The sequence below is a fragment of the Beta vulgaris genome, chromosome 8, assembly GCF_026745355.1.
Source record: "Beta vulgaris subsp. vulgaris cultivar EL10 chromosome 8, EL10.2, whole genome shotgun sequence".
NCBI lineage: Eukaryota > Viridiplantae > Streptophyta > Magnoliopsida > Caryophyllales > Amaranthaceae > Beta > Beta vulgaris.
The window spans coordinates 11274076-11346164 of NC_079209.1; the positions used below are offsets into that span (position 1 = coordinate 11274076).

At 34.4% G+C, this 72089-nt stretch overlaps 5 protein-coding genes and 1 long non-coding RNA gene across 7 annotated transcripts in view; 4 read left to right on the plus strand and 2 right to left on the minus strand.

The window, feature by feature from the left end:
- The first annotated feature begins 16794 nt into the window (after nt 1-16794).
- LOC104882885 (glutathione S-transferase T3-like) lies at nt 16795-17472 on the plus strand. The gene has a single exon (XM_057391426.1). The coding sequence runs from the start codon at nt 16795-16797 to the stop codon at nt 17470-17472; it is 678 nt and encodes a 225-aa protein (XP_057247409.1).
- Nucleotides 17473-18522: 1050 nt separating this feature from the next.
- LOC130589396 (uncharacterized) lies at nt 18523-19233 on the plus strand. The gene has a single exon (XM_057391427.1). It carries the CDS (start codon nt 18523-18525, stop codon nt 19231-19233), a length of 711 nt encoding a protein of 236 aa, XP_057247410.1.
- Nucleotides 19234-26488: 7255 nt separating this feature from the next.
- On the plus strand, nt 26489-30376 carry LOC104882846 (mediator of RNA polymerase II transcription subunit 21). Its single transcript, XM_010667261.4, has 5 exons — nt 26489-26649; nt 26769-27074; nt 29094-29171; nt 29254-29305; nt 30123-30376. The coding sequence occupies exons 2-5, from the start codon at nt 26772-26774 to the stop codon at nt 30197-30199; spliced, it is 510 nt and encodes a 169-aa protein (XP_010665563.1). The 5' UTR covers nt 26489-26649; nt 26769-26771; the 3' UTR covers nt 30200-30376.
- Nucleotides 30377-34955: 4579 nt separating this feature from the next.
- On the minus strand, nt 34956-39963 carry LOC104882845 (polyadenylate-binding protein RBP45). Its single transcript, XM_010667260.4, has 7 exons — nt 39553-39963; nt 38059-38521; nt 36152-36207; nt 35947-36077; nt 35750-35846; nt 35465-35638; nt 34956-35214 (listed from the first exon to the last, which is right to left on the minus strand). The coding sequence occupies exons 1-7, from the start codon at nt 39871-39873 to the stop codon at nt 35212-35214; spliced, it is 1245 nt and encodes a 414-aa protein (XP_010665562.1). The 5' UTR covers nt 39874-39963; the 3' UTR covers nt 34956-35211.
- An 11848-nt stretch (nt 39964-51811) lies between these two features.
- On the minus strand, nt 51812-53331 carry LOC125492400 (uncharacterized). The gene is made up of 3 exons (XR_007269013.2): nt 52860-53331; nt 52641-52724; nt 51812-52220 (listed from the first exon to the last, which is right to left on the minus strand). It is a non-coding gene; the product is annotated as an uncharacterized LOC125492400 (long non-coding RNA).
- A 16265-nt stretch (nt 53332-69596) lies between these two features.
- Nucleotides 69597-72089, plus strand: part of LOC104882844 (uncharacterized) — a 5388-nt gene continuing 2895 nt past the window's right edge. The window contains exons 1-2 of one of the 2 annotated variants that reach the window (XM_010667259.3): nt 69605-69854; nt 70118-72089. The exon at nt 70118-72089 is cut by the window's right edge and continues 275 nt beyond it. In XM_010667259.3, coding sequence (XP_010665561.1) covers nt 70221-72089 — 1869 coding nt within the window. In that variant the 5' untranslated portion in view covers nt 69605-69854; nt 70118-70220. Of the gene's footprint in view, nt 69855-70117 lie in introns of both variants that reach the window. The other variant, XR_007268953.2, reaches the window with a different exon arrangement.

A 72089-nucleotide genomic window follows, 5' to 3' on the forward strand; every position in this document is an offset into this window, starting at 1 on the left:
CTTTTCCCTCTTCCTCAGGCAACAATTTCATACTTGTTGCTGTGACTATGTCTCTAAGTGGGTAGAAGCTATTGCATCACCGACCAATGACTCTAAGGTTGTCATGAAAATGTTCAAAAAGATTATCTTTCCACGGTTTGGGGTACCAAGAGTTGTCATTAGTGATGGGGGATCCCACTTTCACAAAAGAACCTTTGAAGCCCTACTCAAAAAGTATGGTGTCTACCATAGGACTGGCCTAGCATACCACCTCAGACAAGTGGGCAAGTAGAAGTGTCTAACCGTGAAATAAAGTCTATTTTGGAGAAAGTGGTAGCTAAATCGAGAAAAGATTGGAGTGATAAGTTAGATGACACCTTATGGGCTTATAGAACTGCTTTTAAGACCCCTATTGGTACCACCCCTTATCGACTAGTCTATGGAAAAGCATGCCACCTACCTGTCGAACTAGAGTATAAGGCTTTTTGGGCGGTTAAAGAGTTGAACCTTGATGCTAAATTAGCAGGAGAAAAGCGTTTATTGCAATCAATGAGCTTGATGAACTTAGACTAAATGCTTATGATAGTTCGCGTCTCTACAAAGAGCGCACTAAGAGATGGCATGATAAGAAAATTCTGAGTGGGAGTTCAATATTGGTGACAAGGTTTTATTGTACAACTCTAGACTAAAGCTTTTTCCTGGTAAGCTGAATCTAGGTGGTCTGGTCCCTTTTCTGTCACTAACACTAACAAGTTTGGTTCTATTGAGGTGATGAATGCAACAGGTGAGAAGTTCAAAGTTAATGGACAACGTCTGAAGTTGTACTATACCGGAATCCCTGTTGGATCTGTGGAGGAGTTATACCTTCAACCCCCATCCCCTTCTGTTTGAGGGATGAAGCATTATGGTCGTGCGGGACCTTTATAAACCAGCGCTAATCGGGAGGCAACCCGATTTCTTTCTTTTCTTTCGTAGTTTTTTCTAGATTTTTTATTTTTTACTTTGCTAATTTTTGTAGTTTGGTGAGAGAGTGAGAGGGTACTGATATTCCTCTTCAGGTTACATGTGTGCAGGATTGCTTACCAACTGGAAAAGTTCATTCAAAAATACGAGCAATTGTTACTGGGCATAGCCCGAGCCATCGGGCGAGGAGGCCCGATCGGGCGCGCAACGGAAAAATAAAATTGATGAAAAAAAACAAGCGCCCGATCGGGCGAAGTTCCGTCAACTAATTTACGACAAACTTGGCAGACGCCCGATGGGATCGGGCGACAACGCTCGATCGGGCCCGCAACCAGAACTGGGAAGACAAAGAATATCTCCCGATCAGGCCCCCAACCAAATCTCTTTTGGCGAAATAAACTGACAGACGCTCGATGGCATCGGGCGGGGTTGCCCGATCGGGCGCGCAACAAATTTCAGGGAAGGGAAAAAATACGCCCGATGGCATCGGGCCAGATTCGCCCGATCGGGCTCGGGGTCCGGCTGGCGAGATTAAAGGGGTTTTTCCCCTTCTTTTCACTCACTTCCTCTCACATTTTCTCTCTCCTCCAAACCCTAACCCCCAAATTCTCTCATCTTCTTCTCCAAACTCTAACCCCCCTTTCCACCATTGAAGACCCTCCCTCAAACCTTCAAATTCTTACCAATTTTTCTCTTCTATCACTTTCTACTCATCTCTCACCCTACTTTCTTCACTTTTCTCCCACTCTATCTCTCCCCTTCATCTCCTTCTTCATCTTTTCCACCATTAAAGTGAGATTTGAGTGATACTAGTTTTCCCCTCTTTTCCCCATTAGAGAGTAGTTGAAGCTTTCATTTTTTGCACATCTAAGAACCATGTTCACAAGGCGACGAAAATCTACAACGGGCTCACAACCACCACCACCACCGGAAATTCCCGAGATGAGACTTCCCGGACGTCATCTTCTCCACGGAGGAACAAAGAGAACGATTTCAGCGCCTCAAGGGGGCGAGGTAAGTCCTACAACGTTCCTTGATATTGAATTTTGGATAAATTGGGATTCAATGAATTTAGAGAATTTATGAAAATAATTGGTATGGAAACCCTTTATTCCTGTTCATGTCAACACATATCCAGTGCTTGTGTATGAATTCTACAGTAGCTTGAATGTGACCCACCCTCGCTCAGGACCAATTTCGCATGTTTCCTATAGGCTTTAAATAGGGACTTCACCCTCACCCTGCCGAGTTTGCTCGCATACTCCGTGTCCTCAACCGGGGGGAGATTGGGCACCCCCTGACTATCATCACAGGGACATTTACTATGCCATAACAGGGGACGAAACTGATTTTACCTTGCAACATTGTCATGCTAGGTACATACACCAACCCATCTTTAAAATTTGGGTTCGTTTCATGTCAAAGACCTTGTTTGGGAGGGTTGAAGGGCAACTCATTCGAGGGGATGAGCTTTATCTGATAGGTAGCTACATGTATCGGGGCACTCCCCGCCGCTTCCACTACAACATCCCTCACCATGTTGCGCTCCAAATGGAGCGTATTGCCACCACATACCCTAAGCGGCGCGCCGATGGGACGTTTTCCTCTCGGCCCATCGTGAACGGGGGGCTAGTCACTCTTTTTGCTAGGGCCATTCCCGACTTTGACGAGACTCGTTATCAGCCGGCCTTAGGACCTACCCTATTGGACTATGCCTATCTCACTCGCCTGCATTGGTTGAACGGGGTGGGGATACATACAGTGGCAAATTAACGGAAATGCTTCCATTACTGCCCAACCCTTTGGCCAAAATCAAACCTGGCCAACCTCACTATCACCTTCCCATTGCGGTTCTGACTTTCCCACCCCTCGCCCCCATATTCCTGAGCGTACCTGCTACCGTCGTCCCCATGTTGAGGATATCCCCTCATCTTCTGATGCTCTCCTCCCCCATATTCTACTGCTCCTCCTTCCTTTGATTTTCAGGAGATGATGACCCTGCTTCAGCATATGGATACTGGCATTGCAGCCAAACAGCGCAATCCAGGGCTCAGCCAGCAGGTTGATGCCAATGGTGTCTTCTACAGAATCTCAGTCAGCGGGCGATACATTAGCCACATGATCGCACCTGGCTTTGTATTCGATGTAGACGAGAACTGCCGTTGCATCGCATTGCTGAGCATGATGCACATCCCTCTTGGTATACTTGGAACCCGAGCTACAGTAGCCCGGCGGTGAGGTGGATGGAGATGAGGCTAGTGAGGATGTGCACATGGATGACTGATATCCACATCTCTCCTTCCTCTTGTTGCAATAAGGTCATTGCCACGTTCAGCTTGGGGGAGGACTTCTGTAAGTATCACTCTCACTATTATTGCTTTTTAGGTAGGTTAGTTCTACTGTGTTCTTAGGCTAGTTAAGTTAGTTAATTAGTTAACTTTTTCTTTTCATAAAAACAAAACAACAAAAAAAAAATTGAAATATTGCTGAAAAAATACCAAAAATACGAGTTGAACATGAATAGTCTAATTGCTTCCCTGTGCCCCAAACTTTGCCTTGAAAAATGATTTAACTCATTATACTGGATAGTCGGGCATTCGTGATTGGGATGTTGTGATGTGATTTTGATTGCCTTGGTCTTGAGTAGATTTTGATGATAAAACACTACTTTAACTGCATGCTTGAACTGGTTACATTGTAAGGATTCATTCGAGCCTTCGATGCATATTTATGTCCGAATTATCCTTGTGTGTTAGTTCCTCATATCATTCTTATCTTGACTTTGGCATTGTACTCGTTGATTTCTGATGACTTTGGACATTGTGTTATGATAGAGGCGTTCAATTGTTTGATTTTTGGCCTCAGAATTTTCTGAAAAAGAATCATTTCCCTCCTAGCCCCGCTGAGCCTAATGAGTTTTTGGATCTATATCAAGCCACATTACATGCCTTGAGCCTTTTCAATGTTTATTGTCCCAAGCCTAGCTTGGGGGAGCATTCGTTAGGTTAGAACTATGTTGTGTGGTTGATTTTCGGGTTGATTGGAAATAATATGTTTATGTTGAAATGAGGTGAAGTGAATAAGAGAAAAGAAAACAAAGAAATAAAATATATAGAAAATAACACATGAAAAGAATCAAGAAGTCACGAGTCATGAAAAGAAAAAAAAAAGATTAAAAATCAGAACAATACATTTTGCTGAAAACTATCAAGGAGACAATTGTTGGTTGGTTCGAAAAATCTAAAGTTGGTCATTATTTTGGGTATGTGATTGAGACCATGGAAGTTGTTTTTACCACACCTAGTTCTACTAGTGTTGATTGCTCCCCTTTTCTGGGCTTTTCCACCACATTCCCCAAATAATTCCTTACCTTTACCCGAGCCCCATTACAACCCTCGAAAGACCTTTTGAGCACTTGTTTGAATGTTTATTGGAATGATACAGAGTCAATGTGCCAAAGTTGAAGTTTAAGTTTGTTATTTGAGTCGACTTGAGTAGGATGAGCGATATTTTACCTTTTCTAAACACATGAGAGTGTGAGAGGGAAGGGATATTATGGTTGGGTTGGTGAGCGTTCGGGCACACTTTATGCTCGCCACAAAAATTGAGAGGAGTGACACCCTGGTGAGTCCCTTTTCAAGATATGCAAGTTATGTATGGCTGCTATTTCGGACAATTTGCTTAAGTGATTGGTAGTCAAAAGTAATCTGATTCAACTGAACTTGAACTTTGCTTGCTTGAAGGTTATTGAATTCAAAATGTTTGAGTTTCATACTTTTAAGGGTGAAGCAAATTCTATTCATATTCATGTTGTGCTTTGCATAGGGACAAGCAAAGGTTTAGCTTGGGGGATTTGATATTATGATTTTATATGGAGTTTTCTCCCTTATTCATGTGCTAAAAGTTATGGTTATGGTGCTCTTAGGAGCCATTTGGTACTAACTCTCTCCATCTAGTTGTGGTTTGCTGTTTGTATTGGATTGTAGGTTTTAGGTAGCTATTACCTACCTTATATGATTGCACACTGGATTAGAGAGGTTGGACGCTGAATTTCTAGATCCCGAGGATGCTTTCCGGGACTTTGAGCAAAGGACGAACAAGAAATGAAGCTTATGCTGACCGGCGCGACAGGATCGGGCGGCCCAGCCCGATCGGGCGAATAGACAACTTTTATGGTTCTGCTGCGGGCCCGATCGGGGGTTCAACGCCCAGTCGTATTTCGTTGTTTCACCCGATCGGGCGATCTGGCCCGACGTCGGGAGCCCCTGCCAGCTACTTCTGCCTGCCATGTTATCAGACCGCCCGATGTCATCAGGCGGTTCAGCCCGATCTCATCGGGCGACTGATCGTTTTTGGTTTTTTTCCTTCGCTTTGGAGCCCGATGCCATCGGGCATCTTTGGCCCGATCCAGCGACTGACGAGAAGCAGCTTTTTAATGAATACAGGCCCTTCTTTCGAGACTTTTGGCTATTGTTTTAGGGCTTGTATAAATAGAAAAAATCAGAATTATTAGATCCTATCTTGTTTTTATTATTAGTTTTCTCTAGAGAGTGTTTCAAGAACCTTAATTTAGTGCTTTGTGATTTCAATTCAAGATCAAACCTTTTGCTTATTCATAGTTCAATATAATTCGGTAATCTTTCTTCATTATTTCTTTGTTATTTCTTCCATTGTTAATTATATTATTTTCTTAGTTATTTGCCATGTTTCAAAGTATGAGTTTTTATATGATTCTTGTTATTGTTTTCATGATTATGAGTGAGTAGTTCTATATCTTGGAGATCTATGTATGCAATGAGGGATTGATAGATTAGTTTGACTATCTTGTATTTCAACTGTTTCCTTTGATTGATTCTTCATGTTAGGATTATAAGTTAGGCCTGATTTATATTTCTATTGTTGCAATACTGAATCTACTTCGAGAGGAGAGATTTCGTATAGGCTTTCAATTATTAGGCAAAGTGACCCTTGACTATGCGAGAGCGGCTGGGTGATCTTTGAGGGAGGTAATGTTCGAGAGAAATTACATGTGCCCTAAACAGTTGACTTACTAGGTGGTTATTATTTATCCTTGATTTCCCGAATTGTATGAATAGTGATCCATGATTCTAGTACTTTATTAATATATTTACACCTTCATATTTAATTCTGCTATCTGTTTAGTTTAGTGACACAACCATTCATCTGATTTCGTTAGTGTAATATTAGAGTTCAGATACGATATTATAACTTCTCCCTGTGGATTCGATCCTGACTTCCCTGACTACTAATTAGTGGACCTTAGGTTATTTTTGATTAGGTGATACGACTTTAGCCTATCACCAAATCATTTCTTTCCACTAGAGGAAACTGAAACACATCATAGACATCAAATTGGTTAATCCTGAACTCTTTCTCATAACTAACTCTAAACATTCCCGAATCACCATCAAACCTCTCCACCAACTAACCACTCAAAGAATTATTAGTCCTGAAAATCTGTAAATCCAACAAGGATCCAAAACCAATTTCTATCACAGGTTTTCTCTGTTCGACAGTCAAAGATTCATTAAGCTCACAAAGCATTTTACCACATCAAGTAGTTTTAAACAGGTTTATCCTCTATCTTTCAGCTTCAATCATTACTTTTCTATTCTTTGGAGCTTTCGAGGTATCCTTCTCAACTACATGATTTACCTTCTTCTTGCTTGCTACCTTTTGTGTAACAATTTTACCAACAGGATTACCTGCATCAGTTCCTTCATCAACATGAGGATTAGCAGCATCACTTCTTCCATCCTGATGTTCAGTAGATGGATTACCAGAATCATGTCTAGGGTGCTCTGCAACAAAATATAATTGTTTAGAACAAACATACATCATATCATGTCAAAACATACTATATCACGTCAAATACATTATCATGTCCACTAACGATTGATTATGATAATTTTATGTACTATACAAATAAACTACACTATATCATCTCCAAATACACTATATGATGTCAAAATACACTGCCATGCAAAACTACGCCAAAAACAACAAAAACACTATCATGTCAAAACACACTATCATTCCAAAACACACTATAGCATGTTCATATACAGTGTCATGCAACACTATGATGCCAAAAAAAAACACTATGTCAAAACATACTATATCATTATAAAATATAATATATCATGTCTAAATACACTATATCATGTCAATATACACTATCTCATGCAAAAACACTATGCCAAAAAACCAACACTATCATGTCAAATACACTATATTATTTCAAAATACACTATATCATTTCAAAGTACACTATATCATATAATTACAAAATACACGGATTGTATGACAAGTACAGTCTAATTACAAATACCATATATATTTACAAAACACACTATATCAACTCAAAATATATTATGTCATCACAACTATAAACAATTATTATTTATCACAAAAAATATAGTTGACCTAAAAAACACTATAAGACAGAATAAGAGTAAAAGAACCACTATAAACAACACAAAATCAACCATAACAAACAGGAAGACTAAAGAAAGCACAAAAAAATAAGCAACAATAACAAAGTCGAAAATTAGGTCAAACGAAACTTAACTACAAAACACAAACATCAACATGGAAACACTAATAAATCAACATAAATTTAGTATGATAATAAAAATCGCACAAAAATGAGCGAAGAGAAAATCAACGATGTAATTATAAGAAATGTTAGTCTTGTATGAACACTGGACCAACTACAAGAGGGGGGGTGAATTGTAGTTGAGGAGAAATTTTCAATTTGTAATGCGGAATTAAAACAAACTCGAAATTAGAAATAGACAAGCACACGAGATTTTTACAAGGAAAACTTCCTATGCCCAATAGGAAGAAAACCTTGACCGTGAGGGATTTTGACTCAAACTCTCTTTGATATACTAGGCCAAAAGACTCTCTTTTGTACAACCTAATATTGGACCTTCTCTATTCCTCTAGGAACTTGTTCCCCAGTCATCCAGTTCACCCTGAACACGTGACTTTTCTCACTTGACTTCACTCGAAGTCTTCTCTTTCTCTTTCTCTTTCTCTTGAATACAAGGATATTCTCTTAATTTTCTCTCACCCACACACTATGAATATTACAATAATGAGTATGTTGAATAAAGAAGAAATTACAGGAAAAAATTTCTAAGTAATGATTGACATTTTTCGCTTGAAAGTTCTCAAGTTTTTCTTCAAATAATTTCTTCCTTAAATAGCTGTTCCAATACTTTCTTCATCTGGACATGTTGTGCTCCATGTTCTCGTTAAATGACGCGAGCAGAATAATGGAGATCATGGCCTGATTTTCGCTGCACTTCCTCCACTCTTTTTGCAACGAAAATAAACTACCTTCCACTATCTATTAGTGGGAGAATTTCCAGTAAGTAACACGCAGGTTGATGGAGTTTGTTGGAGAGCTTTAAGGACTTAGCTCCATAATTTTAGCCATGTTTATTCCAACTGTTTTCCAAACAATTCCAACAGCACAAAATATCTAATAACTTGAAGAATCTTTTATTGAAAGATTCTAAGTTACTAGAATATTAAACATATCTTATAATAATGATTCAAAGTGCATAAAATAAAATAAATATCTTGACTTAGATTAAATAATTAATCTTTCTCCACAAGATATAAATGCAAAATTAACTATTACATTTTTTTTGGTATTTTCTATTTTTTGCAAAATAAAACTATATTATAACCTAAGTATTTGGCATCATCAAAACATGGAATACAATAAGAAATTAAAGTAAAAACAAAAAATCAACGACATAATTACCATCAGCTTGAGCAGTTTCAGTAACACCAGGCGACTTCAATTCCTTTTTCTTTGGACGAACACCAAGAGACGAACGCAAATCACGACGTTTTGAGAAATTGCGACTAGTAATCCTCTTCCTTCCCGTTGCAGAATTCAAACGAAGAAATTAAACAGAAATGAACAAAAAAAACTAAAAAACACCTTACGAACTTGAACAGAGAGACAATGAAGAAGTTATACCTAATTTATTAGAGAGAAAATGAAGAAGTTAATTTATGAGAGAGAAAATGCAGAAGTTGGAAGAAGTTATCAGAGGAGTGGGAAATTATCAAAGTAGTGGAAAGTTATCAGAGGAGAGAGAATGAGAGAGAAGAAAGTGGGAGAATAAAGGCGGCAAAAAACTAAAAGTTGTAATCATGAGCATTACAACTCACGATCCAGTGCACACTAAGTTAGTGTGCACCGGCTTCATATTAGTTTTTTTTTTAAAAAAAAGAGAGATTATAAGTCAATTTTAGTATTGCATTGTTTGGCAATTAGTGGATAGCTTATTGTATTAAATAATAGCTATTAGCTGATAGATGTTAGCTGATTGTATTAATTAGTTGATTTGAGTAGCTAATTATATTAGTTCTTTGTATAATGGTGATTGGTAAGTAGCTAATAGGTGATTGCTACATTGTTGTGCAAAATGACCAATAATAAGGACATGTATACAATCTATTGTTGTACCTTTTATTATTTATTAATATAATTGTTAACAACTTTAGAACATAAATGTAATTGGTCCACTCATTTCCAAACCTCTAATATAAAAAATTTCCTTCCTCCAACTTTTTCAAAAAGAGCTTTTTGGACTCAATAAGCTAATTAAAACCTCTTTTTACCAAACACTCAAATAAGATGATTGATTAGACAAATTCTCTAATATAAGTTCAAAACTCTCTTTTTGCTCTAAATCTCTCCTTATCAAACAAGGCCTGTATATCTTTTAGGGTCGGGTTGACGAGATCTTTATTTTAATTGTTTTAGGGAACCAGGCCTTTTCACCTTTGGCAAACTAATAAAAAAGAACAAGTCAGGGTAGAAAGATTAAAAAAAAAAAAACACCATAAAGGATTAAAGGGTTTCTTTTAACGACGCAGCATCACAAATTCCTTTAATCCATTACTGTAATTTTACAAAAGTTAACAGCAAATTAGCAAAATCGCAGTGGAAAGAGAAGCGAACTTTTCCAGGTACGTGGGATGCAACCCTTCATTTCTTTTTTTTCTCGTCATGTTTTCCTGTACTGCAAATTATTGCTTTGATTTCGAGGAATCATTCGTTACATAATGAACGTAAAAAAGTTTTACGTTTAAAGAAAACAAAATTTAAAGCGTTTTCAATTCTCAGATTAGTAGGTTGTAAATTACAGAAACTATTTCTTAGATTATATTACCGGCCACTTTTTATCTTTCTTTCATAAAAGCTTAAAGATTACTCACATGATGATGATACGTACACAATTTTGATTCACTCCCTACGTTATATTTCCTTTTATAGATTTCTTATATGACAAAATTCATAACAATAATCTCAACTATAGTGATCTTCCCAATTATAGATTATTCTAAAAGTGTCTCATAATTGAAATGCTTTCTTAAATTAATCTCAAGTGAAAAATAACGCGTGAATTAAGTTGTATTTCCTTTTGATACATCATTATTTGACCTTCTATATTAATTTTCCAAGTTACGGCGAATACAAAATGAAGTTATATACAATCGAAATGATTGGTTAATCTAGGAGATTAATGGAATGAGAAGTTATTTTATGATGGTTTCTTGTTTTTGAAATGAGAAGTATTCTGCACCTTTTTTGCATTTCAAGGATATATGTTGGGTGAATTTTAGATGGTAAGTTTTGTATGTGTAGAGTGGAATTAGTGAATGTTACATGCTCTTTAACATGGATAGGAGATGGTTGAATAGAAAGAATTGTGTTTGAGTTTCTTGAATGACATTCTTGGGACTAGTTTCTTGAAAAGTTTGGTTATTTTGCTTGCCTCCAAAATTAAGTAATTCCTCTGTTACATACTACTCGCTACACTTTTCATTGTCGAAAGTTTCACATTACTTGCTACACTTCCTTTTTTTGGGCAATAAACTCTCTCTATCTCTCTCCTCTCTTATGGGTCGCTTTTCTTTTTACTCTCTACCTCTTTTTTCTCCAAAAATTGCCTAGGAGTTCGTGAATTGAGAAGTGTAGCGAGTAAATATGAAACGGAGGAAATATATAAACTTTGGTTATTTTGCTGTGCTTTACTAACTTTGTAAAAGTAGCATTTCCTATCCCTGTCCTGAAGCTGAAAAACCATCACTAATTAGCAGCTGAAGTTTTCTTTCTTTTCAGAATTTTGATATTGGACAGTTCTTACAGTATCACAATACGTATGTTAAGTGTGCATAGAATTTTAAATCATCCTCGTTTTGAAGTATGCTTAGTGCGATTTTATTGACTCTTAGATACTCTCTCCGTCCAAAACTAATAGTCAGCAAAAAAATATTCATAATAACCAGAAAAAGTTTGTCACTTTAATGCTAGAGAACTTCATTTTTTAAGATAGATTTTTAATGCACCATTGCTTTCAATTCATAAATGGGACTTTTTTGTAAAACAATATAATGTCGTGTACTTAATTATGTGTGTTGTGACAATGTCTGTTGTGATTCCAAATGGGAGGAGTAGTTTTTAAACCCCTACACTGTAGTATAAAGTATAAACCTATGCATCTATATTTTTCATTAACAAACCAAGAAATGAGGATTGATTTCTAGATTAATGGTTTTAGTGATGTCTAACTTAGTCATGATGCATGAAACATAATCTGCCTTTTAAAAAAATTGATGTTCAAGGACTCTTCAGCTCAATGTGCATCACATTCTCATCAAATTTTATACTGATTAGTGTTATCTAATTCGCTTTTTCGAATTTGTAATTCACCCAAATGGGCCCAATATAGTAAAAAACGACCACAATTTTGCTTTTATCAATTCACAATTCGTAAGGAGTTTAGCAAATTAGGTAACATTGACTACTTAGCTACTGTAGTAGAACAGGAAAATCACAAGAGGCTATGCAAAAGAGATATTCTGCATGAACATCTGGTTTATTTACCATATGATTCTTCTTTATTTACCACATACTCGGGATTATTTTTTCACTTGGTGGACAAGTCTAATATTCTTGAATCATATGTTCTCTCTTCCAAGCACCCATCTGCATTTTCTAATTCATTAAGCTATTTAATCAACAACAGAAAGAAATATTTTGCAACTCAATACCCTTGAATTTGATGATTTCACTAACAATAATAACATCTGAATTCACATTGATCAAGGAATATGGATGCCACAAAAAAGTAGTTACCAGTTTTGTAGTGTCACTTTTCACAACAATCATGATCAGTACAAGTATAAGTTCATTATGCAAACTATATCGTATGACTTCTATATTCTCAAAGCTGAAACTTACAGTGGTAGAATTGCAGAAAAATCAGGTTGTTTCTGAAAGTTGCATTTGCGAGTGCAGAATGAGCCAACTGAATCAAGGAACAAATACAGCCTTACCAGCAGAGGCACCAATAAAGAGGAAACGAGGGCGCCCTCGGAAAGATGAAAATCAAGCATTTCCGAGGCCTCCAGTTCCCATCATACAAGGGCAGGGATCTGGTGCACCCAAAGCCATATCAAACATTCCCTCAAAAGGCAAAGATAGTGTCGAAGATGTTGATGATGATGATGATAATAAAGATGAGATGGTAGGGCAGGTGGTTAATGGAATTCTAGAGTATGCCTTTGATGCAGGCTATTTCCTCACCGTGAAAGTTGGGGACACTAATGTATGCATGAGAGGCGTTGTGTTTAAGGAAGATTGCATTATTCCGATTACTCCTGAAAACGATATTGCTCCTAATGCTAAGATGTATAGAAGAAAAGATTTCCCAATTCCTGCAATGAAATTCAGCCCTCAAATAGTTCAAACTTCTGGTAATTCTTCTTTGAATATAACTGAAAACATCAAAGATCAACAACAAGAAAAGCTATCAGATGATAGGGAGCAGGACAAGTTATCATCATATGATAAGGAGCAGCAGGAGAAGTTAGCATCAGATGATAAGGAGCAGCAAGAGAAGTTATCAGATGATAAGGAGCAGCAGGATAAGTTATCAGATGATCCAGAAGATAAGGAGCAGCAAGAGAAGTTACCGAAAGACTCGTCAGAGCCTCCAATGAAGCTGCAGAAGACTGAAATGACTGTGAATTTCTTCAATGGAGAGAATAAACAATGTAGTGGTGTAACTGATGAGAATTTTGCGGATGCTGTCAAGTCTGATGAAGTAGCTAACAACAAGGAAGCAATTATTATTCCACCTCAAACTGCAATTTCTGCGGAAGACTTGCCAGTAGTTGTTACGACAGTGATGGAGCACGAAATTTCGAGGACTTCAGACTTTCAGATTAGTATGGAGAATGCAGAAGAAGATGAGGATGATGTGTCTGAACCGCCTAGTGTGTTTAGCACAATGGAAACTGACTAAAGTGAACTTGAAGTTAGTGAAATTATGAACTAAATCTAACTGCTCTGCAAATTAAAAGTTTTTTTTCTTCATTGCAAAGGTCAGACTTTATAGATTTAGATCCTCCTAAAGTATTGTATGTGCTGATCATTCTTTTTTTTTTTTTGTTACATTCTTTTTGGATGTTTTCTTGTGACAGTTAAACTTAAAGTTACCAGGTTTTTTGTCAAATTTATTCTAGTAGGCTCTTAGATTTGATGCATTTGCAGTACTTTGTAAGTTGGCTTTTTGAGATGATAAAATCTAGTAATGTCTGCCTTTTAGAATCAACTGATATCGAGCAGTGTATTTTCTGATCCTCAATACTTTATGACCTTTTGTTGCAATGTGTAATCCCACATGAAATGATTTGTAATTTCATCCGGTTCTTAGTACACCTTATATTACTAAACAGGGGCGGATCCAGGAATCCTACCATATGGGTTCAGAACGGAACAAAATATAAACTACATTTATTTACTTAAAAAATTAATTAATACCTATTCTACTCCTATAAATATCCCATACCTTAAGCCATCTTCTCCACACAAACACTTTAATTTGAAGAATCCAAACTCTTTTACTTCATGGTTCTTCCTTCTCTTCTTCATCTATTGAAGTTTTATATTTTTTATTCAAGTTTCAATTTTCTTTGGTTTAATAAAAAGATCTTCATATTTCTTACTCAAAAATAGTATGTTCATGATAGGTTATTAATGTTTAAATTCATGATTAAGTTCATGTGATAAGTTACTTATTTGTTGGTTATGAGAAAGCTCAAGTATAAGAAAAAAGTGAAGATATTAGTATACTCTTTGTACAAGATTAAGATATGCTATGTAGCTAGATATTTTCAAATGTGGTTTTACGTGATAAGTTACTTATTTGTTGGTTAGTATCTCCTTCGGTCACACATGGCACAATCGAGGGATGGGAGGCTCTAATACCATTGATATTGGATGACAGAAGAACCTCCTTAAAAGTTAGCCTAAAGGGAGAGAGCCCATAATCCTATATAAATCCCACAGCAGCTAGCCCCCATATGACCGCTGTGGGACTCAAGTCCCATACCTTGAAAAGGTGCCGTAACAGAACCTCCTCTTATGAAAGCTACTCGAGCTGCAAGGGTTAACTTTGCAGCCAAAACACGAGATACAAGCTCTCTCAAAGAAGGAGGTGTACTCTTAAATATCTTTGATTGATCAATATAACCAACACGAAGTTGATTAAAAAAAAAACCTGCTAAATTTTTCTTGTGATCAATATAAATGTGTCAAGACATCTCAATGTTCACTCACTTTTTCGTGTTAGGTTCGTGTTCTAAAATTGTGTATGGAGTATTATCTTTTTATATAAGGAAGAAAAAATGTTGTCATGTGAAGTTTTATTATATTGTCCCAATGTGTATATATCTTTGAAATATTATAATCCTTATTGATTGAATTCTTAGCTTAAGATATACATCATCAAACATATATTTTTATACCATTAAAAAAACTGAACAAATAATTAAAGTGATAATGAGCCTATCTATCTATATAATAAATATATTAAAAGACGTGCGAAATAAAGCCTATGTGCCACGTGTCACTCTCCTTAAATTTCTATTGCAAATGTTTTATGTTTATGTGTACTCCTCACTTAAAAAAAATTAATGTGTAACTGCAAGGCATCGAACATGTGACCTTTGAAATGAAAAATAAGAGCTTAACCATCAATACACTATGACTTTGGTGTCTAATGTTTCAAATAAAATATGATGAAGTCTTGTAATAATTATAATTAACTAAAAAAACTTAAACAAGTATATATATCTCTAACACTCTTAATATGTAACTTAAAAGGGAATTTTGATCTCATATTCTCTTACCACAATTCCTTTTAAGGTATTGTTTTCAAACTCAAACCTTGTAATTTTTTTTACTTATCACGTCGTGACGTGAATTTTTCAATTGATTAATGGACAAAAAATAATAAAAGTAGCAAAATAAATTATGAAATTTGAAAATAATAACATATTTGTTTATTGTAACTGACTGGGGACATCGTCCGGGCAAAAAGAACTAGTTTACCTACTAAAGCTCGGCTCGAATTATTTATGAGACTAGCAAATCTACGTTTGGCTCAAGAGACCCTAACAAGCAAAAATATTTTTAAGTATTTTATTTTGGCTTTCTAAATTTTTACCACCTTTTACTTACTTTATTTTATCACCTTCTGTTTTCTCTATTGAATCTTTACCACTTTAAAGTTGTTGGCTCTCTAAAAATCACCATCCCAACTCCTTCTCAAGCCAAGATTTTGGCCAAGTGAGGCCCATATCACGAGTAATTTTCTGCCTCTTTTAACTTTTTCTCTCCCCAATTTTTATTTCTTCCCTCCCTAAAGCAAAAACATATTATTTAATCAAATTTTCTTCCATCTCAAATCTCAAATTCCCTTCTCTAATCCCCAAATTAACTTAGAGCATTCACAACAAAGAGGATTAGAGCTTCCTTTTAGCTCTCTCTCTCCTCAAAAAGGAGCTCCTCTCCATTGTAGAACTTGCTAAGAGGATCCTCTTAGGAAGAGGATTGAAGGAAATCCTCTTTTTGTAGAGTAAATGGAGCATCGGCCCTTGTGCCCAAGAGGTTGATGACTGGGCTGCAAAACGCAGCTTCTTCCACTGCTTTGCTGCGTTTTCACGAAAAAAATTTGAATTTTTTTTTTTTGTGGGCCCCACTTGATAGTTGTTTAAGTTTTGGTTGGATATTATCTTTCTCAAAGGGTCACTAATTTTAGCAATAACTATAAAAATAATTTAGATTCAAAATTTTATATAATAAAATATACTATTGGACATGTTTTATTTTTCTCTATAAATAGAGTCCAATTTTACCATAGTTTGACACACTTATTTTTTTACCACATTTCTCTCTTTCTTTACTTACTCTATAATAATCAATTCATTCCCTCTTTAAAAGTTTGATAATTATGGATGACAATAATCCAAATTACATAAATAATCCAAACGCCCAAAATGATCCAAACTTCCATCACAATCCAAATAATATTCAGTTTTGATCCAAGTATTTTTAACAATCCTCAATTTCAGATGGCATTTCAGTTTTTTAGTAGTCAATCAAGGCAAAATAATGTTCAAATAACACCACAAAATCCTCATTACTCTTCAAACCAAAATGAACTTGATACTTCCCAAAATATTCCAATGTTTCCCATGTCTCAACATTTTGGTGGTGAACCAATTGAGCATTCTCCAGGAGGGGATTGTAGTAGTAGTAGGACCCCAAATGAAGAAATAAGTAGAGCGCAACATCTAGAAGACATTGATGAAGTTGTTTAATTATTTCCTGAAGGAAGTACCAAAAAGAAGACTCCGAAGGTGACTTTCAATATAAAAGAAGATGAAGCTCTAGTCTCTGCTTACATCAACGCAGGTGGAGACACCGGGAAAGGGACTAATAAATCAATGGGAGTTTTATGGAAAACTATTTTGGAACTTTATGAGACTGCACGCCATACTAATCCAACTGAGTTGAAAGAAAGAACTATAAAATCATTGCAAAATCGTTGGGATCACATTAATCGCACTGTTTCAAGATGGGTCGGTGTGTATGGCAAGTGTCTAAGAGACAAAAAAAATGGACAAACAGATGAAGATGTGGAAGACAACACTCATGAGAGTTATTCGAAATTGTATCATGGTAATAGATTTAATTTAATGCATGCATGGAAAATCATGAAGACCAGAATAAAATGGCAACCCACTGGTGGCATTCAATGTTCCTCAGAGAACGCGGGAAGCTCTAAGAGGTCGGAACCAGATACACAGACTGAAGAAATTGGAAATGGTAGGCCGGATGGCCAGAAAAAAGCAAAGAGGAAAGCAAAAGAAGCTGCTACTGCCAGTACCATAAACCTTGACTCTTTTCAAGCATCTCTAGAAGACATTAATGATAGAAGGAACAATATAGGAGAACAGATGCTAGAACTCATGAAGGAACGAAGTGAAGAGAAGAAAAGGCAAAAACAGCAAGAGGCAAAGATGCGTATGTTAAGTATGTTGATGGCAAAACCCGTTCTCGACGAAGATGACAAGGAATCGTACTTGAAACTTAAGGAGGAGTTTAAGAATATGTATTATTAGTGTTAAGGTGTCTAGATGTGTTGTAATATGTTAAATATCTTAATGTTTGTTGTTGTTGTCAACCTTTTAAATTAGTGTAAGTGTGTTAAGTACATTTCCTATTTTAGTATGTTAAGTATCTTATTGTTTGTGGGTTATTGTAAACTTTTCAAGTTATTGGAAGTGTGTTGTTGCATTAATTATTTTGGTTTGGAGTTTAAATTCTATTTTTCGTTGTTCAGCTAAATCATATAATTTACTATTGGAGTACTTGAAAATTTTTTGGTAGTGATTTGTCAAATCATGTCATATAGCTAAATGATGGTGTATGTCCCCTACAACTTTTTGCATTGTCTAGTCATATCAAATAATTTACAGATGGTGTAATAATGTTTGTTGTTGTTGTCAACCTTTCAAGAGTTGTCCAATATTAACTTTTACTTTTCAGTCAATTATCTGAAAAGTGTTCCTGAATCATTTCAGGAGTTGTCCAAAATCTTATCTTCTGCCTCATTCAAGATTTTTTTTGAAAATTGTGTGGTTAGAAAAAAAAAGGCATGTAAATCATTAACATTCATATTGTCTATATATTCTGAGTACTCAGCACTATCTACACAACAATCTACTAAAAAGCTATTATCCTTTACTTACAAATTCACCTTCAAATATATCTAAATTGAAAATGAATTATGACAATAATTCTTCTAGTTCAAGTGATGAAATATATGATAACATGATGTTGGATTGGGTTGAAGAGAGTGAGAGTTTGCGACTTACAGAGCAGGCAATAACTTATGTTGTTGCCTCAACCATTCAACAAAACGTGCCAAATAGGTCAAGTAAGAAGAAATGAAGGAAAGTTGTTCCTAGAGATCGTGAGGGGGCTAACGAAAGATTAATTAGGGACTACTTTTGTAACCAGCCGTTGTATGATGAAGGCCAGTTTCGGCGAAGGTTTCGCATGCGAAAGGAGGTTTTCCTTCGCATTACTAATGCTTTGGCTGCAAGTGACTCCTTCTTCAGACCGAGCGAAGATTCTACTGGGCGATTAGGTGCATCAACTCTACAAAAATGCACTGCAGCAATACGACAATTAGCATATGTACTTCAGCTGACCAAGTTGACGAATATCTGAAGTTGGGTGCAAGTACGGCAAGAGAATGTCTTACCTACTTTGTTAACGGGGTGACAGCTCAATTCTCGAACGATTACCTAAGAAGGCCCACGGATGAAGATCTTCACCGTCTTCTAAGTGAAGGAGAACGTCGTGGATTTCCTGGGATGATAGGAAGCATTGATTGCATGCATTGGCAGTGGAAGAATTGTCCAGTTGGATGGAAAGGAATGTACCAAGGTAGATCTCGAACAGCTACTATCATTTTAGAAGTCGTTGCTTCTAGAGATCTTTGGATTTGGCATGCATTTTTTGGGATACCTGGGTCGTGCAACGATATCAACGTACTACAACGTTCTCCTGTGTTTGATGATATTCTTAATGGTCGAGCTCCAAACGTCACTTATACAGTCAATGGAAACACCTATCATATGGCATACTATCTCACGGACGGGATATATCCAAAGTGGGCAGCATTTGTTGATGCCATAACCGCTCCTCAAACTCCTAAACAAACGATGTTCACCCAGCGACAAGAGAGTGCTAGAAAAGATGTGGAGCGTGCCTTTGGGTGTTACAAGCTCGATTTGCAATATACGTCAACCAGCACTAGCATGGAGTATCGACCTACTATGGAAAATCATTATGACATGTATTATCATGCATAACATGATAGTGGAAGATGAACGAGATACCTACGCAAATTATCAAGACCCGAGTGAATTTGCCCAAGAACGACCTTCAAATCAAGGTGAATCATCCCGAACCGTTGTTGAGCCATTTACCGAGAGGACGGTGGATAGAAACCTTCATAATTTTTTCACTCGGAGGGAGTTAAGATGGAATATCCATATGTCTTTAAAGAAGTTTGGTCGATCACATATGAAACAAGTTCGGGGTTCGACATGAATAGTAATATGTACTGTTCATTCGGCTTTGTGTTTTTTATATTTAAATATTAGTGTATCGTACATCATGTGTTCTTTTATTGTTCGTCAAATGCAATTTATGTTTTTTTATATAATTGTGTTAATTTATTTTACGGATTACAAACTTATACAAGCGTGTAGTTAAAGATGGCATAATTAATTTTTACACAGATTAATAATATGAAACATACCATCAAAACTATAATTTCAAAATAAATTAGAGAATACATTGTGGGGTTGTGTAAAGTAAGAAGAAGAGGATCCTCTTTGTTGTAGAAAAATATATGGAGATGTTAAAGGAAGAGATGAGTTAGTGGGAAATGAGGTGGGGGAGATGGTGTCAAGAGGAGAAAAGGAGAGAGAAATTATAAGAGGAAGAGGACCTCCTCTTTGTTGTTGATGCTCTTAGAGCACCATTATTCATGATCTTAAATAAAGATCATCCCACTCTCTCTCTAACTTTCTTTCTCTAAAAAATAACATCTTACAATCTTTTCCCCATATCTCTTAACCATGAACAACAAAAAAAATCATCCCAACTAATTTTTTTCTTCTCTTTACTTTTTGACCCATCCAACTATTTTTCTCTCTTATTCTTTACTTTTTATTTTTTTGAAATGTAAAAATGAAAAATATTTCATATAAAATAAGCAAAATTAGAGGAAATTAATAAATAGCTGGATTTTTTTTTATCGAAAATATAGCAAAATGGATCTCTATTTATGGAGCTCATTAAAATAGAGTTATTGATATTTTTTTTATTTTTTTTCACTTTGTATTTTCTAAAATAAAATCGTTGCAAATTTATAAACAATTACTATATTTTAAAATCCAATCAAAATGTGACACTTGGCACTCTCATCCTACAATCTTATTCATCATTTCACTCACCATGCATTTTTTTTTCTCCCAACTCTCACTCACCTCACAATCTTTTTTTCAATTGTGATTAAGAACACTTTTTTCATGATCATCAACTTGATCTTTATTCTCAATCATGAATAAGGATGCTCTTAGGGCTTATATTTGTTTGTCATATTCGACCATAATCAAAGGACAGTTTCATATTCCGAAATTGTGAAAAGGTGTGAATTTTGAATCAAATTTCACAAATTAAGGTTCTTGATTGAATTTTGGGGAAAAAAAATAACAATTCGTGGGACTAATTTGTTTAACTGGGGCATCCATTTTGTTTCTTAGCTTAGTAATTGTTTTTTATTTCACATTCCTTTTCTCTTTTATCATTTGAAAGAATATTAGAGGCTAATTACGGTTTAATGATTAACAATGTTAATGACCGTCGGTTACACTCATAAAAAAGTATCTTGGTATATTTCTTAAGAATTAAAAAATAGATGGTGAATTTTAAAAATAGAGTGTATGGCAATTTTTAAAAAATGATGAAATTTGGTGAAAAATTCGTAAAATTAAATATAGGGGAGAGTAAAATATTGCACGAGTAAAATCTCCAAATGCTCTTAATAAAATTAGCTGAGTCTTGGAGCTATTGCTTATTATTTGAATGGTAGCATCCTCTTTGCAGCCTCGCTTCGTGTCCGAGCCTTTTGAGCACCCGAAGTGGCGGAGGCCAAGGCAATTGAAATGGGTGTGAGGTTGTGCAAGAGATTTGGGCTAAATGAGATTGTTTTGTAGTCATATTGCCAAATGGGCATCAACCGGCTTTCTCTGCCATTTGTTTGACATTGGATACTATTTCAGTATTTAGTTTGCATTTTATCTTCTTGTACTCCTTTCTCTATCATTGTTTGGTCTCATATCAAAAGAGACAACAATTACACAGCTCGTCACTTAGCTAAGCTAGTTCCTTATGGTTAGGGGTGAAAGTTATTCGAATAAAATCCAAAATCCAATCCAATCCGAATTAGTAATTCGGATCATATTCAAACTATGCTCGGATTGGATTCAGATTGAGATTTTTTGAAAATTGAATTTTCTGATCGAATTGGATTGAAGGTGATTGGATCCAAAAATCCAATATAACTGAATAGTAATATGCATTGTATTATATATCTGGATTGGGCTTAAGTGTTTTGCGGAATTTTTTTAAGAAAAAATAGTCTAGTCCATAGTCCAATAAGTGTAGTACTTCAACCCTTCCCCTAAAATCCTAACAGCATTTAATTACTCATTTCCTAAATCTACTAGGCTGCTGTTGTGCTTAATTTATTTATTTCATCGAAAAACTAGAGTTTAAAACAACATTAGATCTAATATAGAGTATGAGAACTCAGATTGGATTGGATCGCATTCAAACTCTAATTGGTATGTTTCGGATTGAAAAAATGAAATTCAAACTTTGTTTAGATGGGATCGGATTAGGCGCTAATCAAAACCGTACATCGAACTTTCACCCCTACTTCTGGTATTGAACAAATTTAAGAGAGACACGCAAGACACACTCGAGGACCTTATTGTTAGGTAAGAGATGGCTCTCTATTTTCTCTATTCTTGAAGAGCTAGTTGGAGAATTAGTTGGAGAGGCCCGTTGATTGTACATGCTCTAAGGGTTGGATACGTGGAGTAATGATAAAACCATATTAGATATGGGCAATTTTTGCCCATATCAAGGGTAAGTTTGTCAATTCAAGTAATTTAGTAAGATGGGATTGTAAAGCATGGGAATGGAGTATTCCCTTTCATTCCATAAGTTAGTTTAATAATAATTTTGAAAATTGTGACATCCTCTCTCCAAACCTCACTCTTCAACCCACCCACCGAAGCTGTAACTTAACGTTTGATGCCAGAAAATTCGCCGGAAAGAGGCACGAATTAACTGTGTTTTTCGTGAATTGAAAGGATGTGGAGTACATGCATACAAATGCAAAATTCTGTACTGGAGAAAATTACTTTATTAACATTGGAAGAAAAAAACCTTAACACATATTTTATTGTGATATTAATCAGTAATTTACCACGTATTTTGTTAAAAAAAAGGCACGACTTTAAAAATAAAAATAAAATATATGAGTGTGTGGCGGTGTTCACATGAACATCATTTCTATCATTTTGACAATATATGGCAACGCAAAAACACAATATGTTACTACATTGTACATAAAATTTTCGAACTTATAAAGTAAAGCCACCTTAACACCATCACATATATTGTTTATAATATAGCATAACTGATAAACAGAAGACCATGCCTTCATTTTCATTAGTTAATAAATCGATACTAATAACACTAAGGTACTAAACATATGAATTAAAAAACTAATTAACGTTTGTTAGTTTTTTATACAACAAAACCATTATTTTTTCAAGAAAACAATATCTACTAGTGTATAATCTTAATTTGTGTGACTTATCATCCAATAAAATCATATATATACTAATAAAGCTTATAACAAGTATAAATTACCCAAAACGAATATTATATTGAACGTGAATGGGAAAAAAAAAGTTAACGCATATTAGTTCTTTTTTCACGTCTAAATGATTGACTACTAATGACACTATTTTAATGTCATTAATAATTAATTTACGACGTGGTTTATTAAGAAAAAAGACATGCGTGAAAAATGTTCACATGAACACCATTTCTATCAATTTTGACAATACATGACAATGCAGAAACACAATATCTTGATTCGTTGGACATAAGTTTTTTGAACTTATAATGTAAAGCCACCTTAACATGACATTAAAATGTCGTTGACAAACATATTACGATCCCTTCATTAGTTAACAAACCGATACTAATTACACTAAACATATGCATGAGAAAACTTAATTAATGATTGTCAGTTTTTTATACACCAAAACCATCATTTCTTCAAGAAAAACAATATCTATTAGTGTATCTCTTAATTTGTGTGACTTATCATCCAATAAAATCATATATATACTAATAAACCTTATAACAAGTATAAATTACCCAAAACGAATATTATATTGAACGTTAATGGAAAAAAAAGTTAACGCATATTTGTTCTTTTTTCACATCTAAATGATTGACTATTAATAAAACTATTTTAATGTCTCATTAATAAGTAATTTGCGACATGGTTTATTAAGAAAAAAGGCATGCGTAGAAAATGTTCACATGAACACCATTTCTATCAATTTTGACAATACATGACAACGTAGAAACACAATATGTTGCTTAGTTGGAAATAAGTTTTTTGAACTTATAACGTAAAGCCACCTTAACACCATTACATATATTGTTGACAATATAGCGGAAACGATAAACACAATACTATGCTTCATTTCAAATACGAAATGATTAGTTCACAAAACCATAATTATAGAAAGTACTTAAAATTATCCATACAACCATTATAATAATGCTAAGTGAGGTACTTAAAATTACACTTGCATTAGGTAGATCGTTACAAAAGAAAGCAATCCGACGCGCAAAATACCACGAACATGTCATCGTTATCCATTTTCCATGTAGTAGTATATATGTACCCACAATAATGGAAATTTTTTTACGCCAAAATCATATTATAGTGTTATATTGTTTAATGTTCATTTGGTTTTTCCCCTCAAAAAAAGTCCTCCTTGTAGTACTTTTGTGTCATTCATAGGCGTCTAAGGGATTGCATCATAAAGCATGTTAAAGATGTATTGTGTTCCTATAAGAGAATCTTGTATTTATAATTAGTAGTATTCTATTGGATCCTATTTAACCATATATTTTCTATTATTATAATTGTGTTCGAATGGGTTTGTTATGCCAATGATGTTTGGGGTATCTACAAATATAAGGAGACTTTAATTAATGTAAAAAGGGTGTTCATTTCGGATATCTGATCCGAACGTTTCGGATATGTTCGAAATGTTCGGATCGGGAAAAATGTGATCCAAATTCGATTCAAAATATTTTGGAACGGATCGGGTCGGATATCCGAAATTGAAATGTTCAAAGGTAAAGTTCGTAAAATAAGTTTCGGATCGAATCGAATCATCGGATATTTCGGATATCCTGGCTTAAAAACATTTTTTTCCGATTGGGTATCCAATAAATTTCCATGATTCGTATATTTTCAGATTCTGCAAATGAACCCTAAACCTTAATCCCTAAACCCAAAATATCCTAAAACAAAAAAAAACAGGATTAGTAACAATTAACAACTAATAAGTTAGTGAATTACTGAGTTATTAGGTCTAAGTGAATAACTGATTAAGTGCTAAGTTACTATATAGTAGTTAACAAGTTTAGTAACTATTTGATTTGACATAATCATTTGATGATTGACCATAAGTGACTTTAATGTATATTGTTTAAGTATATACTCCATTGTAATAGCACATAAACGCAATAATCCAGTAGCCAATACTGTAACTCTGTAAGTATTAGTTTAGTAACTTTACCCATTTATACAAATTGTTGTTATGTTATTAATTGTACAACATATGAACCCTCATTATTATCACTTAGGCCTCATATGAACGGTAGTTATAAACATATAATTGTCAATTTTTATAATATTATAGCATATCAAGAGTCGTTATGCTAATTTATAACCAATAGAGTGATAATATTGTGTTTCTTTATAACATATTCATATTATACAGTGACAATATTGTGTTCAGCTACCATTCTTTATCAACTAAATGTTACACCTCGATATTATTGGGCCATATACTATGGGCCACGACCAAATATTAAGCCCCAATATTGTGTTATCGAACAAAGATAGATTGTTAAATTTTAATATTATTGTGTTTTGTTACAATACAAATATTCAGTTCCAAATTTATGATAAGTATCTTAAGGTGAATTAAATATTATATTTGTCATAAGTAAATCATATAAAGTAAACATTTGCGCGGTGTTCTTAAATTAAGTCAACATTTGGATTATCTTAGATTAAACAAACATTACAATTACTTAAAATTTGATGAAAAGTAAATGCTAGCAGCAGGTTAAATGGTGATGTGACAAAAGATGTTGGGTTTATTTTCAATTTCAAATTTTTGTTTTTTATTTTAAACCTCTATTAAAAGTGTTCATCTTCTTCCCCAAAGCTCCCTCTCTTCATCCTCTCCATCCCCATAACTCCTTCTCTTCATCAGAACACCATGTCTGCGAGAAAACAAAATTCCTTCGGCTCTGGATGTTCACCTGGTTTTTAATAAAATTCAACAACACTTAATTTCCCACTTAATTTTAGTTTTTATTTCTCCTCATAATTTGCGTAAAGTTAACGTAAGAAATTTTGTTCACCTGGCTTTTGTTGTCAAGTCAATTGTAGTAGAGGGGATAGAGAGAGGGGAAGTCACTTTTTCCCATTCCCCTTCTATTCCCTTTCTCAAATTCAAAAATTTGAATATAATATATTTTCAGAATTTAATACATTATTTTTGTACTTGCACCTTTTCACAACATTACTTTTTCAATTTTATATTGCTGATATGGGAAAAGTTGTTTATATCTGATATGGTTTTATCTAGGGGTGAGCACAACCGGGTACCCAATAGAATTTCATAGACCCAAACCCAGATCCGGACCTAGTGGGTATTAAAAATCTGGAATTGGAATTGGTCAAACCGGGTCCTAAATTTTTGGACCCAGATCTGGGCCCGGTGGGTACCAGGTCGAGAACTGGGTACCCAGTTGTAAGTTTAACAACATACTAAGATGGGCCAATTGAGCTATAAAATTTTTAAAAAAAATTAAATGGGCCTAAAGGCCTACTAAGTACCAACTTTTTACTTAACAACTATTATCATATTACCAATTCTATATGAGTACATGAAAAAAACTAATTCTAAGTACCGAGTACCCGGACCTAGACCCGCTCCAACCGGGTACCCAGAGCTGGAACTGGTCAAACTGGGTACCCACCAGATACTGGGTCTGAAAAAATTCTACCTAGAATTGGAACCGGATGCAACTGGGTCCAATTTTTTGGACCCAGACCCGGACCCAGTTGAACAAAAGCCAGGTGAACAAAATTTTTGCTCACCTCAGTTTTATCAGGACTCGGATACTTGTGCTTTCTTATGGACTATTAAGTATTAACTACTTGTCGCTTAGCTTTGCTTTTCCAACTAAAAAAAAAATGCAAACATAGCTGAGTCTGTACAGTTGCACAGAGAATTCATCTCTCTCATTTACACTCTCTCTCAAATTCTAAAACCTATCTAAATTAGAACAAGGAAAACTCAGAATCTTCCCAAGTAAGTACTCTCATTCTCACTCATGAACAGTTGATTTGCTAGCTAATTTAATTTTGATTTGATTTTCAATTTATTGTTTTTTGGCTGACAATCTTCATTCGTCAATTGAATTTATGAAGGAGATGGATATAATATCACAATTGCAAGAACAAGTTAATTTGATTGCATCACTTGCATTTAATACATTTGGAACCCTACAAAGAGATGCTCCTTCAGTTCGTCTCTCTCCTAATTACCCTGAACCTAACCCTACCCCTAATTCGAATCCTAATCAAAACCCTACCCCTAATTCGAATTCTAATCAAAACCCTAACCCTAATTCGAACGCTAATCCTTCGCAACAACAGCAACCGTCTGATGCTTCCACCAATTTTGCTGATGAACCTAAAACAGCCAGTGCAGCTCTTGTTAAGGCTGCAAAGCAGGTAAATCTTTTGTCATACTCTTTTTTTTGGGTTTTTTTCATCTAATATTTACTTCCTCCGTTTCTTTTTTTATTATTATTAATTTGTCGTTTTACATTATATGATCTTCTCCTTAAAGTGCGTGACACGGAGTTATATTGCAAGTAAAAAAAAACGGAGGGAATTATCTGTTTTTGGTGGAATGTATGTGTAATATTTGAATCTAGTGGGATTTTCCGGCTCTATTAAGCCGAGATAAAGGAGGAAAATGATGCATTAGCAAGAATTAAGGCTACATTAGGATAAGTTTTTTTTTATAAAAAAACCCAAATGGACCCAGTGCACACTAACCTAGTGTGCACTGGGTTCGTAAGATATTAACTTCATATAGTGAATTCTACAAAGATATAGTGAACTTATATACAATATAGTATATTTCATTAACGGAAAACATAATGTGAAATTATATGCAATATAATAGAGGAATTAATTAAGTTTTAACATACAAGAAGATCTAAGTTGCGTAGTATATATCATGACACGTGTTCTAACCTATGGAATGATTTCTCTATGATATAATGAGAATCTGAATGATATAGTGAGTTTCTGCTTGATATAGTGTGTGTTTGAATGATATCGTGAGTTTCTGCATGATATAGTGTGTTTCTTAATGATATAGTGAGTTTCTGTATGATATAGTGTGTGTCTGAATGATATAGTGAGTTTCTGTATGATATAGTGAGTCTGACTGAATAATATAGTAAGTTTCTGCATGATATAGTGTGGGTTTGAATGATATAGTGGATTTCTGCATAATATAGTGGGTTTTCGCATAATATAGTGGATTGTCAGTAATGATATGTTGTTTTGCCTGGTGCACACTAATGTTAACGTGAACAGGTCCACACAAGTCAGATTGTTTTTTTATGTTTATTTAATTTTAGCTGAATGGTATTCCTTCTTTGATTATTTTTAACTAGTTTGTAGAAAGATTGAGTTTATCTGGACCTCTTGAGATCTCCAAGTAGCTAAATCCATACTGTGTGTTTGTTAGTAGAATTTCCTTGGTAGTGCGTGAACACTTGTGTCATAATGCGTCCCGAATTAGAGACCATATCTGTCTTTGCTTAATATCTTTTATCCTAAAAGATGTAAGAATACGTATGTGAATCATTACATTATGCTACTTTGTTGACATGATTTGGTAGTTAGTAGTAGAATGCTAGAACTGCTTAGTTTGAATTGGAAATATCGGGAAAAAAGAACTTGTATTTGTTTGTTTGTGACTTGAAAAGATTAGGTGATCATTTTAGATTGAAGCTGATCAATGTTTGTATTTCCTATATATATATGGTTATGATGTGACTGCTTAAAGGTTAAACTGTTACGAAAAGATTGTGTTTTCTGGGTGTCGTGAAGCTTGTCATCTCGAAAGATAAAGGGTGAGTCTTTGCAGGTTGTAAGACATTTAGAGCCATAATTATGAGCATATGAATCACAAGTTGGAGTAGTCCTACATCTATAATGCTATAAGTTATATGATAGCATCTTTTCAATAGATTTGAGGAGCCGGGACTTTGCAATCTATAGCTCACAAGGTTTCAACTATAAACATTATAATTGTGATACTATGATTTAGGGTTTCTTTGTATTCATTATTAATCTTGTTTTGATTTTCTTCTATTATGGAGATGATATGCTTATCGTCTTGGTCTAAGTTGTGCCTCCATTTCGTAGACGATTTATGTTAAGAGGTTTAGGGCTTATGGTCGACATTGGATGCCAAAATTTGAGTTTTTAGATCACTCTTGAGAAGATGGGTTATAGTTGAAATCAATTTATGTTGGGTGTTTTTAGTTGCTACAGATTATGTACATGTCTATGTACTAAATGACACTGTTGGGGGGAGGATGTTCTGAATTGGGGACTTTGGCGACCAATGATGCTGGTTGCAATAAGCATTGTCCGGAAGATATATCTCGTGGTATTCCAATTGATTTGCGTTGTCACTAATTGCTTCTCTAACTTGTTCTCTTGCAGTTTGATGCCTTGGTTAATGCCCTTCCATTGGCGGAGGGAGGTGAAGAAATTCAACTCAAAAGAATAGCTGAGCTTCAGGTATTGTAGTAACTGATTTGCTGTGAAATCTGCAACCTGACTATGTCACAGCCTACTAAGGTGGTCTTTCTTGTTTTACCAGGAAGAAAATGATGCTATTGGCCAAGAATTGCAGAGGCAGCTTGAAGCTGCAGGTAATGACTAGCTTTATATTTTCTTATTATTTTCAATTTTTGCTGTTTACTCTTTCCATGGATTCTGCCTGCGTGAGACAAAGCTCCTTTCATCAATTAGACCTAAGTGGAAAGACATTACTTTTCCATTTTTCTGTAGTTCCAGTATCTACTTGAAGCAATTGAGCACCTGGTGTGTTATCCTCCCTAGGTTTGCACAACTTTGGATCAATTAATAAGTAGTACGAATTACTTTGATTTTGACCCATGGATTCATTTATCCTCTATACTATATAGTTGCGTGGTAAGGAGAAAAGGAGAGTAGACTTGGCTGTAGTTATGAAGGAGAAAAGGTATACCAAGATCACAAATTTTGTAGTTGTGCACATAGAACTAATAAAATGGTCCAACCAGAAATATCCTGATCCAAAGCCGAATCTTGACCCATATCAGGCAAACCTATTTGACCAGACCCAAACTTAAAACCGGAATATGATCCAACCCTTCACTTAACCGGAATCAGAAACTGAACCTGATACGAATTACCTGTTTGCTACCTTTGTCGTATATAGCCTTCTCATCAAATATTTAATCAAGGAGTTGGGTCAAAAGATAACTCTTACATGAGGGTGACTTCTATGCTGTGTGCCTCATTTACTTTTACTAATGTAAGCTTTCGTTTACCCAAGTGTTGGTATGAAGTATTTTAAAATTGAAGTTTTTATTGGTTTTGATAGAAGCTTTGTCTTTTTTTGCGCTGCTGTTTTTTAGACTTGAGCTAAAGTAAATAGTAAGGAAACTCACTGGTTTGCACATTTGCTCTTTCCTTGTTGCCCAGATAAGGAATTAAAGGAAGTTCAGGAATTGTACAGCCAAGCGTCAGATAAGTGCTTAAATATGAAGAAACCATATTGAAGATGTTTTGTATGCAATGATTATGATTTTCTATTCTGGAGTTGTGTCACAACAAGCCAATCTTGCCAGATTCTTTTGTCATCTTTGTATAGTTACTATAACTGTCTCCGAGTTCTGCGTAATTTGTTAGTTGAATATTGTGGAATGAGAGCTATGGCAATATAGTTTTAGTTATTATGTCCTGGGCTGATTTTACAAGTCTCAATGTAGCAGAACAAAAGGGACAAAAGATGTGTTTAGATGGTTTTGCGTTCCATCGTCATTAACCTGCCAAATAATTCAAATTAGTGATACTTGTTCTCAAAGAATATGGAGCACAATGTACCCGACTGGCACTTGTACTCGTGTAGCACACACCAGTGTTCTAAGACCCGAACCGGATATGGAGCATAATGGTCTTGAACCACAATATCACTACTCACATTTGGGTAGTTTCACTGACAGGAAATGCATGTCAAGATGGTTTTACTAGCACTCCCTAGTATATAGAGTGAACTGAAGTAGAACCTCAAGAGCTGAATGATATTAACCGGGACAACCAATCTGCTAAAAGGTTCCTTGACACGTTACAAGGAGTTCGACAGCAGGTGACTTGGTAATACTCAGCATCAGTTTTTGCATAAGAACGCAAATATATGATCTGATATACTTTATTATTATCTAAATGCAACATTTGACATCTTCTGTTTGATAATTTATGTCATTTTTTCTTATTGGTTTATGTAAAGTGTTTGTAAATTTAATTTTAAACTGGATAGAGCCAATATTAGAAGGCTCACCATTGGCTAAGGGCTGGCAAACGCTGACCCAATCTGATAACCGACTTGAACCTAACTCGAAATTTTCGAGTTTGGGTTGAGATTTACGATAGGTTGACCTAATCCGATCTGAAACCTTAATGGGTTGGATTTTGATTGACTTTTTGAACCTGAAATAACCCCCAACAACCTGATTTAGAATTTGGATTAGGTTCAAATTGGATCAACCTGAAATTTACCATACTTTTACAACATGTCACCTACTTTTAAATTATAAACTTGTATTTAAGCAGGACTATTTCTTAACTTGAAGTCAGTGGCTAATTTATGGCCTTGAAGTTGGAATCTTTGAATTATTTAGCATTTGAAATTAGGATTTGCAAATTTTAATTTTTAGTGTATTGTTATTGCAATTATGTCGAGTTCAGGTTATGGTTTTTTACCTAAAATTAAGATAGTTTGAGTTAGGGTAATTGACCTGAAATAGAAATCGGGTCGACATGAACTCGACCCAATTGTCACCCTTACAATTGGCACACTTGCACACATATCATGGGATGAAAGAATATGATTCAGAGTCGCAGTTTACGAAATTGTGATTGGACGGTTAAACTTTTCCTAATACACATTGTTATTGATTCATTACCGAAAATTGTAACATAAAACCTCCGCTTTATTATATATACACCATTTCTATATGACATACAAACCATGGGTGTTGTAGTTGCATTTTAAACCTATGTGATTATATTTTAAAGTATTGAATGTCTTGTGAAACATCTAAAATAGAAAATGATGCATGTATTGGGAACATCTAAAAGAGGAAAATGATACATGTATTGTGAAACGGATGTAGTACTAAATTCATGTAACCACATACTCTTAACAGTATGTTATTATTTCATACTTGTATCTATATAACTTGCAATGAGGCACAATAATTTAGGTGAAGAGTAAAAAAAAGGTGACCCATGTGATTAGAAAAGAGATAGAGAGAGAATTTCCAAAAAAGTTTCCAAGTAATTAAAACGCCTAAAATAATAACTGTTGCAAGTATATAGTGATGGCCACTGGTGTGGGCTGGGCGGGTCGGATCATGGGTTGTAGTGGGTCGGGCTGAGATTTCACGGTCAAGGACAGGACTGTGAAATTCATGAGTTGGGCGGGTTGATCCGCGGGCTGAAAAACCTTGGCCACACTGTTCTGTTATCGATTTTCACGGTTCGTGGTCAGGTGGGATGGACCGGGCTGACAAGCCGACATAAGAATTTTTTTTTCAAAATTATTTAATCATTGAAATTATTCATTATTGTTACATAAAATCTTTAAAATGAATTTAAAATATATACAAATATTAATATTAATGAATAATTTCATTATTTTTAAATTTGATTGAATTATAATACTTCCTCCGTTTTTTATTAGATGTTACACTTTTGAAAATTTGGGTTCCCTAGGCAAAAATTGAAGGAGTGATTAGGAGAGAATAAGGGTAGGGGATTAAGCATGTGGGGACCATTGCACATTGGGGGTTTAAGGGAAGGGAGGAGAGAGAAAAGAGGGACCCAACTTGGTTCCCCCCACCACCACCCCAGCAGCCCAGCCTCCCTCCCCACCCCCGCCCATCTGAACTCCCACCACCACTCCACCAACCCACCCGAAAACCCCACACAGCCACCCGAAAACCCCACCAACCCACCCGAAAATCCCACCCACCTAAAACCCCACCCCACCCGCCGAAATTCCCACCCACCCGTCGAAAACCCCACCCAGCCTCGCAAAACCCCACCTCTACCGCCGAAAATGGAGGACCGATGTGATTTTGCGCGAAGAAGATGGCGTGGTTTTTGGTGGGTGGGAGTGGTGGTGGTAGTGGCCGGTGGGTAAGGTTTTCGTGGGTGGGGGTGGTGGGGGAGGTTTTGCATGGGTGGGGCTGATGTGGTGGTGGGGAAGGAGGCTGCGAGGTGGGGGAAGGGAATAGCCAGCTGAGGTGGTGTGGGGGGGAGGGGTGCGTGGGTGGAAGAGAGGGAGGAGGTTTAATTAATTTAGATTAGTATATAATGAGGTTAAATTAAGTTAGTTTAATTTTGGTTAATTGTTATAAGTAAGGGTAAGTGAGTAATTTTGCAGCATAAAACTTCCAATTTAGGAAATAAAAAAAAATGTAACATCTATTTTGAAACATGCAATTTAAGGAAAGTGTAACATCTAATAAAAAACGGACGAAGTATATGCAATTTGATTAGAATATATACAATTTGATTAAAATATACACAATTTGGTTCAATATTTACTTGAATTGGGTTGGTCTAGTTCATGGGTCGGGTTGAATAGGTTTCATGGTCCGGGCTGAGCGGTTTTAGTAGTGGACTTTAGTGGGCTGGGCTCAAGAAATCTGGCCCACCCATCAATTTCACGGTTTGAGCTTTTTGCTGGCCCGGCCCACACTACCCACAAGGTGGGCTGGGTTGGATGGGCTGGATTGGCCCGCCCGTTGGCCATCTCTACAAGTATATAAGAACGAAGTATTGTTTACCATTTATTTCACAAAACGTAATCATTTGAGTTCAATCTTTAAAACAGAAAATGGGTTAATCTTTTTTCTAATAGGATTGACTTACAAATGATTGTCAGATAATGTAAAATCGCTTTATGATAAAATTGTTATAAAGCCATCTCAGATTCTGTTTCAAAGGAGTTAGGGATATTAGTGGAACGCATGTAGGAGACCTCGACCATCCATGCCCAACTGGGACGAAGATGAGTCTAGGTTTGGCGGAGGTTGGAGCAGAAATGTAGATGAAAATTGTACTTTCAGTGGGCGATGGAGCAGGTGTACATTCTATGATATACCTGCACCGTCCCCGCATACCCCGCCCGCCCCACTTTTCCTCCATCGGCATATCCTCTTGTCTGTTAAAAAAATGTAATAATATATATTGGGAAGCTTATCATAAGAATTGTGTTACATTAATAACAATCTTATTTTGCAAATTGTAGCATCGGCTTTAAGGCTTTGACTCATAGTTGCAGACTGAAGAAGCGTGTACAAAGTGGATGTGGATACTCATGCGTGTGGTGAGGAAGGGTGCAAATCAGGTACAAAGTGGGTGTGGATCCCCATGCAAGTGGTGAGGCGAACACGAATCGGATGTGGGTACTCGGGTAGGTTGTGGGATGGAGATAGTTTTAAATATGTACTCGTTGAGGCGCAAATAGGTCTGGAAATTTCCGCAGTAATGTGTGGTGAGCGAGAATGAGATTTTTAAGCTAGTACGAGCATAGGGATGGTCCTCCCCACCTCCATCAACATCCCTAAAAGCAATCATTTTTATATTAAAATGGTTAGATATTGAGTTAAAGAGGTTAGGTTTTACATTAAAGGCTATGAAAACTATATGTCCTACAATAAATTATGGTAGTATAGTCTTACGTGGAATTTTACATTAAAATTACAATTTCCGTACATGCAAACCGGGGGGATTTTTAACAAAATCACATAATTATTGATCGTTACCATAAATTATCTCCTTATAGCCATCCGTCAAGACTACAAGTCTACAACTACAATACCAATTATATTGACTTGACATTGGTGTTGTAATTCACACAATTAAAGATATTATTATGATTTTGATACATACAACTCTTGAGGACAATCACTCACCAGTTAATGCTATTAAACTTGTAGGGTATATTGAGCTACCATAAACTGTGTTCATCAGTTTGTACCTAACACATTGGTATATTTCTGGGCAAAAAGGGAAAGCTGCAACTTATTTCAAGTGGAGATGCTGTAAAGTGATGCCGATGGACGAAGCTAAAAACTTGATCGAACAAAATGACTTCGCACTCACTGCAATTTAGCCGAATAATATAACTATGATGTTCCAGAGACCATTACCACCAAGTTCTCTTCAGATCGAATATACACGCTAAAAACGCAAATGGACATAAAAATTATGGAACATTATAGCTCAAATACTAAACAAATAATGTGATCAAAACTCACAACAGCATATAAATTTCATGTATTATAAATCTCAACATAACAAAAGCCGCACCAAAAGCAAGCTACAAAAAAGCAGCACAGAGCAAAAACCCAAGACAGTAAATAAAATTCGACCAGCACAATGACCAAGTTATACTACATTCTGCCATCTCTGGGAGGAATCATCCAACTCCAGAAGCTCAGCCTCCAAGTACAATGACAGCTCCCTGGCAACCGACCTCTCCTGCTTGGCATAAGGTAGATCACTGCAAAATGCAACACTTATTAGCTTTTTGACAAGGATGATAACTCAAGCGAGTGTGACTGACCTAACCACAAAAGGAAGGCATATATTCAGGAATTTGGTAGGAAAAAAACCGGAATATTTTGAGTTTAAAGTCTAAAACAAAGGATTTGAAGACTATTGATCATCAAATGCAACTATGCAATACTTGTTTTGCATACTCCCAATGACATTTACAAAACTAAATAGCTAAAATTTTCATATCAACTAACCTGTTGTTGCAATGGCATCTGAGCCTGCTGAGGCATCGCGTAACCACCATAACCAGGGTAGCCACCATAGTACATGTTTGGGTCTTGAGGAGCAGATACATATCCATAAGAGTCGTATCCTTGAGGATAACCATAATAAGCAGCATTGTTCCACTGGTTCTGGTCAGGTTGAGACTGAAACATTCGACCACAAAAACTCAGCAAGGGTCTCAACAAAAAAAAAAAAAAATTCGATCCGAGATCTTCGATAGGCACCCCTACAAGCAAAGGAAACCAGGGCAGTACCTGTCTGTTGTTAGGACTACGGCCCCACGAAAGTCTAACATTTCGTCCGCCTAATTGCATTCCGTTCAATACCCTCAATGCTTCCTCAGCACTACTTCTGCAGAATTGTTAAAATAAAAAGTTGAGTTTGCAACTAAATGTGCCGACTTACAAGAAATTCAACAAAGTAAAGGAACAATCAAGAAAATCATACAAACCTGTTAGTAAATTGAACAAACCCGCACTGTTTGCCCGCAGGAATTTTTACATGGACCAATTCTCCGTAAGGGCTAAATGTTTGTCTCAAATGTTCATCAGTCACATTAGAATCCAAATTGCCAACAAATATCTGGAAAAATAATAAACAAGGTCAGATGCCATTGAGTTTTAACTAGGCAAAACTCTCAAAATAAAAGTACCCACAGTAGTGTTACTCGGATCACTGTCATTTGGAGTTCCCTGATTATTCTGATATGAAGCTGCGTTTAAGAAAAAAAGATAAGGATAAAGCAACAAGCACCTGAGAAACTTATTACACCAAGTAGGATAAGGTTTTTTAAAAACAAAAAGACAAGCTAGTGACTCTACATGACAGTGCAACTCAAAAGTGGTAGATATTCCTGACTTCAAAGAAAAAGATTGCAAGAGTAGATAGATCGTATTAACAGCCAGAGCAGATATCTAGCCTCAAAACTAAAGCCAACATGCAAAGCATTTTTAAAACAGGGCAGTACAGTGATAAGGAAAAATAGCATACAAAAAACTTCATAGTGTAATCTGGAAGAACCCAAAAGAGATGTTTTGAGCAATAGGTCAACAACCTCCAAAATACAAAGGCTTCACATACAGAGCATCATATCATACATAATCAGACAGATGAATACAAAGAGACAAGAAACTCCGGCACAACAAAGGTCATAGCCATATAGAGTTATAAAGCAGATCTCTGTGCACACTAATATTTCCACCGTTTGTTTACCTCTACCATTCCTACTTTGCACATTTGCCAACGCACAACTTTCAGCATTAACATCTTTTATTATTTACCAGTAAAAGTTGCGCAAAAATTACATATATATATTGAGACGAGTCATCCCACATGCCTACATATTTCCTTATTCGACTCTTTAATGTCAAACTGGTAGAAGCAAATTAAAACAAAGTAATTTTTTCTCGTATCTGCTCATCAACTAAAATAAAATGTTTTGAATCTAGACTCATATCGCAAGTAACAGGAAGTGCACAAATGACATGGACAGACCATAAAACAAGCATACCGCACCAATTAACATTTAACAATATAGAATGATCATCAATCCAAGCGGCAGAAAGCAAAATTTCCAAGATTATAATTCCTCAAAACCATCTGGGAACAAATTCTCAACAATCTATTTCCTTTGAAAAAAGTAACCATGGGTGTTAAACCATAGTTTTCAACAATCTGATTGAATCTAGAAAGATTAGAACACCAAAAGGAAATCTTGAAATCGCTTTAAAACTAAAAAGCAAAGTATGCTGGGATGATGAATAATGGGCACAAAGAACACACTTGGGTGCTTACTAAAAAAACTAAAAGAACATCAAAGAACCAGCAACCCATCCACTAAACTACAGAACGTAAAAGAAGTCCATGGCTCTAAAAAAAATATGCCTCAATGTTGCATTGTACAAAAAGAGAGCAACACTGACAAGATCAAACTTATTTTCTTGCTTGCAAAAGAAGAAATAGACTACATGATCTTAAACCAGCAACTCAACAGACTAAATATGAAAATGACCACAGAGGGCAAAGGAGCATTAAGAAAAAAGGTAAAGTGAAAGTAAATGGCATCCTGTAGTAAATGAAAACGAACTGAACTGAGAGCTGAATAATAAGGATAAAATAAGAAACTGAATGGAAGAATAACGTTTAGCACTGGAACTGCTGTAAATGGAAAATATATGACATTACTGACCTACACGAGGCAACGTTCTAAGGGGGTAACCATTTCGGCTGAATTCAGTCCCAGGCCCCTAAATGATAGAGCCTCTTGACACCCTGCTTTGAGACAATGTGAGCTCATTAAGATTTTTCAGTTTAGAATTAATTGTTCCCAAATTCTGAAAGGCAAGCACTGGAACTGAATTTCTGCGTATCTTCAAAAGTACAACTGAATGAAGTAGGCCCAATATTATGGTAAACCAGTATGGACAAAAATCAAATGCATTGCTTCCCACCTCTACCAACTTGAATTTACAGTACAAATCAAACAAGTTCACGCAGACAGCATAACATACAACACTGGGATTCAACGCATCATATTTTAAGCACTATCATTGAAAGTACATACCTGTTCCGCCAACACTTTTCTTGTTTGCAGCTGCTCCAATACGCATTGCACGGCCTAAGCACATCATTCCATTCATCTCTGACATGGCACGTGCTTGTTCACTTTCATCTCCGAAACGAACAAATCCATAACCCTTTGATCTACTTGTCAGTCTATCTATCACAACCTTAGCACCTTTTACAGATGGATAGCGAACTCTAAATGTCTCTTGCAATGTGTAATCAGTAACATCTGGAGCTAAATCCCCAACAAAAATTGTATAATCAGAAGCATCCTCTCCACGCTTCTCACCAGATCCATAGAAAGCCCAATTCAGTCTGTAGTTTTGCTCAACATTTGGCATCAAGGTGTTATTGTAAGTCTGCAAAATCCTTTCAGCAGCAGCATGGGTGGAAAACTCAATAAATCCATAGCACTCTGACTGCATGGTTTGCTTATTACGGATGATTTTAACATTAACAAGCTGCAAAATAAAGTAATATTGGTTGGTCCATAAAAAAGAAATACACCAGAACCCTGTGCAATTGTGGGCATGGAAATAACATATCATACATGGTAAAATAATATTTCACAAATAAAAAGCCAACAAAAGAAACACTGCAGCCAAAATGCCTCCCAAAACAAGGCCATTGACCACACTGGAGAACAACCTCCCAACTCTTGCAGAATGCAATCAATCAAACCCTTAAGCTTCCCAAATGATATTCCGTAAAGATCCCTATAACCAACCTTACTAGCCAGTCAAATCTCGCTCATCCACAGCTTACGACTTAACGATAACAACCTTCTTACTTCAGTTTAGTAGCAAGTTCTCAAATCAATGTAAAAATCATAACCAATATCTCTAATAATTCTCGGCTATTAATGGTTTAGATTTATACTTGATGCAAGTAAAACACAACCCAAAACACAGCATCGTACAAATTTCATCTCAGCGGACACCAACAAAAGCGAAGAAAGAAGAAAAAAAAAATAACTACCTGCTTTAATTAAACAACCAAAAAAAAAAGACAAGATAACCGTATCTCTATCCTTTCAAATCACAAACCTCCCCCGTCAGAAAAAACCGCCATTATCATCCCAAACCATATATTAATCACGTGCATATAAGACTAGTAATCAACAAAAAAACACCTCAACAACACAAACAACCCCACAGAACATCCCAAAACAAGAACCACCTCATATTTTCACCGCCCAAAGCTTGCTTCACAGCTCAAATCCTAAATTCAACACAAAAACTCCAATCTTCATCATCTTTTACAACATACACAAACACTAAATGAACAAAAAACATAACACGTAATAAATCTCAAACATAAATCCACATCCACAAATAATGAATAAACACCATAAAAAAGATCAAGTCTTCCATGACCTAAATCAAAAAAGGTCAACCCTAACCAAATCAAATCACCAACTTTATATAAAAATCTCATAAAACAAATATGAAACAATTAATCCATAGATTCATTTATAAAAGCTACAATATACCTCGCCGGATTGAGCGAAACAAGTACGAATATAATTCTCGTCCATCCAATACTGCAGATCTCCAATCCAAAGAGTACGAATCTCATCAGCGTTAGCAGGCGGTTGTTGTTGCGGTTGTTGCTGATACTGTTGCGCAGGTTGTTGAGCCCACACCTGTTGTGGTGCTTGTTGCTGCTGTTGTTGAGCCATCCATGGCTGCTGTTGTTGTTGTTGTTGCTGTTGTTGATATTGTTGATGGTAGTGTTGATCCATAGGAGGTTGCGCCGCCATTGATGGAGGTTGTGGAGCAACCATGCCTGGTTGTTGTCCTGGTTGCATCATTGTTTGACGTTGATTTGAGGAGAGAGAAAAACCCTAGGAGAGAGAAAATTAGATATTTGAGGGAAGGAGGGAGAAAATATGAGATGAGAGGTAATCAATAGCAGCGCCAAAAATTTTATATGATTGCCATGGGACTAATGGGCCTTACGGTCATACCTAGTGGACTCGGAGTTTGGGCTTTTACCTATTTTCGGACATCCCTGCGATCTTTGCTACTCTTTCCATCCTCAAATATGGTTTTCGTTTTAATTTCTATGATCAAACTTTAATGTCTTTAATCAAATGTACTAAATTGATACTTTATTCATTCTTTTTAAATTGCAACGTTGTTCTTGTTTGGAAGTTTCATATTAATCGCAATATTTCCTTATTCACTTTGTCTCTCTCTTATTATATGGATCCTACTTTTTATCTATTTACATCTTTATCTTTCTCCTCTTCACATGAGTTTTTATATAAAAAATGTTTCAATAAGGTATGTTACAGTTATTGTAAAACGGAAAAAGTATATACAAAAAGCATGGTCATGTAATAATCTTGTTAGATTCGTCTCAATATTTAGATTCTAATAACATTTTTTATAATTTCTGTTAGGCAAATGCTGACGGATGTCACGGGGCGTTAGAGATCCATACGAGAAATGGGTATTCTACAAATATCCTAGTTCTGTTAGGATTTATATTGTCATTACTACAAAATCCTAATCCTAGTTCTGCTAAGATTGTGAAGAAATGATCATTTCTCATATGGATCAATTAGATAACACTAATGTATCTTATCTATAATAATTCTAGTTCCTAAATAAATTACTTTCTCAAACATGCATCCCTGTGTCAAACAAGCATTTCTGAAGCGTTAGATAACAATAATAGATCTTACTTATATTAATCCTATTCTAAAAAAAATTACTTTATTTAACTAAAAATTTTACCTTTCTACTGAGAATAAAAAGGGAAAAGTTTCAGAGTTGGCGATAATTCTACTATTCTATAAGCACTGGCACGAATTCGGCTTTTTTTGAAGAACGTATATCTTGCGCATGCATACCATATTCTCATCTCTCTCAAAACTTCTAATTGATTAAGTTCATATTCGACACTTCGTAAAATATGCGTCATATTCTTAGGCTATGTTTAGTTCACTTGAAATTTTTTGATCTGAACTTATCTGAATTGATCTGAACTTATTTTATCTGATCTGATCTGAACTGATCTGATCTGATCTGATCTGATTACAAGATCTTATCTTTTAGATTTTTCTCAATATATAAGAAAAAAAATATAGTCATATGGGGTCTTCGTCTCAATAAGTACTTTATTAATATTCAATTATTATAATTTTTACTAATATGTAATGAAAGATATTTAATAGTATAATGATTTTTAAATATAAGCAAGATCTGATTTGATTTGATCTGAACTTACTTTTTCTGATCTGATCTAATTAGATTTGAAATAAGCAAAAATAAGGTGAACTGAACATAGCCTTAGTAGTAGTGATTCAGTGAATTTTACTATACTTCTGTAGTGTATATATTGTAGACTTGTAGTACATATTTCTACGGCACGGATTTAGTGGAGGTTTTCACTCTTCAAAGAAACGAAACACCTAATGCAAAGAAGATTCAGCACATGATTAATTAGGAAGGAAAGAGACAATTCTTATCTAACGCCATTGATAAATAGTACAATAGTTCAAAATTATTTAGTGGTAGTGTTGTTTCTATAGCGTTAATGATTAATAGTATAGTAGTTCAAATGTACAATTGATTAATTCATACTTCCTTCGTTTCTTTTTACTTACAACTGTTTGACTTTTACACTATCACCAACTATACTTAGGGTGCGTTCTATTCAACTTATTGGCCCTGAACTTATTGGACTTTATCTGAACTGAACTTATTGAACCTGAACTGAACTTATTGGAACTTATTAAACCTGATTGGACCTGATTCAACTTATTGGACCTGATTGAACCTGATTGGAACTTATTGGACCTTATTGGAACTTATTGACCTTATTGAAACTTATTAGACCTTATTGGCCCTGATTGAAACTTATTAGACCTTATTGGACCTGATTGAAACTTATTAGACCTTATTGACCTGATTGAAACTTATTTGACCTTATTAGACAAAAAAATTGATCATTAATAACATAAATATTACCACTAACGTAAATACTACCCCTCAAAATTTTTTATGGAGTAATAATTATTATAATTCGTCCTTTAAAAAATAATGATTATTAATTATCTCTTATGATAATTAATTTAACAAAAAAATTTACTATTTATATATTTGCCTATACATAACTTTCACCACTAATATATCTAATAGTCTTGTTTTGATTTTATAAAACACTAGTAGAAAAGCAAAAATTTTAATATGAATAATAAAATAATAGACATAATACAAATAAAAATAAAATAATAGACATAATACAAATAAATAATAAAATAATGTAATTATAATTATTATTGCAAAATATTGTAATTATAATTATTATTATTATTATTATTATTATTATTATTATTATTGTTAACCTTAATTATTTGACCATACTTATAATATTATTTAATAGCAATATGAATAATCATATAAAATAGACAATAATACAAGTATAATAATATACATTGTGGTACTTTAATAAAAAATTCTAATAATAACATAATCAGCTAATAGTAATATGAATAATAAAATAATAGACATAAATAATAAAATAAATACAATTAAAATAATAGACACTAATACAAGTATAATACTATATAATCATTGTGGTACTTTAATTAAAATTCTAATAATAACATAATAAGCTAATAGTGATATGAAATTATGAATAACAAAATAATGGACAATAATACAAATGTTTATTAAACATTGACTATTTGGACCTTATTAGACCTGATTGGAACTTATTGGACCTTATTAGACCTGATTGGAACTTATTGCACCTGATTGGAACTTATTGCACCTGATTGGAACTTATTGGACCTTATAAACCTTATTGGAACTTATTGCCCTTATTAGACCTTATTGCAACTTATCTGAACTTATCTGAACTTATTGGACCTGAGACTTAATTTTTTAAGTTGAACAGAACGCACCCTTAGTTTATGTTTGGTGATTTATAGTTAAGGAAAAACATATTCGTGTGGGATCTTATTAGATTCGTCTGATTATATATTTTCTGAATATATACTTTTTATAATTTTTAATTATAAGTAATTAAACTTATTGATGGTTGAAATTATGCATTGACAAGCGTGAAAGTCAAACTGTTGCAAGTAAAAGAAACATAGGAAGTATATGACTGCATTTATTACCACGATTTCTATGTATTTTTTTATTTTTCTCACTTAGGGTGCGTTCTATTCAACTTATTGGACCTGAACTTATTGGAACTTATCTGAACTGAACTTATTGAACCTGAACTGAACTTATTGGAACTTATTAAACCTGATTGGACCTGATTGGACCTGATTCAACTTATTGGACCTGATTGAACCTATTGGAACTTATTGGACCTGATTGACCTGATTGACCTTATTGGACCTTATTGGAACTTATTGACCCTGATTAAAACTTATTAGACCTTATTGGACCTGATTGAAACTTATTAGACCTTATTGAACCTGATTGAAACTTATTTGACCTTATTAGACAAAAACATTAACCATGAATAACATAAATATTACCACTAACGTAAATACTACCCCTCAAAATTTTTTATGGAATAATATCGTTTTTGCACTAACAGGAAAATATTATTTGGTTGACTCTGGATATTCAAATTCTACCGGGTATTTGAGTCCATATCAAGAGAAAGATTTGAGAGTTCATACTCCTGAATTTAGGAATGGTCCTCCACCAAAGGGAAAGTTAGAGCATTTTAATTATCGACATTCTTCATTACGTGGGACTGTTGAAAGAATTTTTGGTGTACTAAAAAATAGATGGAAGATTCTAAGAATGATGCCGAAGATGGATGATGCTTACCAGTTGGCTATCATCGTGCAACATGCACGCTACATAATTTTATTCATTTACATGATTTAGGAATTCCAGTTTCGCAAGTAGTTGAAACCATGGAACCAAGAGCTGATTTAAATTTGACTGACAAGACGAGAACAAAGAATATGGAGATAACTCGGGCGAAAATTGCAGATGAAATATGGTTGGCTGTTGATGAAGAAAACGTATTGATTGAAGAGGATGATGTAGAAGATGAAGAAAGATACTCCGATGAAGAAAGATACTCCAGTGATGATAATGAAGCAATCAATTGATAACATTTATATCTTTCATAGTTATTAGTAACGAAAAATGTTATCTCTAGTTATTTAAAGACGAATTGCAAAATATTGTAATTATAATTATTATTATTATTGTTAACCTTAATTATTTGACCATGATTATAATATTATTCTAGCAATATGAATAATCAAATAATAGACAATAATACAAGTATAATACTATACATTGTGGTACTTTAATAAAAATTCTAATAATAACATAATCAGCTAATAGTAATATGAATAATAAAATAATAGACATAATACAAATAAATAATAAAATAATAGACATAATACAAAAATAATAAAATAATACACTAATACAAGTATAATACTATATACTTGTGGTACTTTAATTAAAATTCTAATAATAACATATTCGCTAATAGTGATATGAAATTATGAATAACAAAATAGTGGACAATAATACAAATGTTTATTAAACATTGACTATTTGGACCTTATTGGACCTTATTAGACCTGATTGGAACTTATTGGACCTTATTAGACCTGATTGGAACTTATTGCACCTGATTGGAACTTATTGCACCTGATTGGAACTTATTGGACCTTATTAGACCTTATTGGAACTTATTGCACTTATTAGACCTTATTGCAACTTATCTGAACTTATCTGAACTTATCTGAACTTATTGGACCTGAAATCTAATTTTTTAAGTTGAACAGAACGCACCCTTAGTATCTTGATACTATTCACAATGAGAGAGAATCTTTTAAATTTTTCTCAATATATAAGAAAAAATATAGTCATGTTGGATTTTGTTTGATTCGTCTCATTGAGTGCTTTATTAATATTCAATTATTATAATTTTTACAATTATGTAATGAAAGATATTTAATGTAGAATAAGTGTGTCGGCAAATGTGCAAAATCAAAGTAGGAAAGATAAAAAAAATACAGAGGGGGTATCTACTAACAAAATTTTGGACAATGCTACATCTACCGGATGAATAATTAACCCACTAAAATAAAGAATTAAAAAACTATTAAAACTCGTGAGTGGATTCACTATTTATTTATTCTATTTTTAGTGGGTTGTTGACCCACTAGATAGATACTCACTAGGGGAAAAAACATAAAGGGCTGCGCAGGAAGGGCTGCGCTTTTCGTAAAAGCGCAGCCCTACTAGTGAAAGGCTACGCTTATTTAAAAAAGCGCAGCCCTACTAAGCAGAAGGGTTGCGCTTATTTAAAAAAGCGCAGCCCTTCACTAGTAGGGCTGCGCTTTTTTAAATAAGCGCAGCCCTTCTGTAGGTAAGAAGGGCTGCGCTTTTTTAAAAAAGCGCAGCCCTTCCTGAAAAAATTTGAAATTTCGGAATCGCGGGCTTTGAAATATTGAGCGGGAATTCGTCAAAATATATTATCCCTCATTCTCTCTCCTCTCTCACGTCCCTCATTATTCCTCTTCTCTCTCATCCTCTTCTCTCTCAAAAACTCCCATAAACATTTGCGACAAAACCTTGAAATGATTTGCACTAAACATGGCGACGGAGTCCGATTGCCTATTGTGATACCTTTTCGGAAGCGGAACGAGCCAACGAGTCAAACTCACCGCTATGCCGTGATTAGGCTTTTTAAGCCATCCGAGTTCGTTTAAGCCTCCAAATAACCATTTTAAGTTTTTCCGAAATTTTTTTTTCCTTAAATTATGTATTTGGGTTTTGTTTTATGTATTAAAACATTATTAGGTTGTAGTTCTTGTATTTTCAGATCTATAATGTTCTTGATATTCTCTTTGTTTATATGTTTTGTAATTTGTATACTTCTCTTGTTTATATGTTTTGATTAATGTTCTTGTATACTTCTCTTGTTTTGATTAATGCTTTAACCTCATTTTGATTAATGTTATTCTTGTATGCTTCTCTTTGTTTATTTTGATTAATGTTCTTGTATACTTCTCTTTTTATATAATTTCTTGTATTTTCATCTTTGTTTTGATTAATGTTCTTGTATACTTATTGTATACTTCTCTTTGTATATTAGTTTTTGTTCCTTTTTTTCATTTTCTTTTCATTTTTTTGGTTTAGTATTTTCGTTTCGTTTTCTTCTCTTCTGTTTAATTTCAGAAAATGTGAGATTATGAGTAAAAAAATGACAAAAAAAATTTTTTTTTTTTTGGTAGGAAGGGCTGCGCTAGTTAGGAAAAAGCGCAGCCCTTTAGCCCAGAAGGGCTGCGCTTTTTCTTAACTAGCGCAGCCCTTCTGGGCTAGAAGGCTGCGCTTTTCCTAACTAGCGCAGCCCTTCTAGCTTAAGGGCTGCGCTTTTCTAGCGCAGCCCTACTTAAAAAGTGAAGGTCTGCTACTGAAAGGGCTGCTGTCAAAAAGCGCAGCCCTACATGCCTTTTTTAGCGCAGCCCTTCTTCATTTTTCCACTAGTGACTCCCTCCGTTTATAAATATAAGTCGTTTAAAGTTTTTGCACATAAATTAAGAATTTAATTAATTTTAGTTAAATTTGCATCGGTAATAAGAATTGACATTAAATATTTTATTGATAATACAAAATAACCTATAAGCTTATCTTGATAATATAAAATTGTATTTAATCTTACATTGGTATTGTAGAATGTCTTATATTTTAAAACAAATTCTTTTAGCTAAAATGCCTTATAATGTGAAACAGATGGAGTAAAGTTATCCTTTACAAAATTATAGTTCTTATTTGACTTCTTGGGGGAACGGGCATCCGTTAGCGGCCTCGTTTTTATTAATACGTAACTAAATATAATGATGGTCAAAGATACGTGTTGGAGACCGTGAAAAAAGATATGATAACCATATATTGGGACGAAGAGAATAATATATTTCATTCGTTTCTTCGTACTTGCAACATTGGTAAATGTCACACATGAATCAAGAAGGAGGATAAATAGTGAAACATGCATGACTCATGTGTTATAATAATAAAATACAGGTTTCTTTGTATTGAAATTTGCAAAAGGGGAATATGGGATTGTGAAATATCCCAAAGAGGAATATAGTGCAAGTATTAAGAAACATATGTAGTAATAAAAAACGTATATAACCTTTGAAATGAAAACTGCGAACTAAACTACAAATCTGATATATAACATCGTTGTCTAATATTTCAAAATAAAATATAATAAGTTCTTATAATTGTATGGCATTAACATAATTACACAAATAGTTATATTTTTAACACTTGAAGTTTGAAGGTAATCACAACAAATGCCTTGTTGTTTAGGATGTGAGAAATTAAACTAAACTGAATTAAATTGAAGTAAATTGAATTGAACCGGAAGAAAGATGAACATGAGAAAGTGTGTGAACTAAATTGAATTGCGAGAGAACTGAACTAAACAGAAAATAAGTTCAAAAGAACAGGGTCAAACTATTGTATACATATTCTCTTATCTCTATTCATTCTTAAGGGTAAGCTATTTCTTTTTTTAAACCGGAAGGTTAAGCTATTTCCAAGGGTTTAGTTTTTATTATTATACAATTGCTTGTCACATTATGATGTTAATTTTTTCTCACTGGCCCGCCTAACAAATTATGAAAAGTAACAAATTGGGTCATTGCTTGGGACACTCATTAATACTGTTACTCAATGTTGTGTCAACAGAAGAAAAAAATACTTAAAAAATAACTTATATATCCTCCATTTTACTTTTTATGCAACATTTGTTTATTATAATTCACTCATTTAAAGACAAATGTTGCATCCAAAAAAACATAGATGGTATGAACATTATCTTTGTTATGTTGTTCACAAAATTGTACACATTTATGATTATGGCGTGTAATGTGCATGCACCAGCTATGCGTTATATGTAGTATACTAGTCTTGTATGCACGCGATGCGTGCGAAAATAAACAAAAGGGTCAATTACGTAATACTATATATGAAAATTTGTTGATAAAGTTCATTGTATATTTTTCTTCTATTTTTTGAAAACCAAAAAATCAAGGACGATGTAAATATTTTGTTAATTTGTATTTTATTACTTAGGGTATAAAAGGGTTTACCATTTTTGGTGTTCCCCTCCTCTTCCCTTATACTTCATAGAGATCCTATACTTTTATCAAAATAAATAGAACACAATTAATTTGAAAATTATTTTTACAAAGAGGGTATACTTTATGTTTGTTCGATAATCTAATCACACTTCCATATTTTTTCACTGTTGTGCAAATGGAATAAGATGCAACTTGAATTTTATTACGTCTTCATTCATCAAGTCTACTTTTAATTCAATTAATCCATTTTATTTGTCTGTGCAATAGGTTTGAAATTGTAATCAAGAGTTACTGCTGATACGAGAATTCTCATAGTTATTTCTGAAGATTTGACTTGGGAACTTATTTGAGGATCATGCATCAAAACATTATTTCCGTGTGATAACGTATCGGCTTATTATAATCCAATCATTCTTATTTGTTGAACCTAGCCAACAATCAACTGACCTTTCAAAGGTATAAATTATCAACTTACCAAATAAGGCACACAGTCCTCATAGAGTAGTGAAAATAATAATATAAGGGAACACATGATTCAATCATGATGCAACTGGCAAATATATTAATTCCTCCATGTGAATTAATAAATAAAGTTCTCAACCAACATACTTGCATCAATATTTCATACAAACATGATATTCATCTCGTAATTAAATCTCATACTTAACATGTTCGAACGCAGGCATAAAACATGTAAGATCCAATTATAATAGCAATCGTATATGAACTCATATAGTTCCTATACATGATACTACATGACTTTCCTTCATAAAATCATGATACTACATCAAACAACACATAGGTATGTACGTACATTGTGTAGACATATTGATAGGCCACTTTTAACAACTTTAGAAGTTGACTACAGAAAAATCTCCGCCTAAAACAACTAATATATAGAATTTATAATCGATACTCCCAATAAATTCCAGCAACTTCAAAATACTTTAAATTCTCTTTTAAAATATTCAAAAGTTATTTTTATAATTAAAACTTCAATTACTCATATTCCCTAGCATAGTAGTACTATACTAGTTATTAAAATCCATAAAACTCCATTGATAACAACCTTTCTAAAATTCCAGCAACTTATAATTTATTAAAACTCCCTTTAAATATATTTAACGTGCTACTATGATTTTCCAATCTTTGACACCCTAAAAATCCATGCTTTGATAATTAAAAATCCAATTTAAACATAATAATCAAATCTGAATTTTTATTCTTTCAATACATAATTTATATAATCGTAGATTCATCATTAAAACATTAAATTAAAGCTTCTAATCATAATTATTACTAAAACAAAACATAAAAACATAATCTTTAATCAAAACTTGAGGAAGAATAAAAGAAATCAAACCAACACAAGAAAGGAACCAAAGAAGCGGGCGCCAGACAAGGACCACGGCAGCGACGACAGCAGCAGTAGCCGGAAGGTCAGTGGTGGTGGTGGTGTTGTGGAGTGGTGGTCTTTCTTGGTGAAGAAGAAAGTGTTTCGTGAAGAAGAAGAAAGAAATAAAGAGGAAGAAAAATCACGTGAAGGAGAGGAGAAATAGTGGCCAACTATTATGAGTGAGGATAGAGAGAATTTTTTTTTTTTTTTTGTGTGGGTAAAATATTTGGGCTTAATGATATTTATAGGCAAGTTTTCCTCTTGAGCTTAGGAAAAGGCAATTGGTCCTAAGTAGGATAGAACAATGAATACTAGAATTTTTTGCACGCGATGCGTGCTTGAATTTTTCCGAATAGAAACTCAATTTTCTTCGACATAAGAGTCAAAATTTGAACATTAGACATACGAAGTATAATTGTTTTTAGTTGCAAAATTTGATTGGTTTAGTTTCTGTCACTTAAGTCTCTCACCATTGTTTTTGTTTTTTTTTTACTTTTCAAAGTTAAATTCTATGAATAAAATAGAATTTTTTTTGAATTTATTTATGATTTCTAATATTATGATTTTTTAGTTGATTTTTGAATTAAGTACAATACTTCATAAATTGTAAAGAAAGTTGACACTTTGATTTCAAGTAAATTTTTTCATAGGTTGTAGTTTGTAAGTGAATTTTTAAGTTTTTGTAAAGTTTCCTCATTTTAGTGATTTGCATAACGTAAATTATGCAATTTTATGATTTTAATTGACTTGTGAGTGATTATTATAATTATATTTTTATATTTTTATTTGAAGCCCCCTTTGATTTGTAAGTGAATTTGTAATTTAGAACGAGAAGGGGGTAAGATAGTCTCTTCATTCTGGGACACCATAGCTCCCCCTTCCCTTATATAATAGAGATATGTTGTACTTTAATTCTTGAATGATATTTTATAAAAACCTATTTACCTTGATAATAATTTATCGCTATTATATAATAGAAAAAAATACGTCCAAACATATGTAAAAGTTTCATTATATATAGGAAACACTATAAAAAAGTAAATAATTTTTTTATCATGACCCACCATTAATTGTGAATGGTTCTTGAGAATAGTGATATGTAAGTAATTTTTTGTAAATGTTTTTGTATGTAATGACGTTCTAAATTATTAGTTTTAGTTTGTATATTAATTTTAAGTTTTAATAAAGTTTCCTGATTATTTGAGTGATTTGCGTGATTTTTATAACGTGATTTTCTCAATTGTATGGGTGATTTGTAGAGTTTCTTCATTTAAGTGATTTGTGAGTGAGTGTTGTAAATTTATTTTTGGTATATTGATTTTGACATTCCTTTTGTAATTTAGAAAGAGAAGGGGGGCAAAATAGGCGTTTCAAAAGAGGACACCATTGCTCCCCCCTTCCCTTATATAATAGAGATGATTAATGAATAAACTCCTAATATTGCTAGAAGTTCCTTTTCCTAGTCCATTTAGTACTAGCCTTCATATGCACGCGATGCGTGCGTTAATTTCAAAATTTGTTATTCTATTAGATACTCCATTCGTACTTTATTTATGATTAAACTTAAATGCGAAAAATTCAACAGTTAGATGAATTTAGATATATTAATTCGCTAATGTAAAAAAATAAAAAGGTTGTGAGTTATTGTTAACATTATTTTTTTGTGAATGAATATTGAACATAAAGAACAAAAATAATGAGTCGGTTTAACTGAATTAAATAGTATCAAAGGTAGTGAATGTTCAGACTTTTCATGTGCACGTTATGTATGCCATCTTTTTTTATAAGGTACTAGTCTTATATGCACGCTATGCGTGCGAAGTCATTTTTGAAGTTAAATGATTGCATATTGACATCTAGCCTTATATGCACACTATGCGTGCCAAATCATTAATTGTATAAATATATCTAAAACCCTAAAATAATATGTATGGAAAGATATCATAAGGTTGTGTAAGGAAAAATATCTTCACATTCAACAATGTAATGACAAAGAAAGTAAATTAAATTGAGTATTATACCACTTAGGGTTTGTTCTGTTCAACTTATTTTGTCTTATCTTATAAGATCTTATTTGATTTTATCTTATCTTATCTTATAAGATAGTTTATTAAGTGTGTCTTTTATTTTATCTTATCTGATCTTATCTTATAAAATTTTATATAAGTTAAAATAAGTTGAACTGAACGGACCCTTAATAAAGTAAAGATATAAGAGCAGCTCCCTTTCTCTTGTTTTCCTCCATAAATACTCATGAAAACCCAAAAGCTCTCAGGGAAATACTCAATGCAGATTATAATAGCCCAAATCAAATGCATCCATCACAACATAAAACCAAACTCTCGTGAACTAAAAGAAAAAGAAAAGCTAATGCTAGTAATACTTGCATGCAACTGTAAGCAATAAATGAACTCTTAATCAAATTTGTGTAAATCTTTACATCTTAAAACTTAAATTTATATTAGCTCTAAACAAACCTTCAAATTTTGAAAGATCAGGTTTCGGTGTCGTTTGTAAAATAATTTTTGCCCGCAATCTTGCGATCTTTTAATTTGCTTTCTCCCACTCTTCTTATTTGCACCTCAAATTTGGTAATGGAAAATTGATGCTGGAAATCCAAAGTTCCATGTGGACGCCATTTCGTAGGAGTTACGCTCCACTAACAAAAGGAATTAAAGTTACAACAATAATTAGTAAATATAACTGAATGTAATAAAAAAATCGAGAAAATGCGAATTTGTAATTGATAAGTGACAAAATACAAATGTTAGTTTTTCCTTTTCTTCTAAAAAGTATATATACATGTAAGCTGAAACACTCTATGTACCTTAAATAACTTAGAACCGGTGACGTTTGGTTATAATTTCAAAGCTTTGGCCTTTCTCCAAACTTTTAGAAGAGGGGAAGAAGAAAAAGAACTAACTGCACTACTACCCTACTCCAATTTTTTATTTGAAGAACGTTATAGAGAGAGAATACAAATGAGAGAATACTTATTTTAAGAGAAATAATTGAAGGTAAAAGCATTTTTTATATATAGCCTTGAAAAAGTTAACAAAGAGCAATACTTTAGTATTACCTGACATCAAAATAGCAATGGCTAGAATAAAGGAGATCATTAGCAGCATGTACATCAACTGTGAGAATTTGGTGTTGTTCAGATCTACAAAATGCGGAGAGAACAAAACCCACAAAATAAACATAGCTGAAATACATAAAAATCAAACTCCCATTAAAGTAAGAAACAACAGTGTAAGTAATTTCAAACAATGTTTCACAAATCTATATGGAAATATACCTGCCGTATATCAATTGCATGTGAGAATTTTTGTTTTTGGTTACCTGCAATGGTTTATTTTTTTCTAATATTTGAGGTAGAGAATTAGTTTACATATTGTAAAAACAAACCTTCAAACTGAATGAAGTTTTCATCATAGCCATCTTCTTAGTTCTTCCACCAGACGAATCAATCACACCATCAATTGAGAAAGAGATATTAATAAAATCACCCAAAAATATTTAATCAATGATGCATTCATGCAATAAAATAGAGGGTTTTCAAATACAATCAACCCAACCTTTGGGGTTTTTCAGGGTAGGCAACTTTCTGCCCTTTATTCAAGAATTTGAGATGAAAATTTAAGTTGAGATTTTTAAGGGGGGAAGAGGAGAGAATTGTGAAGAACTTTACAGTTACAAAAAATAAAGGACCAAAATCATTTTTTTTTTTTTGGAGATAACTGCAAATTTTTTTTCCTGAAATTATGCAAACAACTGCAGTTAACCGTGGAGGTTTTATTTTAAAAAACAAACTGTGGGTATAGGCCAGTTTATTTATGCTAGCCAAGACACGGAGATGTGAAGCGGTTAATTTTTTTTCAACAGACGTGACATTCAAATGAGTCATAGTAGTATTTTTGTTTTATTTTTTTATTTCATTTTTAGTGTCTCTCTCATCTTCCCAGTGTAGAGTTAAAGGGCAAAATAAACCTCATTTTTGGTGTCCCCCTCCTCTTCCCTTATAGTATAGAGATAAATATTTTGTCCATTTAATTTTTGATTGAAGTATTTGATGCATATACCCTATTAAACTTGTTTTAAATGGCAAGTTGGAATGAGAATTTTTAAATGATTTGCTTTTGTAATTTTTTTCATTCTATTAATTAGATCATTAAGGGTATTTTAGTCACTTCAAAAGAGGACACCACACCTCCTCCCTTGACTTATACTAGCCTTCATATGCACGCGATGCGTGCGTTAATTTCAAAATTTGTTATTCTATTAGATACTCCATTCGTATTTTATTTATGATTAAACTTAAATGTGAAAAATTCAACAGTTAGATGAATTTAGATATATTAATTCGCTAATGTAAAAAAATAAAAAGGCTGTGAGTGATTGTTAACATTAATTTTTTGTGAATGAATATTGAACAGAAAGAACAAAAATAATGAGTTGGTTTAACTGGATTAAAGACTATCAAAGGTAGTGAATGTTCAGACTTTTCATGTGTACTTTATGTATGCCGCCATCTTTTTTTATAAGGTATAAATATTTTGTCCATTTAATTTTTGATTGAAGTATTTGATGCATATACCATTTTAAACTTGTTTTAAATGGCAAGTTGGAATGAGAATTTTGAAATGATTTGCTTTTGTAATTTTTTTCATTCCATTAATTAGATCATTAAGGATGTTTTAGTCACTTCAAAAAAGGACACCACACCTCCTCCCTTGGCTTATATAATAGAGACAGTCTGTTTTTTGTGCAACATGCCACACGGAAAGAAAACCGTGTGGCTGGCGCGTGACAGACAAACAACACAAAGGCAGCGCATTCTCTCTCCTATTATTCCTTCCCTGCCCCAATTCCTCTTCTCCTCTCTCTTTCCAATAGCCCAATTTCCACTTTTTCCCTCTCTCTTCGCCACTCTCTCTCATTCACTTCCATGGCTGCCCCTTCCAAACCTTCACCTCATGTCATCTTTTCTTCTTCCTTAATCTTTTTTCAATTCCTTGAAACTCCATTTTTGTCATTTTACCACCTCAAAAATCTATCTCCTCAAAATCATGAATTCTAGCTAGAGAATTTTCAATCGATAATTATCTTCAAATCGCACTTCAGCGCAATTTCGCACCTCAATTTCATCCTCACACGAAGCTCCTGCCATTATTTTCTCCCTGAAAGATGAAGCAGTTGGACTGAATTTGCATGGAGGAGAGAGAAAATGAATTTTAGTCCGTTTAATTTAAGCTCGCATAATAGTGAATAAATTGAAACTATCTTACTCTACAAACTTTGAATATTAAAACTTACAATATATCTTCTGAATCTTGTGTTTATGTAGAATCTTTTGAATCTTCATTTTCACCCGCCATTTTTACAACTCATTGTTGTCTCTCTTCTTCTTTCAGGTGTTTGTGAAAGTGGGTAATGTGTAATTGTAATGTAGAAGATTGGGGTTTTTATAGGAGAGGGATTCAAGTGTGAAAATATGCAAAAATGGTTGAAGGTGTATGATGAGAGAGAAAGATGGGTTTGAGTTCACGTTCTGTTTCTTTTGATGAAGAGAGAGGAGATTTGAGTTATTTTTTTATTTTTCATTAGTAAAAGTAACCCTTATAATTACAAAAGTAACCTCCAATTCAGTAAAAGTAACCTCTTATAATGACAAAAAGCAACTTTTAGTTTCAGTAATAGTAACCTCTTATAATTACAAAAAGTAACTCCTATTCACTGTAAAAGTTACCCTTTATAATTACAAAAGTAACCCCTTATAATTACAAAAGTAACCCCTTATAATTACAAAAAGTAACTTCTATTTACTGTAGAAGTAACCCCTTATAATTAAAAAGTAACCCTTAATTTCAATAAAAGTAACCCCTTATAATTGCAAAAGTAACACATACTTTTAGTAGAAATAACTCTTTAACATTACAAAAGTAACCCCTAGTTATAGTAGAAGTAACCCCTAGTTATAGTAAAAGTAATCCCCTTACAGTTACAAAAAGTAACTTATATTTTCAGTAAAAGTAAACCCTATTTACAGTAAAAGTAACCATTGTTTATAAAAAAAAGTAACATATACTTTCAGTAAAAGTAACCACTTAGCATTATAAAAACTAATCCCTAGTATCAGTAAAATAACCCCTTAGCATTCGATAAAGTAATCTCTAATTCACTAAAAATAACACCTTAGCATTGAAAAGCAACGCGTTTTACTTTATATGAATAAATGAGATTACTTTAAATATATAATGGGGATACTTTTTATGAACTAATTAATGGGTTACTTGTACCTTTCTTATTATTATGATTACTTTCTATAAATATTTTAAGCTATTATATAATAATTAGAGTTACTTTTGCGAACATACGAGGTTACTCGAACAAATAAATAAGGTTACTCAGACATGTAACTAAGGTTACTTTTATTAACTAATGAGGTTACTTTTATAAGTGCGTATTTTGAAAAATATATGAGGGTTACTTGTAGAATAAATGGGTTACTTGTATGATAAAATAAGGGTACAAATAATAATAGTTACTTAATATGAAGTAATGGGTTCCTCGTAAAAAATAACCTCTAGTTTCAGTAAAAGTAACCCCTTATAATTACAAAAATAACCATCTAGTTTCAATAAAAGTAACTCTCTAGTTATAGTAAAAAGTAACCTACACTTTCCGTAAAAGTAACTCCTATTTATAGTAAAAGTAACCCTTAGTTATAGTAAATGTAACCCCCATATAGTTACAAAAACTAACTTACACTTTTAGTAAAAGTAACATCTTATAGTTACAAAAAGTAACCCCTATTCACTGTAGAAGTAACCCTTTATAATTACAAAAGTAACCCCTTATAATTACAAAAGGTAACCTCTATTTACTGTAAAAGTAACCCCTAATTTCAATAAAAGTAACCCCTTATAATTACGAAAGTAGCACCTACTTTTGCGAACATATGAGGTTACTCGAACAAATAAATAAGGTTACTCAAACATGTAATTAGGGTTACATTTTTTAACTAATAAGGTTACTTTTATAATATAATGGGTCATTTGAAAAATATATAAGGGATACTTGTAGAATAAATGGGTTACTTGTATGATAAAATAAGGGTACAAATAATAATAGTTACTTATTATGAAGTAATGGGTTCCTCGTATCATAAAATAAGGTTACAAATAATAAGGGTTACACGTACATTTAAGTAGAGTTATCCAAAAACGGATTCACGCTTAAGCTTTTTTTAAAGGGGACACGAGCATTATTATAAGGCCTAGCTTGGACTTAAATTAGCTAGCCACGTCCTTATTTATCAATGTATTAATGGTAAAATTCTAGAGGAAATAAGAGGAGAGAGAAAATAGGAAAAAAAAGGGGGAAATAAGAGGAGAGAGAAAATGAGGCAATAAAATTAAAAAAAATGATAGACACGTCAAAGAGAAAAAAAAAAGAAAAAAGAAAGAGTTTTAAAAAAATGAGAGAAGGGGGGGCGTGCGTGAGAGAAGGAAAGGGGAATTAATGGTAAAATTCTAGAGGGGATAAGAGGAGAGAGAAAATAGGAAAAAAAATAGGGGAAATAAGAGGAGAGAGAAAATGAGGAAAAAATAGGAAAAATGAGATACACATCAAATAAAAAAAGAAGAAAAAAAAGAGTTCAAAAAAAAAAAAGAGAGAAAGAGGGGAGGGGGGGCACGTGCATGAAAGAAGGGGAGAGGGTAGTGAGAGGAAGGGAGGTGGCCACACCATTAGTTGAAGGTGTGGCCCGCCTCATATAAAAGTTTGTGTAATAGCGATAATAGAGATTTGGATTCTTCAAGCCCATTTAAAATCATTTTCTGTATCCAAAAAACATGCCTTAACCAAATATTTTAACTTCCTTAATTAAATCTTTGATATAATTCCTTTGACTTTAATAGTCAATCTTCTTAAATAAATAATTCATTTTAAACTAATTTATATTTAAATATAAATATATATACTAAAATTTATTTATAAAATTCATAAATTTACGGAGATTACAACTATCATATGTCACTTTTTTTTAAACCATCATATAACAAATATGACAACAATAAATATCTTCTCATTAACTTAAATCTTAGCCTTTTATTTACATATTGAGAAATGATAAGGAGAGGAAAAAAAAGTTTACTTTTTTACTTCTTCGCATAGGCAAAAAAAAGAATTACCTAGATAGTGGATTGCTTGTCCATTAGCCATTAATGATTTATTATTTCTCCTATGCATAGTAGATTGTTTTACCTTTAGCCTATACTTTTGAAATAAAATTCATATATACGAATAACTGTAAATTAAATATTTATTTTTTCGTTAGTTTTCCTAATAAATATTTGCACACTATGGTTTCAAAATTCAGCGTGTGACTGAAAGTCGTAAACCTTGAGGAATTCAACTTGACTTCAATTTACTTGGCTAATCCAATTTTACCGCAGCTGACCTCCTCGTTTAGCCATTTTTACAATGTTCCTTTCTAGAATTTTTTTCTCACTTAGATGAAGCTACACTCACCCATTTCTGGACTTCGTAAAATCTGGCATCTCACTCACTACAATCTCTTGTTCTTTCCAACTTATAAGCAAATAAAGTGGGCAATATAGTAATCTAGTAATATCTTCACTCAATGTGTAGATTCTAATAATATTTTTTTATAATTTTTATTAATACATAACTAAAGATATTGATACTCAAAGATAATGAAACATAACCCATGTGCTTAAACAATAAAATAAAAAATTATTTGTATAAGAATTTGCCAAAAAAGAGATATATTACAAATATTATGAAATATTCCAAAAAAGGATATATTGCAGTAATATTAAGAAACAGAGCTAGTATTGGAAAACGTATATATTCTTTGAAATGAAAACTGGGAACTTATCCAGGAGTGGCGTAAAGCACGTGCGACACGATGATATAAAATTTAGGGCTCCAAGTATTATTTTTATATCAATAGATATTAACTTATTACGTAAAAACCTTTCTTTTTATGTCAATAGATACTGGGGGTGTTTTTTAGAGAGAGTTTAGAGGTTTGGAGAGAGTTTAGAGTTTTGACCAGTAAAAACTCTAATTTGGGTGTTTGGTGAGAGAGAGGATTAAAGAGAGTTTTGTACCGAAAACTCTGATCAAAACTTCCTTTTTGAAAAAGCTGGGTAGAGGACCTTTTTCATGAGAATTTTGGAGAGAGAAAAAAAATGACTATTTTGTCCATATAATTAATACTAAATTTGTTTTAAAAAAAATATGTCCATAAATGTCATTTTACATGCTCTAAAAAGTACAAAATTCTAAACAATCAGCTAAGTGTTACCAAACACTTTTACACAACAATTATTTAAATCAACAGTCAAATCCTCTGAACAAAAAAGTAATCATCTAACCTCTAAACTCTAAACTCTAATCACCAAACAGGGCCACTAACTTATTAGTTAAAAACATTTCTCATAGTTGATATATAACTCATAACTCATAACTCATATATGCATATCTATCTTTTACTATAGAAATATGATTTGGAATCTGGTGTTAAATAGATCATATAACAACTCCTGATTATCTGATTATGGTTTTAAAACCCTTAAATTACTCGTAATTTGATCAACCAAGCAATAATTTTATAAACTATTGAATTTAAACTAAAGCTTGATGGGACTCTAACACTCGGATAATTCAAAACAATTTTTTTCTCAATTTGTAACTCAATGGCTTTTACTAATACTAATACTAATAATAAAATAAGTCATAGGGAGAATATGAATCCTCCTTAGGGGACTGGTAAAACTACGAGCTTGTTAGTTGTTAAAATAGATATTATAGGACAAGATCGTAACACATGGCTATTGATCCTATAAACTTGCTGATATCCAAAGCTAAAGAGACGACTTATTCAAAAGGTGCCTTTGATTTTACCTTACTGATATTGATGTGTCAATATTTTTTACTTTATAATGAAAAATTTATAACTTAAAACATTACTTTTAATGTATTAATAGAGGAACAATATCATCTTCATTGAACAAGGCCTCTCTGATAAGTAAACCTCCCCTAAACTTAACCAAAAATCCGATATAACATTATTGTTTAATATTTTAAAATAAAATTTGGTAAGTTCTTATTGTTGTATCTCATTAAAAGACTTACACAAGTAGTTAGATATTTCACACTTTTAAGTTTTATGTTAACGACAATAGGTATTGTATACATGTTCTCTCATCTCAATTAATTGTAAAAGATTAAGCTATTGATAAGGGCTTCATTTTTATTATTATATAATTACTTGTCATGTTGCGACGTCAATTTCTCCTCACTAGACTAGTAAATTATGAAAAATAACAACTTGGGAATTACCCCGAATACTTGTTAATACTGTTATTCAGTGTTGTGTCAAATCGAAAAAAAAAAGATTGGAAACATGGCATATATTACATCCATTTTACTTTTTATGCAACATTTTGTTAATCTTAATCCACTCATCAAAATGCAAAAATGTTGCATCCAAAAAAACATATATGATGGAGTGTTTAGCTTATACACATTGAGTATTTTTGACTATTTGAGAGGTGGTATTAACATCTAGCTTTGTTAGGTTGTTCACAAAGTTGCACACGTTTCTGATTATGGTGCGTACTGCGTAATATGCACACACCATGTATTTGTTAACAATGACATGTGTAGTATATTGTATACTTTTATCAAAATTAATAGAATACAATTAGTTTGAAAGGGAATTTATACAAAGAGATTATACTTTATATATATTTATCTATTCCTTGATAATTTATCCACACTTTCATTATTTTCCAGTTTTCATTATGTTGTGCAAAATGAAATGAGATGTAGCTTGAATTTTCTTACATCTTTATTCAACTAGTTTATTTTTAATTCAACTGATTTATATTTGTCTGTGCAATAAGTTTAAAATTGTCATCAAGAGTTAGTGATGATGGGATAGTTCTCATAGTTTTTTTTTAAAAGTTCAACTTGGGAACTTAATGTGTGTTTCAAGACTCGAAGTCATGACCTTGTATTTGATTATGCTAATGCACTAACCAACTACACTACAATAGTCATGTTGATTTTTGTGAGGGAAAAAATCATTTAAAGACAATAGAATATTTCTATTTTTGAAGATTTCAAATGCACGTTAGTAAATAATATGGGGATTATCGTCCGGAACAAAAGCTAGTTTTGTTCTATCATGCCACTTATTACCGCTAATAAATATCTTTTCATTAACTTAAATATTAACTCATACATAATAGTGAGACATGACAAAGGGTGATGGAGGTTTTTTTTTTTTTTTGGGTAGGATAGTAACAATAATATTAAGTCTGCTCTTTTCTTGCCCTTAAGGCAAGAGAATGAGCTTTTTTTTTTTTGTTTCTACTAATTACTAACATTACTTAAATCTAATTCTTATCCCTAATCGAAGTCTTAATAGCCAAACTGGCTTTATTTGGGTTTCTCATCGATTTTACAAGCTCTTCACAGTCCGTCCAAATCTCGAAACTTTTGATGTTGACTATCTCCATTTGTTTCAAGCTTAGTCTTAAAGCCTCAACTTCTGCTTGTAGAGGTGAGCTGGCGTAGCTGCTACCACCTCCTTTCCTTACCTCGACGTTGTTTTGATTAAGGCTCCACCCATATGTCGCTATCCAAGAGACCTCTTTTCTTTGACCTGATTTCTTCCAAGCTCCATCAATTTCTAAGATTGGAAGATTTTTCTCGTCCCTCCAATATTTCACAAACTGTGTTTTACTGTCAGCATTATGAACGCAAGAATTATATGTCTTATTTTCCTTTGGCATCTTATCCAGTATAAAAGTTTTGCCCCACCTCTTTCTCCACATTTTAATCATCTTCATTACGTTTTGCGGGTGCCACTCAACCTCTTTGTTAAACACTAGCGAGTTCCTAGATAGCCAAGTACTCCAGATGATGGTCGTGAATTCTGCCAATGTTTCTTGCGCGTTACATTCCAAGTTCATAATATACCAAATCCAATCCCTTGACCATCTGTTTACTGAGCTTGGGGTATTCTCATTGATTGTAATTTCCAGTTTTGGAGCTTTCCACACACGCATTGCAATTTCACAGTTTTTGAATAGATGAGTATCAGATTCTTCACCTTCTCTACACAGAGGGCAAGTTATCTCTCTTAGGATCTTTCGCTTCCTAAGGTTAACTCTAGTGGCTAGAGCGCCATGATATAGCTTCCAATAGAAAAATTTCCATTTTGGCCAAATTTTTTGCTTCCAGAATGTTGAATATTCTTCACCTTCTTTGTTTTCTTATTTGCATACCCAGTACCTTGATTTTACTTCGTAATTTCCATGCGAGGTCTGTAACCATAGCAGTTGGTCTTATGTACCTATCTCCGATAAGTGAATGGCTAGTATGTCTTTTGCCACCTTTTTATCAAACTACTTCTGCAGAATAGCTTCGTCCCAATCTCCTGCTGGTTTTATGAGGTCTGTTACCCATTTAGGTCTATTAGTGTTTTGATGATCCTCACCAATTTTGAATCGCAGTGACTCTTACTGCTTGTCAAGATTTCTTCTAGAATATTTGTGTTTTTCCCATATCTAATTATTTTACCTACTCCCTTCCCCATTTCGAGCACACTCTTCATGACACTTCTACCTCCCCAGGAGCAAGAAGAGGGAAAACTAACTTTCCTACTCTTATAGAACCAATTTGAAGATTACTTACCTTCAAACACTTTGCTCACAATCAGAGTAGGGTTGGTTTCCATTCTCCAACCTTGTTTAAAGAGTAATGCAGAATTGAGATTTTGGAGATTCCTTAGCCCTAACCCCCCTTGCGTTTTGTGTTGTTCTAATAGGGTCGACTTCCTCTAGTAGATTGATTTTTTTGGTAATTGGAGGCCCACCAGAATTTTAAGAGCTTTGAGGAAATACTTTGGAGTATTTTTTTTGGTATACTGAAAGTGGCCAGGATGTGAGAGGCATAAGCTATTAGGATGCTATTTATAAGTAGCAGTTTACCAGCTTAATTTATGCTCTTGAATTTCCATGAAGAGATAGTTGTTGGCACTTTATTATCGAGATTTTGAAATACGTTCAAACTTCTTCCATCTACATCCATTGGGCACCCCAAATATGATCCTAATTTCTCTTTATTCTGCATTTCCAGCCTCTTACTCAACAGTCTAATGAATTTGGGTGGAGTTTTTTTGCTGAACACTATGAAAGATTTATTAGAATTCACCATTTCTCCTGAGCATAAGCATAATTTATCCTATATTTTCCTAAGAGTCCAACAGTTGTCCATTGTGCCTTTTATAAAGAACAACGCATCATCCGCAAAAGGATAGGAGTTAGCTCAAGTGGGTAGAGCGCTCCCCTTTGGCCTCTGAGGTCAGGGGTTTGATCCTTACCCCCAACATTATGTTGGGGTATTTTCTTAGCATGCTATGCATGCCTTACCAGCCAACGTGTTGGTGTTTCCTACAGGCTAGTAGCCTTATAGGGGTTAGCCCTTGGGCTGACTTAATTTCATAATAAAAAAAAATGCATCATCTGCAAAGAATAAGTGATTGAGAGCTGGAGAGTTTCTTCCAATTTTCATGCCTTTGATGCTCCCATCTGCTTGTTTCTTTAACAGTTGACGAGATAAGGTTTCCATACACAAGATAAAAATGTAAGGAGATAGGGGATCTCCTTGTCTGAACCCAACTTTTGGAATTATTTTCCTCGTAGCTTCTCCATTGACTAACACTGAGTATGATACTAAAGATATGTATTGCATATATAATGATATGTCTCCATACTTCTGGAAGACCAATTTTTTTAAGAACTTTTTCCACAAAATCCCAGCTAATCTTATCATACGCTTTATTGAGGTCGAGGTTTAGTATAAATTCGAACCTGGCATCTTTCCTCTTTTTCCTTTTCAGATAAGAAAGCATCTCGCGAGCTAATAGGCAATTGTCGTTTATGGATCTTTCAGGAATGAAAGTACTTTGGAAGTCCCCAATGATGTCTTTCATGATGGGTTGTAATCTTCTTACTAAACACTTGGAGATCACTTTATAAGAGGTATTGCATAAGATGATAGGTCTAAATTGACTTACTTGTTCAGGGCGCTCTGTTTTCGGAATCAATGTGATAAAAGTCTGATTTGTTTCTTTGAGCAGATATTTACCTTTGAGGAAATTTAGGGTGGCAGTTGTGACATCTTCCCCTATGATATCCCATTTTTTGGTAGAAGACCGGGTGGATGCCATCCGGTCCAAGTGATTTCAGGGGCTTCATAGAAAAAAGAGCAATACGAACTTCTTCAGCTGTGAAGGGTTGATTTAGGCAGTCCACTTATGTTGGGTTTAACTCTTGCATTTCCATCATCCAATCTTGGATGTCTATATCATTTACATTTGAGATTGGGCCCGCAAATAGGTTTGTGAAGTAGTTAACAAATTGGCTTTTAATGGCATTTGGGTTAGATAGCCATTTTCCATCTGGGCCTTTAATTGCTTTTATTTCATTTCTCGCTTGTCGGGCCTTGGCACATTTGAAGAAAAAGGAAGTGGGCTTGTCACCTAGTCCATCCCATTTTGTTCTAGCCCTTTGTTTCCAAAATTCCAGTTTAATATCCGTTCTGGCCCAAATTTGTTTTCTTAGGTCATGTTCGTTCCTTTTCGCTTCTTGGTCATTCATTGCTGACTGGGCTTCTAAGAGTTCTAATTTTATGTTTCCCCAATTGATACCATTGTCTTTTTTGAAACCCAAGCACCAAGTCTTGCATTCCATGCATCTTGATTTTGTTTAGCTTTCTTTGGATAATGAAGAGGTTTGAACCATGGATGTTTTCCTGCCATACAACCTCTATCTTCTCATGGAGTTTGCTAAAATCCAAACACCGAATTCCCAGTTTATACGACCTATTTTTTTTCTTTGTTTCTTTGGGTGACAATCTAGGATTATTGGACTATGATCTGAGATGAAAATTGGGAAATTTATAACTATGGCTTCAAGAGATGATAATCTCCATTCATCATTGCTATAAGCCCTATCCAGTCTTTCAAATATTATATCGTCATTTTTCCTGTTGTTCGTCCAAGTGAAAGGAACCCCATGATGAGGTATTTCAAAGATATTACAATCCAATTTCCAGTTTACAATTTTTTTCCCCTTGGATGAACTTTTGCCCCTCTGGTTTTTTGTGAATGTAACTCAACCTTATTGAAATCTCCCAGGATCATCATTTTCCCCGGATGAGCCCAGATAATTGCTCGAATAGTTTTCCAAACTTTCTGTCTATCCCCTAGATTAGGGGCCCCATAGACACAAAACAATATAGAAAACTATATTGCATTCATCTTTTAGTGAGCAACATACGTAGTTTTTTGATACAAACAAGATTGTGACATCTAGATTTGAACCCCAGCACAAAAATAGACCTTCAGAAAGGTCATTAGAGTCACAACCTGAAAATTTACCTAGACCAAGACTAATAGCTAGGTGTTCTAACTCGGATACATTACATTTAGTTTCAGCTAAAAAGAGAAAATCTAAAGCTTCACTACCAACCAACCATTTGAGAAAAGGGACTGAAGGGGTGTTGGCAGATTTAAGACCCATACAGTTCTAAGCTCCAGTTTTCATATCTGGTTGGGTGGCTGGTCTGGGTCTGCCACCGTACCCTCGGTTGTCGAGTTGGAGTCATAGTTCACTTGGCTTAGTTCATCCTCACTCAGCTCATATTTGAGGATATTTTCCCTTTGCATTTTTTCTGGATCTTGCATCTCTTCATAGTTTGGTTGCCATAATCAGATGATTCCATCACTGTTTCTTCTGAGTGAACTGCTGAGCTATCGCTTCTTCTTTTATTTGGCTTGTTCTGGTCCTGTGGAGTTGAAAACTTTCCCCAGAGGTTGATTGCCCAGTCTCAAAGTTTTCGTGAATTTTTCCTTGCTTCAGTGCGCGCCCTTCTTTCCTTCTTGATTTTTTCTTTCATTTTCTTCTTCCCTTTCAACCCGTAGTCTTCTATTTTGTTACACGAAGTCCCATCCGAGTTTGAAGAATTATGGTCCAACCCATTTAAATTCATATTGACTAGTTCCATTCCAAGTTCAGAATCTGCTGAGTAATAGTTCTCGTCCAAATTCACAGTTGGGCTTACATTAGGCCTAACTGACTCTGTTTCAGAATTGGATAAGCTTTCTAATTCTGGGATTTTGATGGAACTTGGCCCAGAACATCTAACCCACAGGGTTCAATGCTTTCTTTTCCTTTAGAAGGTAGAGGTGTGATTTTGGCATTATCGCCTTCAGCCGAGATGATATGGGTTAATGGTTGGTTTTGGGCCAATTTAATTGGGTTGGCTAGAGGGAGTAAGACAAGATGAGTTGAGACTGATGGGGGTGTTGGGAAGCAAAGGATTCAGTTGACTCATCACTGGAGCCCATACTTTCATCATGATGGTCCGAAAGGCTCATGTTAAAAAGGCTTGAGAGGTTTGGAAGGTTAGGCCCAGTAAGAATGGGCCTTTGAGCTTTTGGAATAAGTGGATCTTGAAGAGGGTTTGCTGGAATAATAAGGCGATCTGTACTCAGAATGGCGATCCACTCTCCCCTATCAATACGGATGGCCACCTCAGCAATTTCACTTTCCATGATGGTGAAAGACCACCAACTCTTTTCTTCAAAAGGTAAAACAAGAGGGAGGCGGTAAGTTTGAATGGAATTATTGAACTAGTAGTTCGAAAATGGGATGGTGCACTGGTTTATATCATAGGGGTCAGGGGAATAGGAGGGGCGAAGGTCCTAGTTCTAAATCTGTTCAGGTAATGATGAGAAGGGCAGTAAACGTACTGTCCATACTTTGAAACGGGGAGAAGGAGAGATTTCATGTAGTTCCGCATTAAATTCACTGGGGGATTATCAGAGAGGAATGAAGAGAAGGTAGAGGGATTCTTAGTTAAGTGGTAAATGTACCAGGAGATTGGAGGGTTTCCCCATTTATGGCAAATATTTCCAACCACTAAACTGCACCCTAGTCTAGGTTTCTTGAGCCTCACAACTTTTCTATTAGGGATATAAATGCATGTTGAACAAAGACTAGAACATATATCTTTGACATTATGAACAGTAGAAGGACTTAGATGCAGTTCTCGAGATTTACGTAACTTTGGTTGTCGTTCTTGGAATAGTGATTCCGGTCGTAATTTCCGTTTTCTTCCAAGCTCACCAGATGATCGTGAGTTTTGGTTAGACGCCATTTCCCTGCAATCTCAGTGCCCTCTATTTTCCCGATAGTTACTTTTTTCGGCAGGTGCTTTCTGGGAGCATTCTCCTTTCTCCCTTTGAGTTCCAGAGAGGATGGTTGGTTGGGGAAATTTTCTTCTTTTCCAGATAGGTTTATTATGTGGCGAGAAATCTTCTGAGGATGAGGAAGATTCAACTTGGAATTTTCTTTTTTTTCGAACAAGGACTGGGTTTGGGTTGCACCGGGGGGTTCGGGGAATCTGGGGAATGAGTTGAGGATGAAGCGGAGTTAAATTCTGAGAAAGGGATGTCATTTGAGGGGTAGGAAGTTAGTTCAAATCTTGAGGTTCTAAGAATCTCAAGGTTCCTTGAACCAATAATTTTGTTTGTGTAGCAAGGGGAAATGGGATGTTCTACCATTAGATTGTTTAAGTCTCGACAAATGCCTGCCATGCGATTGCCAAAAGCTCTCTGGGAAGCTTCCAGGGATGATTTGCAATTGGTCACTTTATGCCCTATAATGCCGCATTTCTTACAGAATATGAACTATGCACTCGTACCCGAAGTCTGCCCAAACATGAAACCCAGGACTGTATTCTTAAAAAACCCCTAGAATTAGAAGTTTATCAACTCGTACGTACACTTTTGCTCTGATATGTTCTTTAGGTTTGTCTGAAAGGGAATCATTGTCAAATTTTGAAATTCGGCCTAACTTATTTAGAGCTCTAGTTGCAACGTGGGTTTTGTTAACAGTGAGAGGTAAACCTTCCACCCTTACCCATTGAGGGATAATTGAAAAGTTTAGGCTGCGAAGGGACGCCCTTGGGAACCAACCTCTGAAAAGGAGGAGAGCTCCCTGGAAGTTTGCTTCACTTTTCAGGAGTAGATTATCCCGATCATCAATGTTGGTGCAGTAGAATAGAAAATATTTTACCTATTTTCTCCACTTTGATTTCTTCATTTGAGATCCAGCATGAATCGACCCATTCTTGAATTTGTGCTTGGGAGAACCTTTTGTAGTCTTTGAATTTCCCATAGACCACCATAGGGAAAACCACGTCCTGGGGACTCATATCTCCATATTCAGATGGGATTTTTGGCCCCATTTTTTTAGGGTACCTTGAAACGCTTGGGAGTTGAAGTTAATGTTTGCTGACATTTAGGAACACCAAGATCCAAATTTTAGAAAAAGGACGACTATAGGGATGATGATAGGTAGGTGTTGATTTTGGTCGAAGGTGTTTGGGGGAATTCGGGAGATAGTGTGATGAGGAAGTTTTACTACGAGGGCTTTCCAGTTTAGAGAGAGAAAAAACTAGAATATATCTAATTGAAAACTACGCTTAGTTGCATCACTGTATGTCATATGGAGGGTTTATTTTTGACTATTTAAGAGGGGCAAAAATACAAAATTATCTTGAACGGTGAGTTGCTTGTTCTCTAACCGTTAGTGGTTTATCACTCTCCTCCCTATATAAGATTATAAATTGCTCTACATTTCCCCTATACCTTTGAGGTTTTGAAAATATAATATGTTATACTAGATTTTTTTGCACGCGATGCGTGCTTGAATTTTTTTCGAAACAGAAACTCGATTTTCTTAGGCATAAGAGTCAAAATTTGAACATAAGACATATGAAGTATAATTGTTTTACGTTGAAAAATTTGATTGGTTTAATTTCTGTCACTTAAGTCTCTCACCATTCTTTTTGTTTTTTTTTTTTTTTTACTTTTTAAAGTTAAATTCTATGAACAAAATAGATAATTTATTGACCTTATTTATGATTTATGATATTATAATTTTTTAGTTGATTTTGAATTAAGTACAGTACTTCATATGCGTGTAAAGAAAGTGGACACTTTGTTTTCAAGTTAATTTTTTCATAGGTTATAGTTTGTAAGTGAATTTTTTTATGTTTTTGTAAAGCTTCCTCATTTTAGTGATTTGCATAATGCAAATTATGCAATTTTATGATTTTAGTTGACTTGTGAGTGATTGTTATAATTATCTTTTTGGTATTTTAAGCCCTTTTTGATTTGTAAGTGAATTTGTGATTTAGAATGGGAAGGGCGTAATATAGTCTCTTTATTTGGGGACACCATAGCTCCCCCCATTCCCTTATATAATAGAGATATGTTGTACATTAATTCTTGAATGATATTTTACATAAACCTTTTTACCTTGATAATTAATCGCTATTATATAATAGAAAAAGATAGGTCCAAATATATGTAAAAGTTTCATTATATATAGGAAACACTATAAAAAAGTATATAATGTTTTTCCTTGTCTAACTTCTAAATTCTGATTTCACTACAAATACACCTCTAATTTTTATCATGACCCACCATTAATTGTGAATGGTTCTTGAGAATAGTGATTTGTAAGTAAAGTTTTGTAAATGTTTTTGTATGTATTGACGTTCTAGGTTATTAGTTTTAGTTTGTATGTAAATTTTAAGTTTTAATAAAGTTTCCTGATTATTTGAGTGATTTGCGTGATTTTTATAATGTGATTTTCTCAATTGTATGGGTGATTTGTAAAGTTTCTTATTTTAAGTGATTTGTGAGTGAGTGTTGTAAATTAATTTTCGGTAGTTTTCTTTGAGTGTTGATTTTGACTTTGACATTCCTTTTGTAATTTAGAAAAGGAAATGGGGCAAAAAAGACAATTCAAAAGAGAACGCCAATGCTCCCCCTTCCCTTATATAATAGAGATAATTTACCAATAAGTATAAATTACATATTTGTCCGAAGGTGTAAATTAAATATTTAGTGTTTATTTCTAGTTTCCAGTAGTAGTATTTGCACACTAAAATGGTTTCAAGATTGAAAGTCTAATATTTTCTCCTCAAACCTACTTTGAGAATTCAACTTGACTAGTTGACTTCAATTCACTTGCTAATTCCTCACCCAAATTTACCGCAGCTCTTTACTTGATGAAGCTATAATCACTATAATCACTATTTCTTGAGTTCATAAAATCTGGCATCTCACTCCAATATCTTGTTGTCTTCAACTTCTTAGCAAATATATCTGGTAATCTTTATTTTCACGTATCTTTATCTGCTCTAACTCTTCTAATCATATATACCGATTGAGTATTCATTAAATCTGAAGTATTTGCTTACTCGTTAGAATTCTTCCCTTCATTTTCATTCAAAATTTCTGCTGCTTTACTAGAAGAAAGGATCAATTTTGCAATCTGGGTTGCAGAATTCTTGCATTTAAGTTTCTGGGTTTATTTTCTTAGTAATGCACTATGGTTATTAAATTTCTATAAACCCTTAAATTTGTAACAGTATTGTTGGATTTTGTATCTGGACGAGAAGAATTTGGAATTAGAATTTTAGGGGATCATTTGATTTTCACTTGGGTGGAAGTTAGTGATTGTTTGGATTTGAAATGGATGTGCATTTGAAGAATTTGGTAGGTAGATTTCATGAGCAATTTGGATCTGGACCTGGACTTGGTCCTGCATCTGGAACTTGTCTGGTGAAAGTGGAGGGTGTAACTCCTCCTTTTATCAAGTCACTCTATAGAGCTGCTGCAGCTCTGTATAGGACTGATCCATGGAAGAGATTGCGTCCCGGGCATTTGTTTGGCGTCAGGGTTGGCAAAGATTCTGAGTGGTCTAGTAGAAAGCAGCAGTTTCCCTGTGTCCAATTCATTGGTGGGGATGGAGGAGATCTAGCATTTTATTTGTTTCGATCTGTCAATGATGCTCAAAAGGCAACAAAACAAAGAGAGACAGTTCCTGTCCCGAATACTGAGATTATGAGGGTGACCTTTGAGCAAGAGTCTTTGATGTTTCCTTCTCACAGGAAATTGATTAAGTCTTTGTCTCTTGAAGTTTCTGGGACTGAGTACTTCCCAGTTTTTGATGTCGTATGCTGCACTTCGAATGGTGAGCTTAGGTTTAGGAATCCAAAGTTCGAGGAGCTTAAATATGTGTATGCTGCTATGAGAGGTATGACATTGGTTCACCCTTTGCTCCAAGAAGATGTGCAAGCCACACCCAAATGGTCACAAATGATGCATTTTGAGCCATTCATTGAGACGGTGGATGTTCAGTGGCCATCCGAGATGGCCAAGAGCAGTGATATTGTAGCAGTTACAGTATCGCATCCACCAGGCCAAGCATATGAGGAAAAAACCATCTCATCAGCCAACTCAACCCCCACCAAGTATACAGAACCAGCAAGAGAAGACCATTTTGCTGACATTAAAGTGCACTCAAATGGTAGTTTGAGGCAATGTGCAATGTGTGAGAGAGAATTTCATACGGATCAGTCCTTTCCTTGCAGTAGGTGTCGTGCCATAGTTTATTGTAGTCCTAATTGCCAGAAGCAGCATTGGAAAGAGTCTCATAAGAGCATGTGTGGCTTGTACAAAGCCATGATGGAGAGAGAAGAGGAGCTTGCAATGAAAGTATTTTTGTTCCCTTCTTCGATTGATCATCCTTGTAAGTGGCTTGAATCTCTTGGCGTTCATCAGAAAGGAATGTGGAGAAGGAAGTGCAGCTGCTATTCTAATAGCCCTTTTGGCCTTCTTCCTGTTAAAGCTGGTCTCTGGGATTCCTGGGGTGGACTTGATGATGATGAATTTCCACGAGATTCTCCATTTCCTGAACATCTAACAGACGGGATCTCTAGCCCTATCCTTCTTTCTGGTTGGTCCGAGTATTACAATCTGCGATCCTTGCCATTGTCTAGCCCTGTTGCCGACATTCTCTCCCATCCATTGACAGTATATTACATACTAACAGCACTGAGCATCAGCTCAAAGAATCTTTTGCTAAAAGGAAAAGAGGTGATTGTCCATTATCTGGGTCCTGAAGGGGAGTTGGATTGGATGACTGCTTTTGCTGAGATGGGTCATCTGCTTAATGGTATGGGTAACATACAGATGGTAATGGTGGGGCCGGAGGTGCCAACGAACTTGTCGGGAACCACTTCAGGAATAGGGAGCAGAGTGAGGGTAAATCTTGCTAGGGGTATCTACCAAGAGGAAGCTACCTACTTGCCTTCACCTCATGTTATTGTCGCACTAAATTGTGGATTAGAGAGCAATTCAAGTTGGGTTGGAGCTCTTGAGTTTATTAAATCCATGGGTATTCCTACTTATTTCACTGACCAGTCTGAAATTTCTTGCACAAATGCTAAGCAAGTTCTTCGTTCTGCTGGCCTTCATATCACTCACCCGGTCACTCCCAACCCTTTCCGCTCTCCTGTGAAAAACCACGGGCCTTCAACAAATGTGCCTTCTTACAGT

Excerpts from the sequence above, each read along its gene's own strand:
- LOC130589396 (XM_057391427.1), top strand. The coding sequence starts at position 18,523 with ATGCACTGCAGCAATACGACAATTAGCATATGTACTTCAGCTGACCAA.
- LOC104882846 (XM_010667261.4), top strand. The coding sequence starts at position 26,772 with ATGGATATAATATCACAATTGCAAGAACAAGTTAATTTGATTGCATCA. Across the intron at positions 27,075-29,093 it reads TTGTTAAGGCTGCAAAGCAG|TTTGATGCCTTGGTTAATGC; the intron begins GTAAATCTTTTG and ends GTTCTCTTGCAG. Across the intron at positions 29,306-30,122 it reads GAGGCAGCTTGAAGCTGCAG|ATAAGGAATTAAAGGAAGTT; the intron begins GTAATGACTAGC and ends CTTGTTGCCCAG.
- LOC104882845 (XM_010667260.4), bottom strand. The coding sequence starts at position 39,873 with ATGATGCAACCAGGACAACAACCAGGCATGGTTGCTCCACAACCTCCA. Across the intron at positions 36,208-38,058 it reads GAAAAGTGTTGGCGGAACAG|CTTCATATCAGAATAATCAG; the intron begins GTATGTACTTTC and ends TCTTAAACGCAG. Across the intron at positions 36,078-36,151 it reads GTGATCCGAGTAACACTACT|ATATTTGTTGGCAATTTGGA; the intron begins GTGGGTACTTTT and ends TTATTTTTCCAG.
- LOC104882885 (XM_057391426.1), top strand. The coding sequence starts at position 16,795 with ATGGGAGTTTTATGGAAAACTATTTTGGAACTTTATGAGACTGCACGC.